Raw genomic sequence first — 72,089 nt, 5'->3', positions numbered from 1 at the left:
TTAGAATCATAGCAAAAAGAGCACTGAAACTTGAAATTTTAAATCCTACAAACCGATGGTGGTTTTGCCCTACCTAAATCTGAGATTTTAGGCAGCAAATAATAGAGAAAGTAAAATGAGAGCTCTCAATAAATGGGCTTTTGTTGCTCATTTGGAAAAAGAATTGAAAATGTTTCTTGGAAGCAATATCAAAAACAGTTTAAAAAGAAATCACACTTATTATATAACTAAATACGCGTCAAAAGTTTCTGAAAAGCAATCAAACAAAGCCATGCATTTCAGAGACCACTGAGCCAAAGAAGCTTGGGTGTAATTGTACGAGTTTAATAGATGGGCCAACATCCCAGTCACCTTTCTCAAAAAGTCTGAATCTCAGTGCAGAGATTTCCAAGGGTTTATTCTAAAGAACAAAATTTCCATTTGACCTCAGAGTGTCTTCATTCTATGAAGCATTTTATGGCTATCATTGAGTGCATTGTCTGATCAGCATTTTTGTTGCTAAGAGAAAGCCTTTTGGTGTGTGATTCATTTAGAAAGTCTTGACAACTCACCATAGTATTACCTATAAGAAGATATGAACATTTTAGCAGTACAGGGCCCAATTTCAATATTGATATAAGAGGATGCAAAGTTGTTCAAACCAAGTGAAAAAATCAGTGGAGTCATGAATGGGATATGTGGGTATGCAGGAGGGTGTGCTTGGAGTAGGGGGTGATAATGGACAGGAATCCACATGCTACACTGTGTCCCGGCATGATTAGTAATTAAACTCCTTTCAATCTCTAAAGCATCCTCAACTGTGCAGTAAATTATAGGTCACTTTAGTGATAGCCCAAATTAGAACTGTGAGTTTACTCTGCCTGATGTGATCAAATTGGGTGCTGAATTTTCCTTATCCCAACTGTGGTCTTTTCACTCCTGGTCTCTGTCCCTTTATGACTCTTTAAAGAAGATCTCTGGTTCCTGAAACATCAGCCTTCAACATTGCACCTAAGTAAACTGATAATGGTTTAGACCTTCATAAGAACCTACAGCCCACTCTTGGTAGCATTCAGATTCCAAGCACACAGCAAGAATCAGCAGGGCCAGTGTAGCAAAGACACAACAGAGTACTCGCTGCCATCCACAAGATACAACTGCAAACCTTAATAAAAGAATCTGTTCATTTGGGTTAGGATTCTCTGCATTGTATTTGCTTGTTTGCTTGCTTGTGTTTAAGATTAGAGCCACTTCTCCAGCTCTGTGCAGGATTAGGGGGGTTAGAAGAATGCTGGGATCTTCCGCTCCCCACTTTACCAGAGAAACCTCATTCATATTTGTTTCATGTGTGGGGCATTGTATGTAGGGTTTTATATTGGAAATAAAGTGTTTCCCTGCTTTAAAAAAGTTGCCACTGTGCAATTGAAAGGTGCCTCTATTAGATGGAGCTGAGACACTTGGTATTCTTCTGACAACTCCTACTCCCTTACTACCAACCATGGTAGGAATGCAGCTAGACACGGAGGCAGTTCCCAAGTAAAGACATCACGGACTAACACTGAGGTCATATCTCTGGTAGTTTCCTGTTTGGGAGACTGTCATAATAAGGTTCCTGGTAATTATATCACTTTTGTAGTGATACCTTTAGGGTTCTGCTCATGGAATTAGCCCTTTCTAATCATAAAAACTCATAAAATGACTGAATAGGGAAATGGGCTTACTTGGACTTGAATATTTCTTCAAGAAATTAAATAGTAATTCTTTTGGTAATCACTGGAGGACATAAGAATTTCCAGGTGTTCATTTTTTTGAGAACATGATTACATTTGAACTTTATATCCAAGGAGACAATTGTTTATTATGTGTTAATTCCTGTTCTAAATACTTTACATATAATAACTGATTCAGTCCTCCAACAATCTTATTAGGTAGGCAGTATTATTAATTTTAATCCCCCCCCCCCCCCCCCACCCCCAAAAAAAAAAAAAGGAACAACAAACATAAATAGCTTGCCCCAGGGCTCATCACTAATAAGGGGAAGAGTTGAGATTTAAATCCAGCCAGTATAGCTCCAACGGTTGAGTTCTCACCGATGCCCTGTGCCACCCCTATGGATGAATGATCTGGTGTGGTGCAAAGAAACTTGCCAACCCTGTCACATTCCCCTCCTTCCTCCTCCGTAACAGAGCCTTGATTGTCTTAGACTTTCACTATATCTCATCTTAAGCCTCCTCAGAGAAGGCTCACTTCATCCTCTGGAAAGAACTTAATCTAAGAGTAATTCATTTCCCATTATAGTCTTCAGATCAGGTATGTGCCTTACACGTCGAAATGTGATGTGATATTTGTCATGACTAGAAAAGTTTTTTTTTTAAATTAAAACTTATAAAAAGTTGTAAAAATAAAAACAGTACACTTGTATATTCTTTACTTAAATGTGCCTACTGTTAACATTTACCCCTATTTTTTAACTTTTAATTTAGGGGTACATGTGCAGGTTTGCTATATAGGTAAACTTGTGTCATGGGGGGTTGTTGTACAGATTATTTCATCACCCAGGAATTCAGCATAGTACCCTTTAGTTATTTTTCTTGATCCTCTCCGTCCTCCCACCCTCTACCCTCTGACAGGCCCCAGTGTGTGTTGTTCCCTTCTATGTGTCCATGTGTTCTTGTCATTTAGCTCCCACTTATAAGTGAAAATGTGTGGTATTTGGTTTTCTGTATCTGTGTTAGTTTGCTAAGGATAATGGCCTCCAGCCCCATTCATGTTCCTGCACAGGACATAATCTCATTCTTTTTTATGGCTGCATAGTATTCCAGGGTGTATATGCAGCACATTTGCTTTATTCAGTCTACCACTGATGGACATTTAGCTCTTTCTCACTCTTCCACAGATAGCCCATTGAAGCCCCTGTGTGGCTGTGAACAGCCGTGAATTCTGGAAATGCTGCAGTCATCTGGCTTCTCTCTCCAGAAGGACATCTATACGTGGACTTGCACAAAGTCAGAGAAACTATGGAGAAATAGAGCCACTAAGTTACTTTCATCCTGTCGAATATCCTAATCCTGGATGTCTAATTATGTGAATCAACCAATTTCCTTCTTCATCAGGACATCAAGTCAATCCCTGGCTATTTTATACCTCACTGTATAGTGATATATTTTCTTTCAACGATGTAATTCATATTTGAACATTTTCCCTGCAGCAAAAAGAATCTATTCTGAATTGTTTTAAGAGGAAGATGCTACTCGTGATAAGGTATGAATTATTGGAACAAGAAATTATAATTTGATAAATAACAGTTTCCAACAAATAACATGTTCCATATTTATGAATATGTTGAATCATCTATTTTAAGTCACATGTTAAATGCTGATGGAGAGAAAACTTTTATAGAAACCTTTTATAGGTCTATGGACCACTGAGCTCTGATAGTGATGAAAGTTAATGCAGTAAGAGTTGAAATAGTGTCCCTAAAATTTACTTGTTTCTTGATTGGTGTGTTCATTTGCTAGGGCTGCCATAACAAGGTGCCACTGAATGGGTGGCTTAAACAACAGAAATATATTGTCTCAAGTTCTGGAGGCCAGAAGTTTGAGATCAAAGTGTCAGCAGGTTTGGTTTTTCTGAGGACTCTCTCCTTGGTTTGTTGGTGGTCTTCTCCTTACGTGGTCTTCCCTCTATGCTTGTCTGTGTCATAATGTCCTCTTCTTATAAGCACACCAGTCATATCAGATTAGGGCCCACTCCAGTGATCTTATTTAACTTTAGTTTCCTCTTTAAGGAGCATATCCCCAAGTACAGTCATTCTGAGATAATGGGAGTTATGACTTCAACATATGCATTTTGGAGGGAATAAAACTCAGGCTGCAACAATTGGCGTCAAGGAAAGCTTTAATAAAATTTTTTAAAAACTAAGCACACTAATACTACCTAAGTTAAGCATAAGCTCTGAGTGAAGTCATTTGTTAGTAATAAACAGTCTTCAGGAAGTGAGGCTTTTTAATTTTTTTCTACTTTTTAAAATGTTTGCTATGGGTTAACAAATTCTATGAAATGTTTTTATTTTATTAAAACTAAGTGACAAATAGAGATCACACTGGGGAAAAATAAGATAACATTTTAATGAACAACATTTAGGGCATCAGTGTCATTCTAATTTAAATCCACAATCCCTCCTCGCTAATAATGTAACAGTCCTGAGACCATGAGGCTGTGCCAATGCTTTCAAGCTGCTTCTGCTCCTCAGAGCCTCATCCACTGTGCACAGGATGCATCTGGGTGGTGTGCTAGCGGGGGATGTGGGGGTCATGTGGAAGGCCTGGGAACCCCAAAATGCAGGAGTCTCACAGCAGAAACAAGTTGAATGTGGTCAGGTTTTTGAAGTTGCAAGTGCAACTTACGAATCGGAGTGGCTTTAGAGTCAGTAGTGCTTATCCTTTTTATCATTCACCTTTGATAAATAGTTTTAAGGGAGGAGACCACCCCTCATATTGTCTTATGCCCCATATCTGCCTCCAAAGAAAAAAGTAAAAACTAAAAGGCAGAAATGAAATCCACAAGCAGACAGCCCAGCGCTACACCCTGGGCCTGGTAGTTAAAGATCTACCCCTGACCTAACTGGTTATGTTATCTTTAGATTACAGACATTGTATAGAAAAGCACTGTGAAAATCCTTGTCCTGTTCTGTTCCTTTTTAATTCCCAGGGCATGCAGCCCCCAGTCATGTACTCCCTGCTTGCTCAATTGATCACTACTCTCTCACGTGGACCCCCTTAAAGTTGTGAGCCCTTAAAAGGGACAGGAATTGCTCACTCAGGGAGTTCAGTCATTGGAGACGTGAGTCTTGTCGAAGCTCCTGGCCGAATAAAGCCCTTCCTTCTTTAACTCGGTGTCTGAGGGGTTTGCCTGTGACTTGTCCTGCTACAATTTTGGAGTGCCTGACCCCATGCAAAAAAAAAATTTATTTATACATGTATAAATGTCACTGAAACAGCACATTTAAAAAACAAATAGTTAATCTATTATTTTCGTGCTGCCCCTCTTTGTTCTGTCACGCACATTTCCTGTGGAGTTGAAGCCCCATTTTGGAGACCATTGACTTAGATACCTTTTGTTATTGGCAAGCACCTGTGGGTACACACTCGGAAGAGACATATAAGTCGTTCTGGGGGAAAGTGGAATGAATGTGCAGGTTTTCTCACAGCCCATCTGGCTCTCTCCAGATGCAAAAATTGCACAGATTGATGGGACCAAATGATATCTGGTTGCCAATGGTCTTTCCCCATTTTTTACCTTTGAACAAACATCCTTAAAACAAAGTGAAATTTTTATTTGTTTAATGCTAATACCATTAAGAGCTACCTCCTAAAACTGTGTGACTGTATTTCCCGGCATTGCCTCCTGCAAAACCTGCTGCACCTGCCATTTCTCTTGAGACTACCACTGTGCAGCCTCCTATATGGACGGGCTTGGAAAGAGCTTTCTCCAAAGTCTGCAAGGTAGGAGGCATGATTTGTATGGTCCTTCCAACTTGGGAAAATATCCCATTGGAACTTTATGTTTGCTCAGAGGCCAAGAAAACAGACATTAACAGAGGGGGCCCTGGCTCTGCTGCTCACTCCAGCTTTACAGAACCAAGAAAATTGTCATCAGAAGCTGCATGGTGACAGACCAAGCAGATAGATAGCCTCTCCATAATAACTTACCTTGTGTGTGCATGTGTGTGTGTTGTTGTTGTTGTTACTTTTCTTATCAGTACAGGAAATGGCCGGCCTTCTCTTTAGCCATATGGATTTTGATAATTTGAAGACAAGTCAAAGAACTTGTACACATTCACTGCAATATGTATTTGTGTGCATAGGTACACATATATAGTTGACTCTTGAACAATAGGGATTGAACTGGGTGAGTCCACTTATAGGTACATTTATTTTCACCTATGCTACTCCTGAGACAACAAGGCCAATCCCTCCCTTACTCCTTCTCGTGCTACTCAATATGAAGATGATTAGGATGAAGATCTTTATGATGATCCACTTCAAACTCAATAAATAGTCAATATATTTTCTTTTCTTTATGATTTTTGAAATAACATTTTCTTTTCTGTACCTTAATTTATTGTAAGAATACAGCATATAATACATATAACACACAAAACGTGTTAATTGACTATTTATATTGTTGGTAAGCCTTCCAGTCAACAGTAGGCTATTAGTAGTTAAGTTTTGGGGGGATCAAAAGTTGTATGTGAATCTTCAGCTGTGTTTGGGGTTAGCAACCCTACCCCTGCATTGTTCAAGGTTCAACTGCAAATATTTGTTATACATAGGATGTCATATATGTACAATAGGGGGTTATACATTCTCTCTGCATTTATTTGCTTTCTAGTCATTTTACCTGTTTTTTTTTTTTTTTTTTTTTTTTTTGAGATGGAGTTTCCCTCTGTTGCCCAGGCTGGAGTGCAGTGGTGCAATCTTGGCTCACTGCAACCTCCACCTCCCAGGTTCAAGCGATTCTCCTGCCTCAGCCTCCTGAGTAGCTGGGATTACAGGCATGCACCACCACACCCTGCTAATTTTTGTATTTTTAGTAGAGATGGGGTTTCACCGTGTTGGTCAGGCTGGTCTAGAGCTCCTGACCTCAGGTGATCCACTCTCCTCGGTCTCTGAAAGTGCTGGGATTACAGGCATGAGCCACTATGCCCGACCTAGTCATTTTACTTCTGTGGCTTTTCTACTGTAAACTGCAGATGTTTTCTTTTGCCAAAGAGGTAAGTAGCTCATAGAGCTGTAGTTTTAGGATAATTAGTATTTCTTATGTCTCACGATGAGTAACTTTTCACTATGTTGCCCTCTGGTAGGTTCAGTTTTTCTGGTGCTCACTCTCCACTGCTGCCAGAAGTAGAGAATTAGGAGCTGGCTCCCAAGTCTGGATGCCCAGGGTGATTGGCCTTGTTGGTTACATGATCTCTTCTTTGTTGTCACCCAAAGCTACCCCAGTTGTCTGATCAGACAAGTGGAGATATTGTCACATCTCCACATATTGACCATCACTGCCATGACAATGTAAAGGCAATGGGTTTGGGGGTTTTTTGTTCATTATGTTTTTGCTTGTTTTGTTTTGATAAAGAACTCATAGCTATCATATTTCTGGAACTCTTTCATGTTTAGGAAAGTCTATTGTCTTTTGATTTAATGAAAGGTTCACGTCTATAATAATCTTGGATCACCCTTCCTTTCTCTTAGGACTTTAACATTTCCACCAAATATTGCAGTGAAGTCTAAGGCCAGCCTGATGTTTCTACTTATGTTAGTAAACTATTTTTTCTTCCTATATGTCTAAAGTCTGTTTACTTTACCCTTGATTTTTAATAATTTAATCTGGCTACTGTTTTTCTCAAAATACAGTGTACAGTGATTTTTTCAATCTGCATATTCAGTTGTGTGTGTGTGTGTCTGTTTTGATTTCAGGAAAATTTCCTCAGATTACTTTTTAAAAAATCTTTTCTTTGTTCTATCTGTTTCTCTGCTTCAGATATAACTATTTTCTTTATGTTGACTCTCTAGTCCCAGAACTATCACTTTTTACTAATCGCTTTCATAATTTTCCTTGACTTTGATTATAATCATGACGTGCTTTTCTCTCATGGCTTTTGTTCACACTGGGAATTCAATTTTTTGTTGTGTCTATCTGTTCTTCTCTGTTTTTAATACATTTATTAATTCTGTAAAACTGTATTCAATTTGTTTCCTATGACCTGCAAAGTTTTTCTTCTCAAATATATTATCATCCTATTTTTCAGCTCTAGTTTTATAAATGTTGTGTTTTAAGCTATATATAAAATATTATAAACATATATAATATTTGTAGTGTTACTAGCATGCTGTGTTTCCTTTTCTCCTTATTCATTTCTGTGGCATGTTTTTGTACTGCTGAAGAGGTTCTTCCTGCCCACTGCATAAAGAGCATGGTGTCAGAGGTGTTTGAACCAGAGTGCCTCCATCTTGAATGGGGGCTGGGTAAAATGCGGCTGAGACTTACTGGCTGCATTCCCAGGAGGTTAGGCATTCTAAGTCACAGGACAAGATAGAAGGTCAGCTCAAGATACAGGTCATAAAGACCTTGCTGATAAAACAGGTTGCAGTAAAGAAGCTGGCTAAAACCCTCCAAAACCAAGATGACAAGGAGAGTAACCTCTGGTCATCCTCCCTGCTACACTCCCACCAGCACCATGACAGTTTACAAATGCCATGGCAACGTCAAGAGGTTACCCTATATGGTCTAAAAAGGGGAAGCATGAGTAATCCACCTTTTGTTTAGCATATAATCAAGAGATAACCGTAAAAATGGGCAACCAGCAGCCCTCGGGGCTGCTCTGCCTATGGAAGCGGCATTCTTTATTCCTTTACTTCCTTAATAAACTTATTTTCACTTCACTGTATTGACTCACCTTGAATTCTTTCTTGTGTGAGATACAAGAACCTTCTATTGGGGTCTGAATCTGGACTCCTTTCCGGCTGTAGTAGAAAAAGTTTAGTAGACGTGAGTCTGGCCACACTACATGGCATATAGAGTTTCTACTCAAATCGTCTTGTTCAAAGCTCATAGGTTAGGGGTTTTTCAAAGGCAATTTGGGGGAAGGGGTGGGGGTGGCCAGGTAACAGGTGCTTGCTGCTGATTGGTTGGGGCAGAGAAGAAATCATAGGGGGTTGATGCTCTCCTCATGCCAGCTGAACGGCTTCAGGGTGGGGCCACAGGAGCAGGGTTGTCTCTCCAGGTGGAGTCATCGGTTCCAGGTGGAGCCATGGGTGTCAGGCATGCAGAAAACCTGGAAAGGTATCTCCAAAGTCCAATCTACAGCAGTGGTGTTATTTGCAGGAGTAATTGGGGCAGTTGCATATCTTATAACCTCCGGAATAATATCTGCACCTTAGCAGGATGCAGGCTCCTCTCCTCCCCTCAGCCTGATGGCCTCCTATTAGCTTTACAAAAGTGATTGAGTTTTGAGCAAGGCCTATCATTGATATGGCTCCAATGAGTGGAGAACACTAAGTTCTTCGTCTCGAGTCAAATTGGAAAAAATGACACGGACATATGTAGAGTAGTTTTAAGGAACAGGGAGTTTAATAAGCAAGAAGGAAGGGGGAAGGAAGAAAGAAGAACCTCCTCTGTACAGAGACTGAGGGAGGGGGGCTCCAAAGCCGAGAGAGGAAAACATACCTGCCACGGATACCAGCCAGGTATATACACAGAGGCTGGAGGAGGCAGTGTCTGATTTTTATAGGACTCAGGGGATTGCTTTGACTAGGCATGTCATTCACGTAGCCGGTGAAAAAGCTGGCCATCCCACCCTAGCCTTTTAATATGCAAAGGCAGGGTGCCTTGATGTTCTACACATTGGAAATATGTGGGGGCAGCCATGTAGGGCAAGAGCAAGAAGGCAGCAGTAATCGCCATGTTTGGGTGGACCCAGTTTCTAATGGCCTGCATTTGCATATCAAAGGTTGCCAGCCTGGCTGTAAGAGCCAGGGCTTTACAGGAAACGTTTCTGGAGCAACTTTTAAAACAAAAATGCCCCAAGGACCCCTTTTCCTCTCTAGCTGCCTAAAATAATTTCTTAACAACACCTACAACATTATCATTTAAACTGTACCCTAAATGTCTTCCGAAGTTAGCTTGGCCCAGTGGCCCAGGAATAATTAAGGGGAAGACAAGATGGGGGTTGGGTTAGCTTAGCTTACTGTTCTATCTCACTGATACAACTTTTGCAAGGGTGGTTTCATTCGCATAGCTGCCTTGCCATTTCTTGTCAGTTTGCTCCTGCTTAACCTGAGCAGCTGTATTCAGACCTTTGCTTTGCTCTTGCATAATGTGGTGAATTCTCCCCGATGTCCTTCCCCACCTTGTTTTGGAGACTTCATCTCTCCCCACCCCACCTTACATATAACCTGAGCTACTTACTAAGAACTGACTTGTATGTACTTGTTTGTGGGCTGAGGGTATAAGAGATGGCAGGGAAGGCTCTTTGGGGGCTGGATGTGCTCCTGGTTAGATGCCTTGGACTGTGCTGTTAGATGTCCTGGGCCAGTGCCTACCCATCCAGGCAGGAGGTTTAAGGGTCCCCAGTTGAGCAAGAACCTCAGGAACTGGGAAGAAAGGGTAGTACTTCCTACCTTTGTGGAGATTCCAGAAGTTTTTTTTATTGACTTTTCTCCAGTCTGCTTACTTAGCCCTTTAGATTATTTCTCTACAAATTAGGATACTGCAGGGAGTGTGTGGAAGTGGGAGCATGCTAGGGGAACAGGTAGAATTGGAAAGGTATTTTGACAATTATTTAAGGGTTTATAAAGGAATCTTTCCTCATTGCCACTTCGGAGTTCTAAAATGCCCCGCTATGACAGAACCTTTCTTTTTCTCTGCTCGTCAGACTTTGAAATTTGAAGGGTAAGTCTCTCCTTTTATCTTATGAATGCTCTACTGATAATTGGGGGCTGGGGGCAAGATAGAGGAGCCCTTCTCTTTTTCACTTCTACAGGTATTCAGGATGGTAGATAGAAACAGATGGTAGATCTGTTTCTTCTGTCACCTTTATCTGAGATCCGGCATGGAGATTATCTTTCTACTTTAGTTATTATGATGCCCTGGGACGATTAACACATCTGTTCTGATAACATCCTAGGGAAACTGGGTAAAATTGTCCACATCAAAAATGTTTAATACCTTTATTCTTCAGTATTCTAGATAAGTGAATTTTATTTGTTCTAACATATCAAATTGGAAATAAAATGAAAAAAATAAAGCAATTCCTTTAGTTCTATGACTGCATCATGTTTATTTAATTCACTAGAAATTGAGTTTTCTTATTTACTTATTTTGCCAAAGCTTGACAGCTCTTGGTCAGCCTGGCTGTTAGGCACTTTACATGTAGTGGAATCTTTAAACTTTTGTTCGATTTTATAACTTTCCAATTTCTAGTAATTTCAAACTTATAGCAAAGTTGCAAGAATAGTACATCGTTTCCGATTGTTCACATTTTGCCCCACATGCATTCTCATTCTCTTTTCACCCTAAAAATGTCATTATGTATTTCTTAAGAAAAAGGACATTCTTTTCTGTGACAGTATAATTATCAAAATTACAGAATGAATATTGATGTCACCTTCTAAACAAGATACCGTATTCAAATTTTGCCAGTGGTCCTAATAATGCTCCGTACAGAAAAAAGAAAAGAAGAAAGAAATTACAATAATTTTATTTTCCTGATCCAGAATCCAAACTGAAATTATATACTACATTTAGTTGTCATGTCTCTCTCATCTTTTATAATCAGGAATAGTTACTTATCTTTTAAAAATGTGGTTTTGTCTTTTATGACCTTGATTTTTTTGAAAAGTAAAGACTAGTTACTTTGTAGAACGTTCCTCATTTGGGGTTTGTCTTATGTTTTCTCTTGATTTTGCATTTTTGGCAGGGATACCTCAGGAATGATGATTTGATCACTTTGCTAAGGTGGTGTCTGCCAGCCAGGTTTCCCCACTGTTATTATTTTCTCTTTCTATCTATTAAGTAATTTATAGAAGATGCTTTGGTACTATGTAAATGTTCTCTTCCTCGTCAAACTTTCACCTACTGGTTTTAACATCCATTGATACTTCTTAAGCTGTCATGTTTACTATGATGGGTGTCAAATAGCAAAATTCTAATTCCATCATTCTTTCTATGTTTATTAGTTGGCATCTAAGAGCTTCAATAACAAAGGGTTTTCTTTCTCCCCTACTTATGTATTTATTCATTTATTTATATCAGGATGAGCTCATGAGTTATTTTATTCAGTGGTATATTATCTGTTACTATCGTTATTTTTTTGTGTGTCCATATGTCCATGGTGTCATGGTGTGCAGATGTGGCCTTTAATTTATCACCTGTATCTTTTTGACTGGTCCCCAATCATCCTCTAAGCACACTTTTACTTTTCAGTGTCACAAGATATTCCAGATTCATCTTATACTCTCCTAATCACAGTCCTGGATTCAGTCATTTTGCTGAGAAGCCTTGTCCCTGTCAGTGGAAAAGGGTATTTAAAACCAAGGTGTAAGCATTAGATCTGCTAATTGCTGTCAGAGTATTGCTGCTTCTGGAGCCTCTAAAAGGACAGAAATAGGAAATACATGTATGTGTTTATCATGCACACACACTATACATACATATATACATGTATATAAGGTTGGTGCAAAATAATTGCTGTATTTGCCATTAAAAGTAATGGGAAAAACTACAATTACTTTTGCATCAACCTAATATATGTATTTGTGTTTCTATCTATCCAAGTATGTATCTAGCAATCTATCTATCCATCCATTGAAAGCCATAGGCTTATTTGGATATTGACAATTCCAATCCTACAACACAGTGTTCATTCTACTCTTCGTTCTTCCTATATTGGTAACTCCCTTCCTTCTTTCACTATTTTGCTACTTAGAGTAGACTTTCTTTTTCTGGGAATGATTTCAGCACAACCCTCTCTTCACTCTTCTGTCTAGTTTTTCCAGACCCTCCCCTCTCCTTTGCTTTCTGCAGGGGTTTATGGCATGGGCTTCAGAGAAGGCACTACTGATAGCTCAGTGCGCAGTTTTCTACTTGTGTGTAATGTGAAGTTTGAAGAGTTTTGCATCTTCTAGTCAGGCTGAGGATTTGCTTCTTCTTCTTTTTTTTTTTTTTTTTTTGGTTTGTTTGTTTGTTTTGTTTTAAGGTAAGAAGCTCCAGGTCTTTGTATTGCTTCTTGAATATAGACTAAATTATGAGGTACGTTGGGTTATTAAAGGTATGGGCTTATAGAGAGGATGATAAGTCTAGAAATTGCCAGAACCAAGGTTTGAAGGTTTAATTCAGTTGTTCTACAACAAGTCCCCATGAGTGTAGAAGCAGATGGGCAGGCAGGAATCATATATCCAGTAGTGTGAAGGATACACCTGACACTTCACACAGGCTGAAAGTTCAGCATAGAGCCTGGATGCTCTGCACAGTCACCCACAGGGTACATGACACCCTCAGCACCACACCACCATCACCCACCCAACCAGGACCTCTCCTGAGCAGGAACTCCTCCATTAAACCATCTAGCTTCTCCACTCTCTACTGTCCCACTCTTCCAAGGATACCCTCAATCATCCTTTTAAATATTAGACACATTCTACAAACCACTTGGGCTGTAGAGGTTCTACTCACATTCTTTTTGAAGATTCAGTAAGAAAAAAGTTGTCCTTGAGTAAATGTACTATTTCATCTCATTCAAATGGTGCACAGACATTATCATGACAGATCAAATCACCTGGTATCTGGCGATGCCAATTACTCACACAACGGTCAGTTCAGAGCCACCTGCCTCTGCTTACTACAGTATTTATAAAAGCACTCACCAACAGCCAGGAGGGCAAGATGAAAAGACTCTGGATGTGGTATATCCATAATTGATCAAAATAACTGATACAGTTGTTTTCTATAGGTCCATTAACAAGCTTAAGACCAACCTGATTTTAACAGCCTCTCTGAAGTTGCTAGAAGCTGCTTATGAATATGCAATATGCTCCCTTTTGTGTCACTTCCCTTAATATTATCCTGTCACTGTGCAGAAACCTCCCAGGAAAGGATTGGTCTGTACTGTTGGGGAGAAATAGTCTAAAGCCTAACTTCAGAAACAAGTCTCAAGATTTCCCAAGGCATTCTTTAAGGATCCATTGTTATTTCAGATGGATTCAGTAACTGCACCCATTTAATTGGCACCAGAAATGAAAGTTTATTTTATATTTTTGTTTTTCTTTGAGATGGAGTTTCACTCTTCTTGCCCAGGCTGGAGTGCAATGGTGTGATCTCAGCTCACTGCCACCTCCGCCTCCTGAGTTCAAGCGATTCTTCTACCTCAGCCTCCTGAGTAGCTAGGATTACAGGCATGCACCTCCATGCCGTGCTAATTTTGCATTATTAGTAGAGCCGAGGTTTCACCATGTTGGTCAGGCTGGTCTCACCATGTTGGTCAGGCCGAACTCCTGTCCTCAGGTGATCCACCCGCTTTGGCCTCCCAAAGTGCTGGGATTACAGGTGTGAGCCACGGCGCCCAGAGAGAAGTTTACTTTAGGGAGAAATATGAAGCAATCTTGAAGATCTCATTACACAAGGAATCTTCAGCAGTCACCTGCTCTAGCTGGTCTATGCTGGTGACAGCAGAAAGTACATGGATTCCAGTTTTCCTCTGCTATTTATGTTGGCAATGCCATGAAAAAGTTTGTTCACTACTCTGAACTTTAATTCCATCATTACAACTGATGAGGAATCCAGTTATGTAAAAACACCAGGAGTCTCACTTTTGGGCCTGAGATACTCTCTGAGTAAGTTCAGCCTGCCATAACAGAATACCATAGACTGGGTGGCTTCAACAGTACACATTTATTTCTCACAATTCTTGGAATTCCAAGGGCCCTACAACTCTAGTGTCTGGTAAGGGCTCCCTTCTTGGTTTACAGACAGCCGTCATCTAGTATTCTCACATGGTAGAGAGAGGAAAGGCTCTGATCTCTTTTCCTTTTCTTATAAGGGCATTGATACCATCATGGGTCACCCCACCCTCATGACCTCATCTAAAGCTAATTCCTCCCAAGGACATCATCTTTGTCAATATCATTTTGGGGGTTAAAGTTTCAACATATGAATATTGGAGAGGGGGACACAAGCATGCAGTTCACGACAAATTCCTGGGCTCAAGGGATCATGTAAGGAATCCCCTTCAAGTGTCACCAAACTACTAAGTTAGTAAAAGCCTATAGACTTGGCCAGGTGCAGTGGCTCACGCCTGTAATCCCAGCACTTTTGGAGGCTAAGGTGGGCGGATCACCTGAGGTCAGGAGTTTGAGACCAGCCTGACCAACATAGCGAACCCCTTCTCTACTGAAAATACAGCTACTCGGGAGGCTGAGACAGGAGAATTGCTTGAACCCAGGAAGTGGAGGTTGCAGTGAGCCGAGATGCACCATTGCACTCCAGCCTGGGCAACAGAGCAAGACTCTGTCAAAAAAAAAAAAAAAGCCTATAGACTTAAAATTATAAGCATATTTTTGATGAATATCTAAATATTGGTCTGAATTTTGGGTGACCATGTTTCACTAGGAGAGGGTAAAGACATATCTGGGTGGTAACCAATAAGGCTTCTAAAATGCCAACCCTGAGCCTCCTCCCTGAGTGCCGTATAGTTGGAAGACAGAGGCATGACCGTCCCAGCTTTGTTTCTGTCCTGTGGCACACAGCTGAGAGCAAGTGTCCCCTACTTAGAAAAGGGAGACTTGGCTGGGCACGGTGGCTCAAGCCTGTAATCCCAGCACTTTGGGAGGCCGAGATGGGCGGATCACGAGGTCAGGAGATCGAGACCATCCTGGCTAACACGGTGAAACCCCGTCTCTACTAAAAAATACAAAAAACTAGCCGGGCGAGGTGGCGGGCGCCTGTAGTCCCAGCTACTCCGGAGGCTGAGGCAGGAGAATGGCGAAAATCCGGGAGGCGGAGCTTGCAGTGAGCTGAGATCTGGCCACTGCACTCCAGCCCGGGCGACAGAGCAAGACTCCGTCTCAAAAAAAAAAAAAAAAAAGAAAGAAAAGGGAGACTTGAGAACCTCAGGGATTTGTAGGCCTTCAAGAATTGTTCTCCTGCCTTTCTTTCCACTAGCATTTGCCAAGTCCCACCTGGTAGAGGACTGCAGAGTGTGTCCTTTACCTTCAGGGCCTTCTTCTGCCCCTTGTTTGCCCTGTTTTGTTCATGCTAAGCATATCTTTAATCAGCTGAGCACATCTGTAATCAGGTTGTGACTTGAGTGGCTGACTTTGGCCATTTCTAAGAATAATAAGCTCCTACTTTCTGTGATTATTGAGAGGTTTACATTACATAATATATGAAAGATGCCATGCACAGTGCCAGGTAACTGACAGGCAGCTGCTCTTATTATTGACCTTTAGAATAATAATTCTAAAATGCCAAAAATAAAAACCCAAGAGAAAAATCCATCTTGATTCATGTAAAACTAAGCTTGCTCTTTTGCAGATCCTGTTCAGCCGGAGGACTGGCACTAGCAAACTTGCCTGGCATAGTTCCTGACCTAATCCTCATGAAGAATGAAATGCAGTTAAAGGCTCACAGGGTCATACATGCTGACTTGTGCCATCTGGTATTAGACTTGCTGCTGCAGTTCCCAGCATCCATTGTGCCTGAATGAGTTCTGGTGACATGGAGAGCATATTTTATAAATTGAAAAAGCTCTAATATGGCCTTCTTTGGCAAACACTCCTTTAGCCTCAGATAGGCTGTCTTAGAGTAGGAAATCCACAGGTGACAGCTAGACTCATTTGCGGTATACCCTATAGAGTTGAGATCACCCAAATCAAACCAAGAAAAAATCAGTTCACTCAGTCATTGAACAGATATTTACAGACATCACAAAGAATTATCATGGAAGAGGTACTAGATTGCATGGCTGTGCTAAAGCCTTCAAGGGCTGAAAACTTCAATGGAGAGACAATGACAAAAACAAAAGAGAAAAGTATTTGGTGGTAGAGTCAATAACATGTGAGAATGAAAGTGGGGGCTTTTAAGGAAGACAGAGCAAGAATAATCTGGAAACAGCAAAGAGAAACAAGAGGAACACCTCAAGGAGCAGTGGAACAAAGGTGGTAAAAGAGGAAACAATCTCCACTTGAGAGTGTTGGCAGAAGCATGATGTCTTCAAAGGAGAGCCAGGCTCAGGTGCGATGAAAGTGAAGAGAAGCCACTGATACAGGTATGTTCTTGCTGATAATGGACTTCTTTCATCATGAGGACAATGGTTTTCCAACTGCACGTTGCCACATATTAGCATTTTGTGGAATCAACTTAGCACATTGTGATTAGTAGTTTTAAAAAATAAAACAGGATTACATGAACAATATGAGCGGATTATAGATAATAGAATTAAGTCCAGTTTTATGAATCTTTTGCTTCAAGTATATGTGTGCATGTGGTATGTACTTGTAGACATGTTATGTGTGATGCGTATATGGTATATAGGATGTGTTTGGGTGTTGTCATATGTGAATGGTGTGGTGTGTGTGGTTTTGGGTATGTGTGGTGCACCTATGTGTGCATAGTGTATGTGTGTATGTGTACATGATACATTTGTGTGTGCTATGGTCTGAATGTTCATGTTCTACTGAGATTCATATGTTGAAATCTTTATCCTCAAGGTAATAGTATTAGGAGGTGGAACCTTTGGGAAATAATTAGGTCATGGAGACAGAGACTTCATGAATGGCATTAGTGGTCTTATAAAAGAGGCCAGAGAAAGACCCCTTGCCCTTCCACTATGTGAGATTAGAGCAAGAAAATGGTCATCCACGATAAAACATTCCCCCTCACCCAGACACCAAATCTGCTGGTGTCTTAATCTTGAACTTCCCAGCCTCTGTAACTGTGAGAAATAGATTTCTGTTGTTTATAAGCCATCCAGACTGTCGTATTTTGTTATAGCAGCCAGAACAGACTAAGACAGTGAGAGTAAGTATGTCTATATAGGATGTCCTGGTCGGCATATGATTCATATCCTTTGTGTGGGTCACAGTTTGGTTAAGGGGATGTATAGACTCATGTGGTGATGCATGGTGACCTAGTAGTAGTCTTGGGCTTCTCGTGAACTTACAAAAACAGGAATAATGGACAAAGGCAAGATGAGGGCCATCGTTTTTTTTTATCTTCAAGACAGCCTGTAGCAAGAATGAGGCAAGCCTAATCTCCAATCCTGACAATTATACAACCAAGAGAGGTAGGGCCAGAGGGGATTTTACTGGGTGTGCCAAGGCCAGTGGAAAGAAGACCAAAAGATATGGTTTGGCTGTGTCCCCACCCAAATCTCATCTTGAATTGTAGTTCCCATACTCCTCATGTACCATGGGAGGGACCTGTTGGGAGGTAATTGAATCATGGGAGCAGTTACCTCCATGCTGTTCTCGTGATAGTGAGTGAGTTCTCACGAGATCTATGGTTTTATAAGGGGCTTTTGCCTCACCTTCGTTCTACACTTTCTCTCCTGCTGCTGTGTGAAGAAGAATGTGTTTTCTTCCCCTTTTGCCATGATCATAAGTTTTCTAAAGCCTCCCCAGCCCTGCATAACTGTGAGTCAATTTAAACCTCTTTCCTTTATAAATTACCCAGTCTCGGGTATGTCCTTATAGTAGCAAGAGAATGGACTAATAAAAATAACAAGGCTCAGGCTGGAATTTAGGACAAAAGATTGTCAGTTACAAAGAGTTCTTACTTCAGCAAACATTGTTTGACGTCTTGGACCTGGCCTGTGTGAGCTCAGTGCAGTTGCATACTGAATTTCCGGGAAGTTACTGCCAGGCCTAGAACCATCTTAACTATAGTCTTAGACTCATACATGTCCAGGGAACTTGGTAGAGTCAGGGACCAATTGGTTTCTGGCAATTTAGGAGATTTTATTCACTCATAGTTGGAAGACCTTGAAGTCCAGAGAGAGAAAGGTATTCAGGTCTAAGTTCCCTCCAAATCCTCTAACTCCTTTTCTCTTGATGTGAACCAGAAAGATCTAAAGGGAAAAGTCCAGGGATCCATCTAGCCTTCTCCCCCCTGGGTTGTGGTTCTCCCGTGCTCCACAGGCCAGGCCAGGCTTCCTTTTTTACACTGTGCCTTTAAGGATCCCATTGTCCATATCAAAGGACTGGGCTCTATCAAGATGACAAAGGGCAGAATAAAAGAGGTATTCGAAAGCAATTAGTTGAGAACAAACAAAAGAACAAAAAGCAAGTCATTATGCAAATATATGGCCATCCAAGGGACTTAGCCTTTAAGGAGTGTTGTCATTTCAAGGAGATTCAGGGTTTTTAGTTTAGTTTTGTTTTCCTTTCTGGTTTAGTTCAAACAATTTCGTATGAAAATGTGACCTCCTTGTGATTGGTCTTAGTAAACCTTTATAGCATAAGACTTTATACCTATATATTTTGCCTAACTAAAAATTAATTAAGTTTCTTTTTTTGGTCTAGGAAGGCCCAGCAAGCCCTTCACTGGCTTCTAGTAGCAGCTGCAAGGTGGACGGTGCATGTCCTGTTCTCCAGGCTGCCTACGGAGAGTGAATAAGCCACAGGGCCCTCCCTTTTATGAGATTACCTAGGTGCCTAATTATTCTCACTGAGAGCAGCCCCACACCGGAAACTGTGCTATATTCAAGTAACTGGTAAACCAATAATCCTCTAAAAAAAGTTTTGCTAGGCCAGGCACTCATGCGTGTAATCCCTGCACTTTGCGAGGCTGAGGCGGGCGGATCACTTGAGGCCAGGAGTTCAAAACCAACCTGGCCAACATGGTGAAACCCCATGTCTACTAAAAATACAAAAATTAGCCAGGCATGGTGGCACACGCCTCTAATCCCAGCTAGTCGGGTGGCAGAGGAAGGAGAATTGCTTAAACTCGGGAGGCGGTGGCTGAAGTGAACTGAGATCACACCACTGCATTTCAGCCTGGGTGACAGAGCGAGACTTAGTCTCAAAAAAAAAAAAAATGTTTTGCTAAATGCCAACCCATGCTTACATTTCAAATGTAATGAGGTGGGTTGGTCAATTCTACAAGGCAATTTTTCTGAGGGTCCATGCACCCTTTGTTGGTTGTGCTGTCTCATTGGTGAGTGATTTTGGCATTAGAATTGTGAGGAAGGGTTTACATTTAATATAGGGCAATGATTTTTAAGATTTTTAAGTAAGGAAGTCTCAATGAATAGGGTCAACTTGACTGAGAAAGATGTTAAATTTGGTTTCCCCAAAAGATGTGTCACTGGGATGGCTCTGCATACAAGGTGACACTACTATGTTTCCATCAACAAAGAGTCCCCAAGTTTACACTGCTGAAATGGTTGACACAGGTTTGAAGATGAAAGCAGAAATGCTCTTGCTATATCTTACCATTTGTGAGACTCTAATTTGATCATGATGAGTGGCAGTATTTTTGTGAAATAATTTCATTGTGTGCTTTAGTACAGATGAGAACATGTACTGTGACATGTGGCCATCAGAATCATAGCACAAATCCATTTAGGTTCTCGTGTTCTGTTTTTTGTTTTAATATAGAAGGAAAGACTCTCAGTTCATAGATGCAAAGGAAGGAGATGATGACATCAACTTTCAATGTGCCCATAGCTCGCAGCTTTAGGCTGCAGTTTGGAGTTGATTACTCTTTCAGAATAAATTTAAGTGGCTCTTTAGTGCCTGCTGCTGACCTGCTTTCCATTCTTTTCAGCAACATGCAGTCATTTCCAGATGTTGTATCTGAGTGGCCTGGACAAAGGGAGAGGCCGAGTCTACTCTAGCATGGTAGTTTGTTTTAGCTCAAACACAGAATTAGCCAGGCCTAGCTTCTGATACTATTCAAATACAGATGCCTGACAGGCATACTAAATAAGAAACCAAAAAGAGTAAGAAGTACCTGGGGTCGGGCGCAGTGGCTCACGCCTGTAATTCCAGCACTTTGGGAGGCCGAGGTGGGCACATCACCTGAGGTAGAGAGTTCCAGACCAGCCTGGCCAACATGGAGAAACCCCGTTTCTACTAAAAATAAAAAAATTAGCTAGGCGTGGTGACGGACACCTGTAATCCCAGCTACTTGGGAGGCTGAGGCAGGAGAATCACTTGAAACCGGGAGGCGGAGGTTGTAGTCTCTACTAAAAATACAAAAATTAGCTGGGTATTGTGGCAGGCGCCTGTAATCCCAGCTACTTGGGAGGCTGAGGCAGGAGAATTGCTTGAAACCAGGAGGCGGAGGTTGCAGTGAGCCAAGATTGCACCACTGCACTCCAACCTGGGCAACAAGAGTGAAACTCCATCTCAGAAAAAAAAAAAAAAAAGAATAAGAAGTACCCACTTTCCAGACTAAACAACTGCTCCCCTAAAAACATCCAAGCAACTTGGTAACCTCCATTCCTCCGAGAAGTTGTCGGTAACTTTAAGCTATTTATTTATTGAGATACAGGGTTTCACTCCTATCGCCTGGGCTGGAGTGCAGTGGCGTGCGCTTGGCTTACTACAACCTCCATCTCCCTGACTCAAGCAATCCTCCTGCCTCAGCCTCCCAAGTAACTGGGACTACAGGTGTGCACAACCACACCTGGCTAATTTTTGTAGTTTTAGCAGAGTCGAGGTTTCACCATGTTGGTCAGGCTGGTCTTGAACTCCTGACCTCAAATGATCCACCCACCTCAGCCTCCCAAAGTGCTGGGATTACAGGTGTGAGCCACTGCGCTTGGCCACTTTAAGCTATTTAAATCAGCTTAAGGATATTGCTTGACATGATCTCTTATTGTTTTTAATCTATTTTATCCTTTTTCTCTTTCACTATATTTGCTTTATTTTAGTATTTCATTTTAGCATTTTAGCTCATTTTTAAATCTTTTATTTTAATGGAAAGTTGGTGTAAAGAAAACAATCTCCAAATAAAGTCCATATGTCCTTCTTCCCAGTCCTCCACAGTCCTCCACAGTTAGCTCCACCAAGACCTTGTCCCAGTCTCAAAATAAATCTTCCAGTTTCATCCTGAATTATTCTGTTGACATTAAAGAATCCCATGGGAAAGATTCCCAGTCTCAAACACAACTAATTCCTGGAAAAACCCAATATAGCAGCAAACGCAGCCCCTGCAACCCAAAAGCTGTTAGAAATGAGTGGCTAAATCAGTCTCACGGAGGACTAGAAAGGATGAATGTGCTTAGTATCTTTCATATTGCTATGACAGAATACCAGAGACTGGGAACTTTATAACAGACAGAAATGCCTTGGCTTATGGTTCTGGAGGCTGAGAATTCCAAGATCAAGGTGGAAGCATCTGTCTCAGGCATTGCTGCATCATCACATGGTAGAGGACATCACACGGCAGAAGGACAAAGAGAAGGGGAGAGAGCATGAGCAAGAGAGGGTGAACCCAACTCCCTCAGTAAGGAACCTAATCCTGCTTTAATGACACTATCTCATTCATAAAGGAGGAACCCTCATGACCTAAATAATTCTTAAAGCTCTCAACTCCCAACCCTGTCACTATGGCAATTAATTTCAAAATGAGTTTTGGAGGGGACAATCATCCAAACCATAGTGTGAGAATGAGCACAAGCCCACGAACAGCTTGGAGACTGTGCTCTATTCTGTTGACCACAGAGCCACCATTGTTAGCAGTAATGGTTTTCCTTAGATGTGTTTCTTCATGATTTTCGTTAGATATGTTGGAACATAAAACATGTTAAAAGTCTTTGTCATGGAGGTTGGGGAGTTTGTGAGAAGATTTTAAGGAAAGATTAGCCCAGTCAGATGTGTATAGAAGAGACTAGATTACTTTGGCTATAGCATACAGGATGGCCTGGAAAGAAAAGTGAGAATTTAGAAGGCTGTTGTAAATAGCCAGGTGGGGTGTCTCTAGCAAAGCAGAAGCTTTGGGAAAGGAGGCGAGGAGGCAAATGTTAGAGATATTTGGGAAGTAAAGTATAAGATAGAAATTAGGGAACTCAACACTACAATTAAGAGTCCTATGACTCTAAGAAAATGTTTTGCTCCTAAGCCAAGACATAGATTATAGTCCCAGTCTGAACTGACTTGAGTTATTAGAGGAACACAGATTTCAAAATAAACTTTGATTTGGGAAGGGGGATTTCAAGGACTGGGCAACTTGACCCAGGAAAATTTGCCAATTACAAATATTCTTTAGAACTCATGATTCTATTGCGTTAGAAGAGATTAAAATCGTGGTGCCCTTTAAGCCACTAGCTCAAAGTATTATTTTGAGGAGGAAGAAAAAAAGAGTATACAAAAGGGCAGACGGAGGGTGGGAGTGGGCACAGCTGGAAAAACATTTTTAAAATACATCCTTTTGGGGAAGTCTGCTTTCATCAGTAATTTTTATTTTTTTCTAGCAGAAACTTATCTAAGAAGTGGTGAATTTGCTGAGAAATATCATTAAAACCTGGTACACAAAGGCACACATCCACGTCTGAGATCTTTTTCTTTTAAGAGAGTCTTCTTTTGGGGGGTGTAATAAGTTAGTGAAATTGCACTGCATCCAAAACTTTTGAGGTCTTGAAATATACAACAGAAAGCTATACAATAGAAAACACTGACTCTGCCTTCCTCATTTTATAGTTTTGTTTTAAACAAAGCGTACTCATGAACTGGTTTAAGTCAAACCCTCATGTCTGGTTCCACGAGAATGTGCATGAGCAGCTGACAGCCTAGATCTTGCTGTGAACTGCAAGGGCTCAAAACTTGGCACGTCTGTGATGATTCAAACATGGTCATCTTTCAGTAGTTACTGACAAATTAGGCAGGAGAACGAAAGTTTGAACTAATGTCTTTTAAAGATGGATGGTCGGTCTCCATTGTAGAAGCAGTTTTCAAGCCTGTTCTGCAATTCCAAGCTTCCTCAAACCTGGTTATGCATCAGGAGACCTACTTAAAAATCAAATGCAGCAGGTTTGGTTGGGATTCAGATATCTGCAATTTTGGGGGAAGCTACTGCTCTAATAAATGAATGTGCTAATTATTTTATCCTGCTAAGAAGATAAGCCCATGTTTAGTTTTCAGCATCTAGCATAGATCACACATGACATTTATCATAAATCCTACATGACTTGACAAGTATGTCACGGACCAGAGAAAGAGCTTAAATAATTTCCCTGGGGTTATAAATATGCGAATGTCAAAGCCACAACCAGAATTCACAGTCCCTGAATTTCTAGCCTGTGTTATGAAATCTGCTGTCATCCTTCAGCCCATCCTGATATAGTCCAGTGGAATGAGGGTAAAAGAAAAAGAAAGCGCTTCTGAGGTGTTTGTATTTTTAAGTTTCCTTTGGTAAGTTTTAGGATGCAGGGTCAGAGTCCTGAGTATGATGAGAGGGATTTTTAATATGGAGTCATATTTCAAGTAACAAAATTGTGAATTTAAAATAATTGCACTGGAGGCTGAGGTGAGAGGATCACTTGGGCCCAGCAGCCAGAATTTGCTGTGAGCCAAGGTCACGTCACTGCACTCCAGCCTGTGTGACAGAATGATACTTCGTCTCAAATAAAAGTAATAATAACAATTGCAGAACAAATAGAGACCTAAAACCTGAAGAGACTTCAAAGCTTGTTGATAGAGGAGGAAAGACCCAGAAAAGTACACAGCATAAGTCTAAGGAGTGGACACAGTTACTAGCCCAGGAACAACAGGGCAACAGTTGTGTCAAGAATGATGTAAAGGAAGAGAGTTCTCAAGTTATGCAAACCCAATTCAATTTAAAAGAAAGACCATATTCTATCTAGTGCTGATATGAATAACCCAAACACTAAACTCTTGGCTGTTGGACGTGCATTGACATAGCCATACACATGTATGTTTATATAAGCAGAAAGAATATGGATTGAGCTGTCTTGGTAAGATGCATGCAAAACCAATTTTAAATGTCTTTAATTATGAAACTAAATTGAAGTCAGTGGTGAGGGGCACAGGGACGACCTTCGGTTTGGGGATTTGGAGGTTTGGGTTCCTGATCAATGAAGTCTCAGTCATGGGACCTGAGAAGGGTCTGAAAGGCAGTGGAGAGCAAAACATCTGATCCAGAATGAAGGCTCTGCCTCTAGGGGCTGCAACTGGCAAAGGGAGCCCAAGAGTTCTCTTGAGGCAATGGCCTCAAGTAGGAGAGTGGAGATTCTCCCTGACTTGGGACAATCCCCTGCCTGCACCCTCAAGTCTCTGAGCTATAGGCTCATTCTCAGGACCCCAGAGAGGAGGAAGATGGAGCCTGGCCTGAGAGTCAGAGACCAGTCTCTATAGCCCCCTTTGTGAGGCAGGTGTGGTCTGCCGGCGTTGGGGGTGGGTTGGGAGAGGAAGGGTACAGAGAGGTTGGGCCCAGATGATACAGGGGGCTCCCAAACTGATGACCAAGGGCAAGGAAATCTGCTGGGGATGGGATGGGGAGCCAGTTTCACAAAGGTAAAGGCATTTGAGCTGGCCTTGGAAGAGAAGGATTGGAAAAGTGTAGTGATTTTTGGAAGTGGAGGAGGGAAAGCGATGGAAGGTGTTGGAGGGCTGGGGTGCAAGTTGGGGACAGATTATGAGATGACCGCACACCTTTTAATGCTATTCTTGGCATTGTAGGCCAAATGTAAGGAGCAAAAAGTTTACACTATGAAGAATAATCCCTAACTTCAAGGAATTTTATTTTCTTTTGAAAGAGTCACTCTGAAGCGTTATGTGTGGTTTGAGTCCCATCAAGAGCCTAAGCTGGCCAGGGGCAGTGTCACACCTATAATCCCAGCACTTTGGGAGGCCGAGGTGGGTGGATCACCTGAGGTCGGGAGTTCGAGACCAGCCTGACTAACATGAAGAATCCCCATCTCTACTAAAAATGCAAAATTAGCTGGGCATGGTGGCACACGCTTGTAGTCCTAGCTATTTGGGAGGCTGAGGCAGGAGAACTGCTTGAACCCGGGAGGCAGAAGTTGCAGTGAGCCGACATCATGCCATCGCACTCCAGCCTGGGCAACAAAAGTGAAACTCCGTCTCAAAACTAAAAACGAAGCCTAAGCTGTATTCGTCCTCTGATTCAGGCATGCGTAGCTGGGTTTGGAGGATTAGTGGGGTGTTCCTTTCAGGGATTCTATTAGCAAGAGGAACCAACGTGGCTTGTAAGAAAGAACGCACCCTAAGTGAGGTATCAGTCACAGCCTAAAAGTTTCAGGGTTGAGGATCAGGACACACAATATTCTGTCACATGGAGCGTACCTGGGGTTCACCCCTCGCTCCCAGGGAGAGGAACCTGGTTCAGAGTGTGGAAATTAGCCAGTGGGGACGTTGACTGAAGGCTGTCTTACCCAAGCTGCCGCAAAGTGCTGAGTCCCTAGTGCCAGCAGCAGGTGGGCCAGGCCTGGCACAGGCAGCGCTGGGGACTTGGCCGTCCTGTGGCTCCTGCGGTCTTCTTAATGGCTTTCAGAGCCACGTCCAGACAGCCTTCATAGCATCTTCGGAGAGACTGGGGCAGATAAATGGTACAAGAGGAAGGAGGCGTTCCGCTGTGGCTGAGAGCAGGTACACACACGGACATACCAGGCAGCTCCTAAACAGATTTATTGGGCTTTTTAACTGCGAAGTTAGACACCTTGCAATCACAGGGAAGAACAAAAACAGCCAGAATGCATTTTCTCATCTTGGTGTTCACCTGGTCTGCCAGAACCTGCCAGCTTGGATGACATGGGGGTAAATAGAGGCCTCAGGAAGCGGAAGAGGAAGGAGGGGAAGTTCTGAGGTGGGCTGGCCTTATGGAGAAGTTGGCTTTAAGGATAAGCAGAAATTTGGATTTGAGGAAGGTACAAAGAACGTATTTAAAGCAAGGAGAAGAGCTTTACCCAGTGGTTCTCAAAGTGTGGTCCCTGGACTAGCAGTAGTAGGATTACATGGAAACTTACCACAATGCAGATTATTGGACTGTACCCCAAATCTACTGAATTAGAAACTTTGAGAGGCAGGGCTCAGCAGCCTGTGTTTTAACAGGACCTCCAGGTGATTCTGATACAGGTTAAAGATTGAGAACCACTGGCCTAACCTAAGGCCCTTATTCCCAGTATTGACTTGCATTCTGGCCTACTAGAATCACCTGGGAACTTTAAAAGGCTGATTCCTGAACCACAGCACAGAACAACCGTGACTCTGAATGTTAGAGCTGAGCACCTTAGAGATTAAAAAAAAAAAAAAAAAAAATCCCCCAGGTCATTCTGTTATGCGTCAAAGTTTAGAAATAATTACCTTTCTAAGATATGGAGACCAAAATGAACTGGAAGTTTCAACCTGATTATAGAAGGGCTCATTTGTTAGGTTGCGGAGATAGCATAGACTCAGACTCATAATACAGTTTTAGGAGTCAGGCAGGCTTGGGCTAAATTCCCAGAATTATTCAGAGTCTAAGTGTTCTTATCTCTTAAGGGAAATAAAAATAGGCCTACCTCAGGGTATTGTCATACAGATTAATTGAGATCATGCATATAAAGCCCTTAGCACGGTGCTTGGCATGCTGTAAACTGTTAATATAGTAATATTAATCTTTTGAAATGGGACTGGATGGGGTTGAATTAGGAAGACCTTGAAACCTGGGTAGAGGTTGTCTTAGGATTCTCCATAAAAACAGAAATAATAGGAGATTATATATATATATGTATGTATTATAAGGATTGACCACAGAATTATGGAGAGTAGGAAAACCCAGGATCTGCAGTCTATAAACTGAATTCCCAGGAAAGCTGGTCTTACAGTTCCAGCTTGAATCCAAAGGCCTGGGAACCAGAATAGCTGATGGGGTAAGTTCCAGTTCCAGGACAGGAGAAGACCAATGTCTCAGCTCAAGTGGCGAGGCTTGAAGTTCTCTCGTTCTCAGCCTTTTTGTTCTATTCAGGTCTTCAGTTGATTAGATTAGACCCAATCTACTTTACTCAGTCTACCAATTCAAATATATATCTTATCCAAGAAACACCTTCACAGACACACTCAGAATAATGTTTGGCCAAATATCTGGGCAGCCTGTCACTCAGTGAAATTGACACACAAAACTAACCATCACAGAGGTGTCTGGCCTGAGCCATTGGATGTATTAGACAGATCAGTGATATACACAAGGCTGTGTCAAGAAAGATACTGAATTAGTTACAAACAAAACAAAATGAAAAAACTGAGAAGTTAGCATAAATGCAATATTCTATATTCATATAAAAACATGTTATTTATTATAAAATAAAACCTGCATTTCAGTGGGCAGAGGCAGATGTGAATTAAAGTATTTGACAAGAGTTCTATTGGACCACAGTCCTAATAGGGGCAAAGTACAATTTGTGCATTTTGCCCATTTGGCAGCTCCATTAGGAAGAAGCCCATCAATCAGCAACAGGAATGTGGGAAGTCAGCAGAACCGCGTCTCAGCTGAGAGATTTGAGGGCTCGGCAGTTTATAATAGATGTAAGAATCACGAAGAGGCACAGACGGACACTAAAATGCATCTAAAAAGGAAATATTTTTAAAGGAATAGATGTCATCCCTGAAGACAAATGAAGGTTGGGTACTTTCAAGGAAAGAGGATTATAGAAACATTTGTCTTCATTTGTTATTTGGACCTTGTGAAATACTTTTCATTATCATTTAGTAATCAAGAAATAGTTTTGGTGTCTTTAATGTGCATAAAGTACATTCAACTAAAGTAATATTTAGGTTTACGGGGATGGTTAAAGAATTTAAGAATTCTTTTCTTCCCAAAAGGAAATACAAATGTTCAAATCGTAAACATTTTCTAAACTTAGAGACTTGAGAATTGAATTTTTTCTATTAGGTTGGTGCAAAAGTAGTCATGGTTTTTGCCATTCCTTTTAATGGCACCAACCTAATATAAATATTAGAAGTAAAGTACTAGAAAAGATCATCAGAACAACCCCTTATTTTATAGCTGAAGAAATCAAGTCCACAAAAGGTGACCTGAGATGGCCACAGTCACCCACTGAGACAGTGGCTGAGAAAACACTTTGGTCTCTGATTCTCACTCCTTTGCTCTTCCCACTATATGCTTAATAAGACTCTTGGAAGCTGGGCGCGGTGGTTCATGCCTGTTATCCCAGCACTTTGGGAGCCTGAGGTGGGTAGATCACAATGTCAGGAGTTTGAGACCAGCCTTACCAACATGGTGAAACCCCATCTCTACTAAAAATACAAAAATTAGCCAGGCATGGTGGTGCACACCTGTAATCTCAGCTACTCAGGAGGCTGAGGCAGGAGAATCACTTGAACCCAGGAGGCAGAGCCAAGATCGTGCCATTGCACTCCAGCCTGGGTGACAGAGCTAGACTCTGTCTCAAAAACATAAAAAATAAAATAAAAAAGACTCTTGGAATCCAGCAAGTACTCTCAGGTGCCAGACATATTAAAGCTGTTTTCACCCACATTTTCACAGTGTTCACATTTAGTCTTCATAATGATCCCTTCAATAGGCATGGCTAGGATTTTCATGGTCCTTTTACGAAGGGGCCTACTAAGCTTCCCAGAGAGCAATGATTTGCCCATGGCACACACAGCAGGAAAGCTAGACAACCGAGAATCAGCCTCAACTCTTGACTCTGGTTTTAGCGGCCTTTTAGTGACCTCCCAATGCAGGAAACAAAATATTAAGTTACACCTGGGGCAGATTTACTTCCGTGTTAGTCTCTTCTTTATAGTAACGAACTATTTTTTTTTTCTATAAGATCTGAGTAAAGCCTTCAATTTTTGCATGATCAACAGCAGTTTTTAAAAATGTTTGAACTGAGTAATTAGGATGACAAGATTGTTAACAATACATTAAGATATATAAACCATGGGGACTGCCTCATTGAATGTTGTCATTGATCACTGAGGAATTAGCAGATTTCTCATTCCTTTATTATGGTCCTGAGATGATAATAATGGTTATTGGTAGAGACAATTGTAATACAAATGAAAAAATCAAATATATTTTAGCTATATGGCAAGATGTCTAAGACTCCTCAATTTTTGTCTATTTTTATTTTATTTAGTTTTATAAAATCACAAAGTAATACTGCTTATTAATAGTGGGACTATATAAAAAATAATTATGCCCAATCTAGAGTATAATCTTCCACAACCTTCTTCATACCCATAACGATACGAGCATATGCAGGTGTTTTGTTTGTTTTTATCCACATAGAATCATATTGTGTTCGTCACCCTATAATTTGCTTTATTTTGGAGAATTTCTCATGGACATTCATACAAGTTAATCTCAGACATAGATCTCTTTTTCAGTCTAGTTTCTTGTAAACACATGTATTTCATAGAAATGAAATATTATAGTGTGTGTGTGTGTGTGTTTTAAGTTCAGCTTTTATTTTTTATTTATTTTTTTCTGTTCTGTTAGTCTCCCTATGGACTTTGTCATCCTTTAAACATGAGGCTTCTTAAGCTATGTTAATAAACTGCTGTGTCTCTTTCTGCTTTTATTTGGTTGATGTACTATGCATACAGACTGTATTACATCAAATCTGAGATGTCTTTTTTTTCACATTTTAATATCTCTGAATCTACAATTTCTTACCATCTGAGATTAAATGAAATAGGGTAGGTATATGTATGTTTGGTGTTTTTTTCCTTCATTCTTTGTTTTACAAAAACAAGATTCTGTTTCGCATGCTTTTATGCATTTTGCTTTCTCTTTTACTTTGTGGAAATCTCTCCAAGACAACTAGCTTCACTCTGTTCCTTTTTAAAAACATGATTGTAATATACTCAATATTCCTTTAATGATGGACTACATCTTTTTCCTAGATTATGCTTTTCCCTGCAACAAAAGTGCTGCAATAAGCATCCTATGTACTAATGCTTTTATTTCTTTGAGATAGATTTCAAGGAGGAGTATTTCTCATATGATGGAGGTTATACTTTTAATTTTAAAGTGTTACCAGGTTACTTTACATAATGGTTGTAGCAAGTCAATCTTGTTTTGGTTATTCATTGCTACATAAAAAACTACCCTAAAACAGCATCTAAAAACAACAACCAATTAAGGACTTTCCTCATAAGTCTGCAATTGGAGCAGAATTAAGTGGGGGATGGCTTGTTTTTGGCTCTACATAGTGTCTGGGCCCAGAGGGGGATGGCATGGATGGCTGGGGGTAAAACAGCGATGGCTGCGGGTAAAACAGCTGAGGGCTGGCCAGACAGCTCTCTCTGTCCATGTATTCTCAGGACCTCCATGTCACCTCCAAAACAGAGGCCTCTCCAATGTGGCAGTCCCAGAGCTCAGGTGGAGTCAGGCTGTATGGAGCCTAACCTTGAAACCCCCATACAGTCACTTCCTCCATTTTCTGTTTGTCAAGCAAGTCACTTAAGGCTGGCACAGATTCGAGGGGTGGAGAGCACATATACCCCAAATGCCCATTATCAGTGACACAAAGAGAACTTGTTTCCTGAATCTTTCCCAGCCTGGATCACTCTGTAAAACGTTTTGAAAATATTGTTCATTTGACAGGTAAAAATAGGCCATTCATTGTTACTTTTTATATTTCCATGAGTGCAGAGGAAGATGAACATCTTTCTAGGTTATTTGCCACTGGAATCACCTTTTCTGTGAAGTGCTTATTCATATTTTGCTTATTTTGAGTTGTATATCATTTTCTTGATAATTAGTAGGGGCTTCTTTTTTTCCCTTTTAAAATAGCTTTATTGAGATGTAATAACATATAATACCATTAAACCACTTAAAGTGTACAATTCAATGGCTTTTAGTATATTTACGGAGTTATATATCTATCACCACTATCAATTTTGGAACATTTTAATTACTCCCGAAAGAAATCCTGTTCCACTTAGCCATCATCTCCCAATCCCCATTTTCTCTAGCTCTAGGCAATGACTTGGAAGACATCATAAAAATTTCCTTTAAATTTCATATGGAACCAAAAAAGAGCCCGTATAGCCAAGACAATCCTAAGCCAAAAACAAAGGTGGAGGCATCATGCTACCTGACTTCAAACTATACTGCAAGGCTACAATAACAAAACAGCATGGTACTGGCACGAAAACAGATATATAGACCAATGGAACAGAACAGGGGCCTCAGAAATACCACCACACATCTACAACCATCTGATCTTTGACAAACCTGATAAAAACAAGCAGTGGGGAAAGGATTCCCTATTTAATAAACAGTGCTGGGAAAACCAGTTAGCCATATGCAGAAAACAGAAACTAGACCCATTTCTTACACCTTATACAAAAATTAACTCAAGATGAATTAAAGACTTAAATGTAAAACCTAAAACCATAAAAACCCTAGAAGAAAACGTAGGCAATACCATTCAGGACCTAGGCATGGGCAAAGACTTCATGACTAAAACACCAAAAGCAATAGCACCAAAAGCCAAAATTGACAAATGGGATCTAATTAAACTAAAGAGCTTCTGCACAACAAAAGAAACTATCATAAGAGTGAACAGGCAACCTACAAAATGGGAGAAAATTTTTGCAATCTGTCCATCTGACAAAGGACTAATATTCAGAATCTACAAAGAACTTAAACAAATTTACAAGAGAAAAACAACCCCATCAAAAAGTGGGTGAAGGATATGAACAGACACTTCTCAAAAGAAGACATTTATGCAGCCAACACACTATGAAAAAAAGCTTATCATCACTGGTCATTAGAGAAATGCAAATCAAAACCACAATGAGATACCATCTCATGCCAGTTAGAATGGTGACCATTAAAAAGTCTGGAAACAACAGATGCTGGCGATGACGTGGAGAAGTAGGAATGCTTTTAGACTCTTGGTGGGAGTGTAAATTAATTCAACCATTGTAGAAGACAGCATGGTGATTCCTCAAGGATCTACATCCAGAAATACTATTTGACCCAGCAATCCTGTTACTGGGTATATATCCAAAGGATTATAAGTCATTCTACTGTAAAGACACATGCACGCCCATGTTTATTGCAGCACTATTTACAATAGCAAAGACTTGGAACCAATCCAAATGCCCATCAATGAAAACTGGATAAAGAAAATGTGGCACATATACACCATGTGATACTATGCAGCCATAAAAAAGAATGAGTTCATGTCCTTTGCAGGAACATGGATGAAGCTGGAAACTATCATCCTCAGCAAACTAACACAGGAACAGAAAACCAAACACCACATGTTCTCACTCATAAGTGGGAGTTGAACAATGAGAACACATGGATGCAGGTAGGGGAACATCACACACTGGGTCCTGTTGAAGGGTTGGGGACAAGGCAAGGGAGAGTATTAGAACAAATACCTAATGCATGTGGGGCTTAGGGGCTTTAAACCTAGAAGATGAGTTGATAGGTGCAGTAAACCACCATGGCACATGTATACTTATGTAACAAACCTGCACATTCTGCACATGTATCCCAGAATTTAAAGTAAAATAAAAATAAAAATAAAAATAAAAATTTTCTAAGGCCATCATCTCAATGTAAAATTCCTTTCTGTTCTTATTCTGTTTGTTTTCTTTTTTTACATAAATTTCAAACATATATCAAAGCAGAAATAAAGTGGTGAACTTACATGTACATAACACCAATAGTAGAAACTTCTTATACATTAGAAATGTTACTGTGTTTTTTTTGAGACGGAGTCACACTCTGTCACTCAGGCTGGAGTGCAGTGGCATGATCTTGGCTCACTGCAACCTCTACCGCCCAAGTTCAAGCAATTCTCCTGCCTCAGCCTCCAAAGTATCTGGGACTACAGGTGCCCACCACCATACCCAGCTAATTTTTTTGTATTTTTAATAGACATGGGGTTTCACCATGTTGGCCCAGCTGGTCTCAAACTGACCTCAAGTGATCCACCCACTTCGGCCTCCTAAAGTGCTAGAATTATAGGCATGAACCATCAGGCCTGGCCAGAAATGTTACCTTTAATCTTATCATACATACTGTGAATATTTTTCCCAATATAATTTTAAAAACTTAACTGTGTTTTATGCTGCATAATACAATTTTCTGTGTATTAGAGGTAAATATGCTTGTCTATTCTTTAGTGGCTTTAATTTCCTTTGTTGCTAAGGAAAATTTCAACCATTAGATAATTGCACATATATTAGCATTTTCTTCTAATATATTTATGTTTGTCTGTATTACTTTTGATTTAACCCAAATCCATCTGGAAATTACACTTTTGTTTTAGTTTCTATAGCTTTTTAAAAAAAAAAAAAATAATAGTGCTTTGAACAATGTCTTTGAAGCTATTGTGAAAAACAAAGCCAGAAAGAGTGTGGACCTAATTTGTTTATTTAACACTTATTTATTTCGCACCTATTATGTGTCTAGGACTTTTTAGTTACTGGAGAGACAAGGCTAAACCAGACTAGTAAAGTCCCTGTCTCTATAGCTTACCTTCAGCAGGAGAAAGAAAGACACACAAGTTAATGAAAGAAGCAGAAATGAACTGGCATTTTCAAGGAAAAGGAAGATGAGCAGTGTGATTGAGGTATAGTAGGGGGAAGAGAAAAGGACCAAGAATTCAGATCAGAGAAGCAGCATGCAGGGGTCAAATCACAGAGTTTTGTAGGCCATGGTCAGGAGTTGGCTTTTATTTTAAGTATTATGGGAACCCCAGGGAGTAAGGTGGTTTGATTTACATTTTTAAAATGTCATGTTGACTGCTACAGAGAACATACTATAGAAAGACAAGAGAGGAAGCAGGGCATCTGTCAGAGTTGTAGGGGTAGGTGGTAGATGCCTCCATGCCAAAGGAGAGGAGCAGATGCTTGTAGAGGAGCTATGGAGATGAAGGTGACAGCACTTGTGCGCAATTTGAAATTAAGGGGATTTGGGAGGTTGAGGAAGGTGGCTGTGCTTGTGCCATTTATTGAGATGGGGAATACCAGGAAAGTGATGCAAGATTTTTCTTGGCCACTTTTCCAGTCTTGCTTGAGCCCACGCTCACCGCTGGAGATGCCCTGAATGCTCGCCCCTCTAGGCTGCACCTGGCTCGCAGTCTGGTGCAGATCCTGTGGCCAGCACGACTGTGCACTCAGCCCCTGGTGGTAGGGGGTGTCTGAGTGAGCAAGTGTGGGGTCCAGCTGGCCATTCCAGCAATGGCACAGGAGCTGGGTCCATGCAGGGCTTGTGGCTGGACCAGGCATGTTGCAAGCAACTCCCACAGTAGACTCCAGAGTCCAGACAAGGGGAATGTCGTGGTGCCCAGACAGGGGTGCCTGTGACCCTGAAGCCCCAGAGGGGATGTTACATTATGCTGATTAGCTCTTTTCATCTCAGTGTCTGCAGCCAGATGGATGGTGGCATGTTAACATCTCAGTCAGTCCTGTCGCCCCACTCTGGCCCAGGGCTCCAGGGCTAGCTTGGCCATGCTACCGCTTCCCATCACATAGGGTGGTTGCCCTTCACCAGTTGGAGGGCAGGGGGCTACAGTATTATAATCTTTTTTGCACCCTTGTTTGGTGGATCCTGAGTTCTTATCTCGCATCCAAGAAAAATGAGGCTACACTGACAGTTGAAGGGTGGAAAAGAACTTTATTGAGCAATGAAACAGCTCTCAGCAGAGAGGGAATGTGAAGTCAGACCATCTGAAGTCTCTCTCCCTGTGTGTCTGAGTCTGGGGCTTTTATGGGCTCAGGATGGGTGAGTTCATACTGATTCATTTGTAAGTATGCAAAAAAGGTTAAAACAAAGGCACCACTCAAAGGTGGGCATGACAGTGTAAAGAAACAATTAGGGAAGGTAGATATGTGTAAAATGGAAGGTGAGGACTGATCAGAGGAAAGCATGACAAAGGGTAAGACAGGTTCTTAATCTGGTTCGTAGATTTGGACTGGTAACTAGGTTTTAAATTGTCTTCAGCTTGAAGGTTGGGTTTCACCAGGGACTGACCCCATCTGCCTAGGATTTGTCTGCCTCCTGCTGCTACCAAGAGGACCAGGTTTAGGTGAAGAAGGAAATCACAAGTTCTGTTTTGGTTTTTTTTTTTTTTTCTTTTTCTTATTGAAGTAAAATTTACATAACATAAAATAAACTATTTTAAAGTGAACATTTAGTGACATTTAGTACATCTACAATGTTGTGCAACCTCCACCTCTAACTAGTTCCAAAGCATAGAAGTTCTGTTTTGAATGTGTTAACTTTGTGATGTCAAATGCATTTCTCCATTTGGAATCCTGTCATTCAGAGATCTTGGCTGAAGAGGCAAATTTTGAAGTCATGGAGTTCAAAGGATTAAATGAGATTACCAAGGGTTTTAGTGTAAATAGAGAATGTGTCATACAATTGGTATAGGAGGAGTTAATAACAAAGACAGGGAAAAAAATCCAGTGTAGAAGGAAGAAAATTAGAAGGTAGTGTTTTAGAAGCCAAGAGAAGAAAGTACCTTGAAGGCTACTGAAAGCGGGGAAGACCTCATTGGATTTGACAAACTGGAAGTCATCAGTAACCTTGACTAGGGCAGTTTTAAGAGAATGGAAGTGAGATGTGTGAAAGTAAAGAGAAACAAATTATAGAGACAATGAGACCAGATAACGCAAATAATTTTGCTGTGAAATGGTGAAACTGTGGAGGTTTGGCCCAGGGTCAAGGGAGTATCTGTTTAAATTTGGGAGACATTGGTGCCTATTTGTGTGCTGATGACAAGGGAGCAGAAGAGAGAGGTGACATGATATAGAAGGAGAGGGAAAGATTGGAGGCAAAGTCCTTGAGGAGGCACAAAAGACAGAATCCCATGCAGAAGCAGGGAGGGTGTCCCCATCAGAGCCGGAACATTCCTGCTGAGACAGAAGCATGGCAGAAGAAACCAGTCCAATGCAGGTGGGCTGGCACATTGTATGGTGGGAAGATGAGGGAGTTCCCATCTAATTGTTATTTTGATCAAGAAAATAAGGAGAGTTAAGCAGAATGCCTACTCTTTTACTAGGCCCTTGGGGAGTCGGGATATGAGAAACAAAAGCAGCTTCTACTTTGAGGGTTGCAGCAGAAGTGCTGTCAGGACAAAGAGTAGCTAAGTGAAGGAAGTGAACCATTCGAGGAGTAGGGAAATATGCTAATGATGGTTCTTTTAGGAGGCACAGAGGAATTCAGAAGACGTGTATGCATGGGCTGGGGGTACCTATGAAAGGAATGGGAGAATAAGTATGGGAATGGAATCGTGGTGGTGATGGAGATCTGGCTCTGTCATCATGTAGTGACAGAGTGAAAACGGATGGCTGGGGTGATGGAAGAGACCCGAGGGCGTCTTGGAAAACGGACCATCAGTTCAGCTCCCTCCAGGGGCTTTAGCTCAAGATGTGGGGCCACTGAGTGAGATTCTCTCCAGCCAGAAGAGACACCTCCCGGGACTCACAAAGCCGTGATACACTTTTAAAAATTATTTTATTTATTTACTTTAAGTTCTGGGATACATGTGCAGAATGAGCAGTTTTGTTACATAGGTATACATGTGCCATGGTGGTTTGCTGCACCCATCAAGCCGTCATCTAGGTTTTGTTTTTTTAATTTTTAATTTTTTTTTATTTTAAGACAGAGTATCACTCTTGTTACCCAGGCTGGAGTGCAATGGCACAATCTCGGCTCACTGCAACCTCTACCTCCCGGGTTCAAATGATTCTCCTGCCTCAGCCTCCCAAGGAGCTGGGATTACAGGCATGAACCACTACACCTAGCTAATTTTGTATTTTCAGTAGAGGAGGGGTTGGTCATGCTGGTCTCGAATTCCCGACCTCAGGTGATCTGCCTACCTCAGCCTCCCAAAGTGCTGGGATTATAGGCATGAGTCACCACGCCCAGCCTGCCATCTAGGTTTTAAACCCTGCATGCATTAGGTATTTCTCCTAATGCCCTGCCTCCCCTTACCCCCGCAAACCCCGACAGGCCCCGAGTTGTAATGCTCCCCTCCCTGTGTCCATGTGTTCTCATTGTTCAACTCCCACTTATGAGTGAGAACATGTGGTGTCTAGTTTTCTGTTCCTGTGTTAGTTTGCTGAGGATGATGGTTTCCAGCTTCATCCCTGGCTCTGCAAATGACATGAACTCATCCTTGTTTATGGCTGCATAGTATTCCATGGTGTATATGTGCCACATTTTCTTTATCCAGTCTATCATAGATGCACATTTGGGTTGGTTCCAAGTCTTTGCTATTGTGACTAGTGCTGCAATAAACATGCGTGTGCATGTGTCTTTATAGTAGAATGATTTATGATCCTTTGGGTATATACCCAGTAATGGGATTGCTGGATTAAATGGCATTTCTGGTTTTAGATCCTTGAGGAATTGCCATGATGTCTTCCACAATGGTCAAACTAATTTATACTCCCACCAACAGTGTAAAGGCATTCCTATTTCTCCACATCGTCACCAGCATCTGTTGTTTCCTGACTTTTTAAAGATCGCCATTCTAACTGGCGAGAGATGGTAAAAACTGTGATACACTTTCTAAGGGCACCTGACTTTTTGGAGCTCAGCACTGCAACCTATGCAATCTCCCAGGGTTCCTAAGTTCCTCAACTATGACATAGAATGGTCTCTCAGGTCCTTTCCACGCCTAAGTCCCTGGATTTTAAGAAATTGTTTGCTAAGGGATCACCTTTATGCAGTTTGAAATACTGCACTGGACTACGAATAGAACTCAAACATATCAATGTCTCTGGCTACTTTTGGTTAAAATTCAATTTTGTTAATATAAATAACATTTTAAAGGCAGTGTTGTGTGAGGAAAAGACAACAGGAGTTTGGGAATCATATACATCTGATTAAATCTAAATTCCACCCCTTATAACCCTGGACATGTTTGTTAAACCTCTTTCCATAAACCTCAAGCCTCCTCCTCCGCTCAATCATTGCTCTTTTATAAAATAGTTAAGAATATTAAATGAGAACTTTGGAAAGCCCCTGGCACATAATGAAGGTGAGTTTGCTTGCCTCTTCTGTTTTGAACAAGAAAGTCTAAAGACACATTTGTTAAAAACAGGATGGAAATAAAGAACAACTGGTACAGAAGGAATAACTAGAAAAAAACGTGATGGGATATTCTCAAATGAGTTTGAAAGGGGTGAAAGTGGAGCAAGTGGAGCTATCAGAGCGGCTGCCAGGAGGATGAGTAATAGACCCAGGGAAGCATGAAGGAAGAGGCATTGAAGAGGCAATTGTGCAGAGGAAGCTAAACATACACATATATTTCAAACCATGGCAATTCATTTGGGAAAGTGAAATTGAAGCAGGGTCTATACAAAACATTAAGGCTGGAGTGACCCATGCGAGAAAGGGAGGTCTGATCAGGATACACACTTGAGTTCAAAGTCAGAGTGACCGCTGGAAGCGGGGAGAATTAGGATTGAGCTGAGAGCAAACCTTCATAGCAGGCCTGAAGATACAGGGCTTGGAAGTCAGATGACAGAAAAGCAAGGGGCCTTCGGGTGGGCTCCCGTGGAGCTGCTGAAATGAATTAGATTTATGATGTTGGATAATCCTATGTAAATACATTCATAATTGCTCTGAATATGAGGATTAGAGCATGGTTTCTCGGTTGTCTTCTAAAAAATGAGAAATTATCTTGATCGTTGTTGCTCTTGCATTTTACCTATCAGAACCCCGTGATAGGCTGTCTTCATAGTTTTGGAGTTCAAAAGTAGAGTGCAAACCTTGTTAAGCCTCTAGTTCCACCCTACAGTCATAAAGCCTGAAGTAGAGCAGATCCAAAAAGTGCCATGACTCACAGGCTCTGCACCCTAGAGGGTGCACAGGATGTGCAGTGGCCGTAGTCACGTAGAGGGAAGAGCGTGTTCCATTAGGGAATTCTTGGTGGGATGGTGCATGCTGTAATCATGTGCTTTTAATAGAAGACCCTCTGAGAAGACAGCTGACCTACACAAACAGCCTATCACTTGCACATAGTAGAGGCAACTAGGATCCCCACTCTCCACTCTGGGTTTCAGAACCCAGTGAAAACATCAGAACGTTTGCACTTATGCAGTGATGGCTTCCAAATGAAGCCCAGGTCTCATGTTAAAGGCTGGGTTATGAAACCCGGGGGGAGGTGGATAACAGGAAAGCAAAACAGTAAGGTTTCAGTGAAGGAAGGCAAATATGTGCTAATAGGAGAAGGTGAGAAAGGCTAATGAGATGTCTAATGCAAAGGATAACCTCATCCAAGCCCTAAGATCTGTGCCTGAACATGCACTTTAGGACTACAAATAGAAAGGAAGGGAGCCACTGGTACCAAATATTCTGTAAGGCTTTGGGGCACAGGCAGTACTTGGCCCCCATCTCAGCATGTCGAGAAACAGAGGCAGCAAGAGAAGCAGCTGCAAACTCTGCCCAGGTCCCAGGGTGGCACCAGCATCCAGGAGATCTCAGAGGTCCCTGCCTAGCTCTAGCCTTAGGAAGAGGCCTAGGGGGCATATATCGGACACTTGCATTTTCCACCAAGTTGATCTAAGTTGGAAAGAAAAACATGATGGATGCTTTAAGGAGGTTGTGTGACTTGTTTTTGAGTTACCACTGAGTGCTTCAAAAATTACTGGGGAGAGGAAGCATGGATTTTACAGAGGTCTCAAAGTCCCAAAATAATAATGGAGTTCAGTTTCAGTGAACAATTTTTATGCATTTTTAAAAATTTGCTTTTTCTACTTTGCTTTTAAGCTATAAGTTCTTTTAAAACTCCAGTGTATGTGGCACCAATGACCTCACAATGCTTGAAATATTTTTTTACTGATCAAAATTTTTATTCAAAAGAAACTTTAATTCTCATGCAAAGTACTTGGGGCTTTGCTTGCTGCCGGTGAACAGACATGTGCACACTTCTGATAGAAGAACTGCAAAAACAAAGTTCCATTTTATTCTCTGGCCTAGACAATAGCTCTAAGCGATTTTAGAACAGCAGGACTATTGTTTTTGTTAACCAAGATTTGTAAGGACAGTCAGAATTTCACTTCATTAAAAAAATTGTAAAAGATATAATTTAATTCTTTTGGGTGGTATGAGGTGAGTGGAGAACAGTGTTAGTAGCCTCTGGAGGTTTTAGAGTCAAAAGATTTTCCTACTTAAATATTCTGAGCCTCAGTTTCCTTATCAGTGAAAGGGGAATAGTAATATTACTTAGCCTTGTAAAATTATTGTGAATACTTAAGTGAAATTGTATATTTAAAGTGCTGACACGGGCTTGACACAAGTAAGTGGTGTGTAAGTATTAACTGTCATGGCATAAATCCAAAGCCTTTGGAACTGTCCTCGATTAAAGCTGTGCAGAAATTGATGAACTCTTTGGCCTGTAGTGATCAAACTGATAGTCAGTTCATTTATTGTCCCTCAAGTTGGTGATTTCCACACTAAATATGCCTGCAGTTCTTAAACATAGTCTTCTCTGTATCTGTCCATCTTCTCTGGTTTTTGGGTTTAGTGTCAATCTTCTGTGGTCCCCTTGGAAATTCCTCTGATTGAGATAAAGGGAGATAATGCATATGAAAGCATGGAGATCTGGTTCAGTTCTTTTGCTTCTATAAGTGGCAGCAGTAGACTGCTCAGAGAAATCCCCTTTTCTTCAGTGGGGTCCTGTCCCTTCAGGGAACTATGGGGGCACTGACTTGTTTTCTCTTACTCTCCATCTGTCTTCACAAGAGGTATTAGTCTATAGTTTTCCTTTCTTTGAATGTCATTGTCTCACTTTATAATCAGAATGATGCTGACCACATTGAGTACATGGCAAAGTGTTCCTCTAGATACTACCTTAATGACATCCCATAAATTGTGGTATGATGTATTTTCGTTTGTGTTCAGTTAAAAATATTTGCTAATTTTCCTAGAAGTTTCCTCTTGGGATTGTTGTAGGAAGCCAGGGACCCCGAATGGAGGGATCTGCTGAAGCCATGACAGTGAGGAAAGAAAAAGACCTTATCACATTCTTTTATATTGTTTTATACTCAGTACCTGTTTTAAGGAAAAAACAAGAAAGTAAAACCAAAGACAGGCAGCCCGGCGCCAGGCCCAAAACCAGGCCTGGACCTTCCTGGCCTAAACCTAGTAGTTAAAAATCAATTCATAACTTAGAAACCAATGTTATTCATAGATTCCAAACATTGTATAGAAGAACATTGTGAAACTCCCTGCCCTGTTCTGTTTCTCTCTATCAGTGCATGAAACCCTGTCACATATCCCCTAGATTGCTCAATCAATCACGACCCTTTCATATGAAATCTTCAGTGTTGTGAGCCCTTAAAAGGGACAGAAATTGTGCACTCGGGGAGCTCGGATTTTGAGATGGTAGCTTGCCGATGCTCCCAGCTGAATTTACAACTTGGTGTCTGAGAGGTTTCATCTGCGGCCCGTCCTGCTACAACAGAAGAACATAAATTGTGAAGATTTCATGGACATTTGTTAGTTCTCCAAATTAATACATTTATAATTTCTTGAGCCTGTCTTTACTGCAATCTCTGAACATAAATTATGCAGATTTCATGGACATTTATCACTTCCCCAATCAATACTCTTGTAATTTCCTATGCCTGTCTTTACTTTAATCTCTTAATCCGGTCATCTTCATAAGCAGAGGATGTATGTCACCTCAGGACCCTGTGATGATTGCATTAACTGTACAAATTGTTCACAAAGCATGTGTGTTTGAGCAATACGAAATCTGGGCACTTTAAGAACAGGATAACAGTGATTTTCAGGGAACAAGGGAGATAACCTTAAAGTCTGGCTGCCTGGGAGCCGGGTGGAACACAGTCATATTTTTCTTATTACCGAAAACGGGTAGGAGAAATATCGTTGAATTCTTTCCCCAGAAAGGAATATTAATAATTAACAGCCCTAGGAAAAGAATGCATTCCCAGGGGAGTCCTCTAAAATGGCCGCTCTGGAGATGTCTGCCTTATGCAGTTGCAGATAAGGGATGAAACACACCCTGGCCTCCTGCAGCACCCCCAGGCTTGCTAGGATTAGGAAATTCCAGCCTGGTGAATTCTAGTCAGACTGGTTCTCAGCTCTTGAACCCTGTTAAGATGTTTATCAATGACATGCGTGCACAGCAGGACATGGAAGTTCATTAGTGATTCTAGTTTCACCCTGACCTTGTGATCTCGCCCTGACCTTCTGCCTTGTGATCTTTTGTCAAGCCCTTGAAGCATATGATCTCTGTGACCCACACCCTATTCGTACACTCCCTCCCCTTTGAAAATTGCTAATAAAAACTTTCTGGTTTTGCGGCTTAGGGGGTATCAAGGAACCTGCCGACGTGTGATGTCTCCTCTGGACACCCAGCTTTAAAATTTCTCCCTTTTGTACTCTTTCCTTTTATTTCTCAGACCAGCCAACACTTAGGGAAATAGAAAAGAACCTACATTGAATTATCAGGGGTAGTTCCCCCGATAGGATCATGGATAATTTAGAAGTGTACTGTTTCATTTCCAAAGCTTTGGAATTTTCTGTTGTCTTGCTGTTATTGGTTTCTAGTCTAGTTATATTAGGATCTGAGAGCACACTCTGTGTGAGTTCTGTTCTTTTAAATTTGTTAAGGTTCATTTTAAAATCAAGGATGGGGTCTACCTTGGTGAATGTTCCTTGTGCTCTTGAGAAGAATGTGCATTTTGCTGTTACGGAGTGAAGTGTTCTATGAGTGTCAATTATGTCCAGGTTTTTGATGATGGTGTTCAGTTTTTCTGTATTATTGCTGATTTTTCCATTAGTTCTATTTGTTACTGAGATAAGAGTGTCTAAATATGCAATGATAATTGTAGATTTGTCTATTGCTCCTTCAAGTTTTGTCAGTTTTCTTTTTGTATTGTGAAGCTGTGTTATTCGGTGTATACCCATTTGGGATTATAATGTCCTCTTGCGGCATTGAACTTTTTATGATTCTGAAATGTCTCTCTCGATCCTTGTTGATTTTCTTTGCTCTGAAAGTTGTTTTGTCTGATATTAATATCTGCACTCCAGTTTTCTTTTTGTTTGTATTCTTCTATTCATTCTATTCAATGAGTTTTCTGCTGCCACGTTTTTTATGTCATTTTAAAATTTAAATTTTATTGTCATTTTGTAATTCTTTGTAGCATATTTTTTGTTGAGTTGTTTTTAGCTTTCTATTGATTTTAATTGTGTTCATGATTGTTTGTTGGAGTATCTGTAATAATAATGACAATAATAATAATAATAAACAATTGCTTTCAAGCTCTTTCTATTTTTAAAGAGATAGGTCTCGCTCTGTTGTCCAGGCTGTAGTACAGAGGTGCAATCATAGGACACTGCAGCCTTGAATTCCTGGGTTCAAGTGATCCTCCCACCTCAGCCTCCTGAGCAGTTGGGATCACAGATGCGCATCACTATGCTCAGCTAATTTTTAATTTTTTTGTAGAGATGGGGTCTTGTCATGCTGCCCAGGCCTCAAACTCCTGGGCTCAAGTGGTCCTCCTGCCTTGGCCTCCCAAAGTGCTGGGATTACAGGTGTAAGCTACCACATCTTGCTGCTTTCAAGTCTATATGAGATAATTCTAAATCTTTGTTACCTTAATATTCATATATGTTGATTTTCCTTTGGTATTTTCGCAGATCTTTAGATGCCATGTAATATTGGTTTGTATTTTAGGCATTTTGAATATTATGAGATCTGGGGGCCTTTTAAAAATATTATGAATATGTGGATATTTTTGTTTTAGGAGGCAATTGACCAGGTCTGAGTTCAGGCTGCAAGTTCTAACCCACCTTTTATGACTTGCAATTCCAATGCTAGCTAGACTTTGAGATTATTTCCATGTATTCCACGTGTACACCAACCATTGTTCTCTCTGGGACCCCAGGTTAACTCCACTTTTAAAGTTTTATGTATACTGATTATGATCAGATTCATGTATGTACAACTTAGGGGTGAGCCCAGGTGTTTATAAGCAAATTTCTAGGATTGCTTTGCTGAGCTTCTCCATGTCTGGAGAAGCTTTTTTATTCCCTAGGGCTCCTCTATTTGGTCCCACAGTCAGAAAGCTGCAATTATGCTGCAATGAACATGGTAGTGCAGATATCTCTTATTTAACCTACATGCTCACAAAATTTTGCAATTGCATCCACATCTGGGGTCAAGTGGTGAAAGGACTGAGACAGAGGGGAAAAAAGGCACTGGAGTTCTCTGATTGGAGGGGAAAATTTCCTGTCTTAGAGATTTGGTTCAATCCCCACAGGATTGCTTCAAGGCTGTAATATAAGAGATACATGGCAGAATAAAAACTAATTGGTACCTGCATTCTCTGGGCATTGTGAGTTTCTTTTTTCTACTCTGTGTGCTAGTATTAGGGGGCCACTCCTAGGTTTCTTTCTTTATCTAAGTGCCCAGTTCCAGGTTTCATGCTACATTTTTGTATTCAGATCAGGGAGAAATGGTGCCAGATTGATAGCAGTTTAAATTCTATGCTTCTTCCATGATCTCACTGATCTTATTAACTTCTCAGAGTTCTCATGTAGTTGTTCCAACTTGATGATTTCCATACTGAACACACCTGCATTGTCAAACATTGCTTGCATTCTGTCCATCTCCTATATTTGCATTTAGCTGGAAAGACAAAGTGGAGCAGGCATACTCCATTTTACCCAGCAACAGAGCACACAATTATCTCTTAGAGCAATTAAGAATAAGTTTAAAAATTTTTATATTTACCTTTTTGTTTTTTGAGATAGAGTCTTGGTCTGATCCCTAGGCTGGAGTGCAATGGCATGATCTCAGCTCACTGCAACTTCCACCTCCTGGGTTCAAGTAATTCTCCAGCCTCAGCCTCCCAAGTAGCTGGGACTATAGGCATAAGCCACCACATCTGGCTAATTTTTGTATTTTTAGTAGAGATGGGCTTTTGCCATGTGGCCAGGCTGGTCTTAAACTCCTGACCTCAGGTGATCCACCCACCTCAGCCTCCCAAAGTGCTGGGATTACAGGTGTGAGCCACCGTGCTTTCAAGTGCTCTTTAATTTTTGTATAGGCACAAGTTTATGTCAGATAACATATTTCTTCTGCATAACTTTAACATTTCATTTAGTGCAATTCTACAGAAAATGACATTTAGTTTTTGTTAGTCTAAACAATTCTTTATTTTCTCTGCAGTTTTGAAATAAATTTTTATTCTTTTTGTTTATTTTTCAGTTTGGGTAATTTTTATTTACCTATATTCAAGTTCATTGATTGTTTTCCTCAGCTGTATTGACTCTAATGAGCCCACTGAAGGTAGTCTGCATCTGTGTTACTGTGTTTTATTTCTAGTATATATTTTTTCAGCCATACTGAGGTATAATTGACACTTAAAAATTCTATAAATTAAAGTATACAATGTGATGTTTTGATATACATGTAGACATTGCAAAATGATTATCATAATTACGTTAATTAACATATCCATCCTGTCACATAGTTATGAGCATGTAGTAAGAACATTTAAGGTCTATTCTCTTAGCAGATTTCAAGTACATAATACAATATTATTAACTATAGCCATCATGCTGTATATCAAATCTCCAGAACATGTTCATCCAGCATAACTAAAGCTTTGTACCCTTTGACCTACATCACCCCATTTTCCCCACCTCAGTCCCTGGCAATAACCCTACTCTCTGCTTCTATGAGTTCAGCTGTTTAGATTCTACATATAAGTGACATCATGCAGTATTTTTATTCTGTGCCTGGCTTATTTAACATAATGTCCTCCAGGTTCATCTATGTTGTCACAAATGGTAGGATTTCCTTTTAAGGCTGAATAATATTCCATTATATGTATATGTATATACATACACATATATACACACCTATATATGTGTGCTTATCTATGTATCTTTTTATATATGTTCCCTTTTTTTACCCATCCATTTATTGATAGATACTTAGGTTGGTACCATATCTTGGCTATTGTGAATTATCCTGCAATGAACATGGTAGTACAGATATCTCTTTGAGATGCTGATTTCATTTTCTTTGGGTGTACACCCAGAAGTGGAAGTGGAATTGCTGGACCATACAGTAGTTCTAGTTTTAATTTTTTGAGGAACCTCCATACTGCTTTCTATAACGGCTATACCAATTTACACTCCCACCAACAGTGTATGAGAGTTCTCCTTTCTCTACATCTTCTCCAACACTTGTTGCCTTTGTCCTTCTAGTAACAGCCAGTCTAACAGGTATGAGGTGATATTTCATTGTGATTTTCATGTGTATTTCCCTGATGATTAGTAATGTTGAATATTTTTATATAACTTGGCTATTGGTATGTTTTCTTTTGAGAAATGTCTATTCAGGTCCTTTGCCAATTTTTACATCAAGGTTTTGGTTTTTTGCTACTCAGTTGTGTTTAATTTGGGGTATTAGCCACTTATACATGGTTTGCAGATATTTTCTCCTTTATGTAAATTGACTTTTCATTTCATTGATTGTTTCCTTTGCTGAAGCTTTTTAGTTTGATACAGTTTTATTTGTCTACTTTTGCTTTTGTTGCCTGTGCTTTTGGTGCCATATCCAAAAGTCATTGTCCTTTGGATATTGACATTTGTCTAGACAAATGTCAAGAAGCATTTTTCATGTGTTTTCTCCTGTCAGTTTTATAGTTTCAGGTTTATGTTTAAGCATTTAACCCATTTTGGGTTTATTTTTGTATATGATGTAAGATAATGGTTTAATTTTATTCTTCTGCATGCATATTTAGTTTTTACAAAACCATTTATTGAAGAGACTATCCTTTCCCTATTGTGTGTATGTGACAACTTTGACAAAGATAAATTAACTGTAAATGTGTGAATTTATTTCTGGGTTCTCTATTCTGTTCCATTAGTCTCTCTGTCTGTTTTTATGCCAGTACCATGCTGTTTTTGTTACTGTAACTCTGTAGTATATTTTGAAGTTGGATAGTATGAGTCCTCCAGATTTGTTCTTTTTGTTCAAGGTTGCTTTGACTATTTGGGATCTTTTGTGGTTCAATAATATTCCTTAATTTTTTTGGTAAATATTTCACATTATATAAATTGTATTCTTTTCAGTGATTTTTAGTTATATTTACATATTCTTAAATCATTACCACTATCTAATTTTAAAACATTTTCATCAGCCCAAAAGAAAACCTTGAACCCATTAGCAATCACTTCCTTTTTTTAAAAAAAAGAGTTTAAGGAAAGAATATATTTGAACCACATAAACAAACAAAAAGATATTACATAAGAAAAAATAATGTAATAATTTATGTGAGTACCTAACATATGAGTATGCTCTTACATCTAAAACAAAAAATAAAAAGGTAACATTGGTACTATCTATCTATCTATCTATCTATCTATCTATCTATCTATCTATCTGACAAATGTGCATTAAATAATTCTCTAATGTAAAACATTTAAAATGTGGGGAATATTTTTTCAAGATACAGAAAACAATTGTTATGATAGGTACAACTGCAATTCTTATAAAAACATGCTTGAAAGGATAAAATTCATCTGACCACTCATTTCTCGCATACACCAATGCTATAAAATTGTTAAGCACTGAATATTGCCACCCATTTTTGCAGTGTTTGAGTTTCAACACTGATTGTTATGAATTCTGAATTACACAATTAATTACTGTTTTCAGTCTTTCTGCCATGTTCCATACAGAAGGCATCTATTTAATATGAATACTTAAAACAGCTACATTATTTATAGCAAAGTCACTTCCGTATGTTCATTTTTCCTTTAAAGGCATTATATTTAGAAAATAGTTATCACAACAAATAGTGCTTTAGAAGATCTGAAACTCCAAATCAATGTGCTCCATCAACCACAAGTAGATCTAAGAAGCCCTGAGTGAAAAGAACACAAATGTAAAAAGCTGATAAATTTAAAGATTATAAAATTGGTTTATTATAAAAACAATTCAAGAATACCCACTTAAAATCTTATCCCAATGCTACCCAATACAACCAAGAAGCAGTTAATCACTTTTACATCAGGAACAAGGACATAAAACCAGACACCACATCAAGGCAGTGATTCAAACTCAAAAAGAGAAAGGACTCTTAGGTCTCCTTCAGGTCAGTACAGAGAGTATCATAATATCAAAGCACTGTGCCAGGTATCACAGTACTGCTACAACACTGAGGTATAAATGGGCAAATTAAAGTCGAGGAGAAATGAAGATCTCCATATTCTTGTTTTGTGGGTGTACTTAAGTGATTGAAATTCTAGGAACAGCTGCCTTTAATGACAGCAAGATGTAAGACAAGTCTTTATTAAAGAGAAAGAAGTTTATAAGGTTCTCTATCATGTCCCTGAAATCTTCACAAGCCCCCAAACCTTCCCACCCTCCCCTTAAGCTAAAGTTACTCTGCTGATATATAAGATATAATCTTAATTTGTGGCTACTGGCAAATTATAGGCACTCCTTCCAAGAAGCTTTGATCTTCTGCACATTAAAAAACATTCCCAACCACACACTATATAATTCATATACCCAATTTTGCATTCTGGGTAGAATTTCATTATTACTCTAAAACTCCATCTGCACAGTGGCCATTTCCTCCCAGACTTAATTCAAGATTTAATGTTTCTGCTGTTTTCTTAATAAAAGTCTTAGAGTCAATTATTATGAGTGATCAGCCTATGAACTATTATATACAACATAGTGATTGCATTTTTTTGAGCACTGAAAGTATTTAAAATAAAACTTCTTACTTCCAACTTTTGTACTCCCCCAAAATGAAGGGCCAAAATACTTAGATTTTGTAACTGGGGGAAAAAAATCTATCTTCCCAAGCTGAGGCTGAAATTTTCAAAGCAGCTTTTGCCCAGAGAAGAGATTTTATGTCTGTTATAAACCCTTGAAAATAAGGGCTTATTCTAGATATATTGGAAGACCATTAAAACATAGAGGTGCTAGCCAGTGCAACTTTAATTCACAATCAACTTTTACTTCATAGCTTATACTGAAGAGTTAATTCACGCTCATCTTGTTCCTTTAAAAAATATTCTTTGGGGCCGGGTGCGGTGGCTCACGCCTGCAATTCCAGCACTTTGGGAGGCCGAGGCGGGTGGATCAGGAGCTCAGGAGATCCAGACCATCCTGGCTTACACAGTGAAGTCCCGTCTCTATCAAAAATACAAAAATTAGCTGGGTGTGGTAGCATGCGCCTGTAATCCCAGCTACTCGGGAGGCTGAGGCACAAGAACTGCTTGAACTCAGGGGGCAGAGGTTGCAGTGAGCCGAGATTGCGCCACTGCACTCCAGCCTGATGACAGAGCGAGACTCCATCTCAAAAAAAAAAAAAAAAAAAAAAAAAAACTCTTTGGAAACCATTATCATCCCTGTAGACATATACTCTAGTTACATAATCTCTTCCTGTAAAAATAAAGGTATAATCATGATTATCTGTATTTCTTTGCTAAATCCAACTGTCAATATACATTTATTAATCTGATCACTTTTCCGGCTAACTCATGACCTTATAGTATTCTATCCAGGGTCAGTTTTCACCACAGAAGTAGGAGCAAGTCTTATAAGTAAGAACAATCTTGAAGGCAATATTTTAATCTAGTCTTTAATGTGTTCTTTACAAATGAGAACTACAAACTAGAATTTACTTCCAAAACTAAGGCAAAGGCAAACTTCCAAAGCTAAATAAAGGTAAACCACTATAAAGCTTATTTCTGTCATGGACATTATGAACCTACTCAGTGATTTCCAACCAAGACATAAAAATTAGTCCAGGGGAGAAAATAAAGCTATTTCTGGTTTGCTCCTTTCCAATTCATCGGATAATACCTATCATATGCCCAGAGGGCGTGGAGCACTTCCCTAGGTACTATCCATAGTAATAGCTCTTTCTAGAACACTGAACTACTTCAAACATCTGTGGATTTCCCCAACCAGATTTAAACTACCAGTGAAATATAAACTACTCGTCATGTATTCTAAATGCACACAAAGCGCTACGATTTTAAAAATTAACTGGAAAGCAGGGAAACCTAAACAAAGGATACATTCTGCTACCACACTCTTATAAATGTTATGTTTGTGTGTGTGTATGTACATAAAATAGAGAGCAGATAATCAAGATTTAAATAAGGTGGTAAAAAATTGGAAATGAAGATTTTACCAAAACAACTACAATAACTGTCCCAAGCTACAACTATGAACAGATTCACTAATATGGTCATTTGCCTAGGTTCCAACAAAACCACGTCATTAAGGACTTCAGAACTCAAAGCTTCCTGCAGACTTGGCATCATCTCCTCTCCTTCTATGTTCACTCCATCTCCTTCCAGTGTTCCTTGGTCCACTTTTGTCCCAGGAATGGCTTCCAGGTAGTCGGGGAAACGGTCCTGCTGTTAGGGCAAGGTGCTTTGGTTGATAGTATCACCTGTATCCATCTCATGAATGCTGTTCAGGATGTCATCTGTGGTGCGAGGGACACTAGCTGCCCATGCTTAGTCCACAGTCTGTACATTCATCTCGAGAGTGATAAGTGCCACTGTTAAGGAAAAGATGTGAGCTATTGGTCAACATTGTTCTCATCCTGAGATATCTCTGGTGAAGACACTGGATTTTGAGTCCCACCGTCCTGCTCCAGTGTTGGTAACTGGCTACGCAGTGCTAACTTCTGCCAAAGCAGTTCTTGCTGTTTCAGCCGCAGCCTCTCCTCCATCTGCAGTTGCTGCATCTGTTGCTGCTGGTTGGAGTTGCTGCCACCATGACACCTCCCTGTGGGCTCTGGGGAACTAGAGGGTCAAGCCTTGGGTCTAGCCAAGAGGTGGTCTTGTTCTTATGGTTTATACAGTAAATTTCTCCATCCCGAGTCATGACATTTCCCCCCCCCCCCGTTTTGTTGATCTTTTGTATTTTTTTGTTTCAATTTCATTCATTTCTGATCTGATCTCTATTATTTCTTTATTTCTACTAACTTTGGGTTTTGTTTTCTCTTGCTTTTCCAGTTCTTTAAGATGTATCATTAGGTTGTTTATTTGAAGATTTTCTTCTTTTTTGATTTAGGCATGTGCCACCATGCCCGGCTAATTTTTTTGTATTTTTTAGTAGAGACAGGGTTTCACTATGGTTCAGGTTTGTTTCAAACTCCTGGCCTCAAGTGATCTGCCCACCTCGCCCTCCCAAATTGCTGGGATTACAGGCATGAACCACCATGTCTGGCCTATATTTGTTTTTTAAATCCATTCTCCTGATCTCTGCCTTTTGAATGCAGTGTTTAGTTCATTTTTATTCACATAATTACTGATATTTAGTTGAAATTCCCTATTTGTTCATGCATACCTTCTGTTTTTTTTTCCAAAGCCTTTACAATATCAACAATAGTATTTTATTTTATTTTATTTATTTATTTATTTATTTTTATTATTATACTTTAAGTTCTAGGGTACATGTGCATAATGTGCAGGTTTGTTACATATGTATACTTGTGCCATGTTGGTGTGCTGCACCCATCAACTCGTCAGCACCCATCAATTCATCATTTATATCAGGTATAACTTCCAATGCAATCCCTCCCCCCTCTCCCACCATGATAGGCCCCAATGTGTGATGTTCCCCTTCCCGAGTCCAAGTGATGTCATTGTTCAGTTCCCACCTATGAGTGAGAACATGCGGTGTTTGGTTTTCTGTTCTAGTGATAGTTTGCTAAGAATGATGGTTTCCAGCTGCATCCATGTCCCTACAAAGGACGCAAACTCATCCTTTTTTATGGCTGCATAGTATTCCATGCTGTATATGTGCCACATTTTCTTAATCCAGTCTGTCACAGATGGACATTTGGGTTGATTCCAAGACTTTGCTATTGTGAATAGTGTCGCAATAAACATACGTGTGCATGTGTCTTTATAGCAGCATGATTTATAATCCTTTGGGTATATACCCAGTAGTGGAATGGTTGGGTCATATGGTACATCTAGATCTAGATCCTTGAGGAATTGCCATACTGTTTTCCATAATGGTTGAACTAGTTTACAGTCCCACCAACAGTGTAAAAGTGTTCCTATTTCTCCACATCCTCTCCAGCACCTGTTGTTTCTTGACTTTTTAATGATTGCCATTCTAAGTGGTGTGAGATGGTATCTCATTGTGGTTTTGATTTGCATTTCTCTGATGGCCAGTGATGATGAGCATTTTTTCATGTGTCTGTTGGCTGTATGAATGTCTTCTTTTGAGAAATGTCTGTTCATATCCTTTGCCCACTTTTTGATGGGGTTGTTTGTTTTTTTCTTGTAAATTTGTTTGAGTTCTTTGTAGATTTTGGATATTAGCCCTTTGTCAGATGAGTAGATTGCAAAAATGTTCTCCCATTCTGTAGGTTGCCTGTTCACTCTGATGGTAGTCTCTTTTGCTGTGCAGAAGCTCTTTAGTTTAATCATATCCCATTTGTCAATTTTGGCTTTTGCTGCCATTGCTTTTGGTGTTTTAGACATGAAGACCTTGCCCATGCCTATGTCCTGAATGGTACCACCTAGGTTTTCTTCTAGGGTTTTTATGGTATTAGGTCTAACATTTAAGTCTCTAATCCATCTTGAATTAATTTTCGTATAAGGAGTAAGGAAAGGATCCAGTTTCAGCTTTCTACTTATGGCTAGCCAATTTTCCCAGCACCATTTATTAAATAGGGAGTCCTTTCCCCATTTCTTGTTTCTCTCAGGTTTGTCAAAGATCAGATGGCTGTAGATGTGTGGTATTATTTCTGAGGACTCTGTTCTGTTCCATTGGTCTATATCTCTGTTTTGGTACCAGTACCATGCTGGTTTGGTTACTGTAGCCTTGTAGTATAGTTTGAAGTCAGGTAGCGTGACGCCTCCAGCTTTGTCCTTTTGACTTAGGATTGTCTTGGCAATGCGGGCTCTTTTTTGGTTCCATATGAACTTTAAAGCAGTTTTTTCCAATTCTGTGAAGAAACTCATTGGTAGCTTGATGGGGATGGCATTGAATCTATAAAAAACTTTGGGCAGTATGGCCATATTCACGATATTGATTCTTCCTATCCATGAGCATGGTATGTTCTTCCATTTGTTTGTGTCCTCTTTGATTTCACTGAGCAGTGGTTTGTAGTTCTCCTTGAAGAGGTCCTTTACATCCCTTGTAAGTTGGATTCCTAGGTATTTTATTCTCTCTGAAGCAATTGTGAATGGAAGTTCATTCATGATTTGGCTCTCTGTTTGTCTGTTACTGGTGTATAAGAATGCTTGTGATTTTTGCACATTAATTTTGTATCCTGAGACTTTGCTGAAGTTGCTTATTAGCTTAAGAAGATTTTGGGCTGAGACGATGGGGTTTTCTAAATATACAATCATGTCATCTGCAAACAGGGACAATTTGACTTCTTCTTTTCCTAACTAGATACCCTTTATTTCTTTCTTTTCCCTGATTGCCCTAGCCAGAACTTCCAACACTATGTTGAATAGGAGTTGTGAGAGAGGGCATCCCTGTCTTGTGCCAGTTTTCAAAGGGAATTTTTCCAGTTTTTGCCCATTCAGTATGATATTGGCTGTGGGTTTGTCATAAATAGCTCTTATTATTTTGAGGTACGTTCCATCAATACCTAATTTATTGAGCATTTTTAGCATGAAGGGCTGTTGAATTTTGTCAAAAGCCTTTTCTGCATCTATTGAGATAATCGTGTGGTTCTTGTCTTTGGTTCTGTTTATATGCTGGAGTACATTTATTGATTTGCGAATGTTGAACCAGCCTTGCATCCCAGGGATGAAGCCCACTTGATCATGGTGGATAAGCTTTTTCATGTGCTGCTGAATCTGGTTTGCCAGTATTTTATTGAGGATTTTTGCATCGATGTTCATCAGGGATATTGGTCTAAAATTTTCTTTTTTTGTTGTGTCTCTGCCAGGCTTTGGTATGAGGATGATGTTGGCCTCATAAAATGAGTTAGGGAGGATTCCCTCTTTTTCAATTGATTGGAATAGTTTCGGAAGGAATGGTACCAGCTCCTCTTTGTACCTCTGGTAGAATTCAGCTGTGAATCCATCTTGTCCTGGACTTTTTTTGGTGGGTAGGCTATTAATTGTTGCCTCAATTTCAGAGCCTGCTATTGGTCTATTCAGGGATTCAACTTCTTCCTGGTTTAGTCTTGGAAGAGTGTAAGTGTCCAGGAAATTATCCATTTCTTCTAGATTTTCTAGTTGATTTGCGTAGAGGTGTTTATAGTATTCTCTGATGGTAGTTTGTATTTCTGTGGGGTCGGTGGTGATATGCCCTTTATCATTTTTAATTGCATCTATTTGATTCTTCTCTCTTTTCTTCTTTAATAGTCTTGCTAGCAGTCTGTCAATTTTGTTGATCTTTTCAAAAAACCAACTCCTGGATTCATTGATTTTTTGGAGGGTTTTTTGTGTCTCTATCTCCTTCAGTTCTGCTCTGATCTTAGTTATTTCTTGCCTTCTGCTAGATTTTGAATGTGTTTGCTCTTGCTTCTCCAGTTCTTTTAATTGTGATGTTAGAGTGTCAATTTTAGATCTTCCCACCTTTCTCTTGTGGGCATTTAGTGCTATAAATTTCCCTCTACACACTGCTTTAAATGTGTCCCAGAGATTCTGGTATGTTGTATCTTTGTTCTCATTGGTTTCAAAGAACATCTTTATTTCTGCCTTCATTTCGTTATGTACCCAGTAGTCATTCAGGAGCAGGTTGTTCAGTTTCCATGTAGTTGAGCGGTTTTGATTGAGTTTCTTAGTCCTGAGTTCTAGTTTGATTGCACTGTGGTCTGAGAGACAGTTTGTTATAATTTCTGTTCTTTTACATTTGCTAAGGAGTGCTTTACTTCCAATTATGTGGTCAATTTTGGAATAAGTGTGATGTGGTGCTGAGAAGAATGTATATTCTGTTGATTTGGGGTGGAGAGTTCTATAGATGTCTATTAGGTCTGCTTGGTGCAGAGATGAGTTCAATTCCTGGATATCCTTGTTAACTTTCTGTCTCGTTGATCTGTCTAATGTTGACAGTGGAGTGTTGAAGTCTCCCATTATTATTGTATGGGAGTCTAAGTCTCTTTGTAAGTCTCTAAGGACTTGCTTTATGAATCTGGGTGCTCCTGTATTAGGTGCATATATATTTAGGATAGTTAGCTCTTCCTGTTGGATTGATCCCTTTACCATTATGTAATGGCCTTCTTTGTCTCTTTTGATCTTTGATGGTTTAAAGTCTGTTTTATCAGAGACTAGGATTGCAACCCCTGCTTTTTTTTGTTCTCCATTTGCTTGGTAGATCTTCCTCCATCCCTTTATTTTGAGCCTATGTATGTCTCTGCATGTGAGATGGGTCTCCTGAATACAGCAGACTGATGGGTCTTGACTCTTTATCCAGTTTGCCAGTCTGTGTCTTTTAATTGGAGCATTTAGTCCATTAACATTTAAGGTTAATATTGTTATGTGTGAACTTAATCCTGCCATTATGATATTAACTGGTTATTTTGCTCATTAGTTGATGCAGTTTCTTCCTAGCCTCGATGGTCTTTACATTTTGGCATGTTTTTGCAATGGCTGGTACCGGTTGTTCCTTTCCATGTTTAAGGCTTCCTTCAGGGTCACTTGTAAGGCAGGCCTGGTGGTGACAAAATCTCTAAGCATTTGCTTATCTGTAAAGGATTTTATTTCTCCTTCACTTATGAAACTTAGTTTGGCTGGATATGAAATTCTGGGTTTAAAATTCTTTTCTTTAAGAACGTTGAATATTGGCCCCCACTCTCTTCTGGCTTGGAGAGTTTCTGCCGAGAGATCTGCTGTCAGTCTGATGGGCTTCCCTTTGTGGGTAACCCGACCTTTGTCTCTGGCTGCCCTTAAGATTTTTTCCTTCATTTCAACTTTGGTGAATCTGGCAATTATGTGTCTTGGAGTTGCTCTTCTCGAGGAGTATCTTTGTGGTGTTCTCTGTATTTCCTGAATTTGAATGTTGGCCTGCCCTACTAGGTTGGGGAAGTTCTCCTGGATGATATCCTGAAGAGTGTTTTCCAACTTGGTTCCATTTTCCCCCTCACTTTCAGTCACCCCAATCAGATGTAGATTTGGTCTTTTGACATAATCCCATACTTCTTGCAGGCTTTGTTCATTTCTTTTTCTTCTTTTTTCTTTTGGTTTCTCTTCTCGCTTCATTTCATTCATTTGATCCTCAATCGCTGATACTCTTTCTTCCAGTTGATTAAGTCGGTTACTGAAGCTTGTGGAATTGTCACATATTTCTCGTGTCATGGTTTTCATCTCTGTCATTTCATTTATGACCTTCTCTGCATTAATTATTCTGGCTATCAATTCTTCCACTCTTTTTTCAAGATTTTTAGTTTCTTTGTGCTGGGTACATAATTCCTCCTTTAGCTCTGAGAAGTTTGATGGACTGAAGCCTTCTTCTCTCATCTCATCAAAGTCATTCTCTGACCAGCTTTGATCCGTTGCTGGTGATGAGCTGCGCTCCTTTGCAGGGGGAGATGCGCTCTTATTTTTTGAATTTCCAGCTTTTCTGCCCTGCTTCTTCCCCATCTTTGTGGTTTTATCTGCTTCTGGTCTTTGATGATGGTGACGTACTGATGGGGTTTTGGTATAGGTGTTCTTCCTGTTTGATCGTTTTCCTTCTAGTAGTCAGGACTCTCAGCTGTAGGTCTGTTGGAGATTGCTTGAGGTCCACTCCAGACCCTGTTTGCCTGGGAATCAGCAGCAGAGGTTGCAGAAGATAGAATATTGCTGAACAGCGAGTGTACCTGTCTGATTCTTACTTTGGAAGCTTCCTCTCAGGGGTGTACTCCACCCTGCGAGTTGTGGGGTGTCAGACTGCCCCTAGTTGGGGATGTCTCCCAGTTAGGCTACTCAGGGGTCAGGGACCCACTTGAGCAGGCAGTCTGTCCGTTCTCAGATCTCAACCTCCATGTTGGGAGATCCACTGCTCTCTTCAAAGCTGTCAGACAGAGTCGTTCGGGTCTGCACAGGCTTCTGCTGCTTCCCCTGTTGTTTTTTTAGCTGTGCCCTGTCCCCAGAGGTGGAGTCTACAGAGACAGGCAGGTTTCCTTGAGCTGCTGTGAGCTCCACCCAGTTCGAGCTTCCCAGCGGCTTTGTTTACCTATTTAAGCCTCAGCAATTGCGGGCGCCCCTCCCCCAGCCTCTCTGCTGCCTTGTGGTTAGATCGCAGACTGCTGTGCTAGCAATGAGGGAGGCTCTGTGGCCGCGGGACCTTCCCTGCCAGGTGTGGGTATAGTCTCCTGGTATGCCCGTTTCCTTAAAGTGCAGTATTGCGGTGGGAATTACCTGATTTTCCAGGTGTTGTGTGTCTCAGTTCGCCTGGCTAGGAAAAGGGATTCCCTTCCCCCTTGAGCTTCCCAGGTGAGGCAATGCCTCGCCCTGCTTCAGCTCTCGCTGGTCGGGCTGCAGCAGCTGACCAGCACCGATTGTCCGGCACTCCCGAGTGAGATGACCCCAGTACCTCAGTTGAAAATGCAGAAATCACCGGTCTTCTGTGTCGCTAGCGCGGTGAGTTGGAGACTGGAGCTGTTCCTATTTGGCCATCTTGCTCCGCCCAGCCAACAATAGTATTTTAAATTCCTCCTTGGATAGTTTTAACATGTGGATCCCATTGTAGTCTGGTTCTATTGATATATTTTTTTCTTGAGAAAGGGGTTTTTTTACGCAAGCAGATTTAACAATTGTAAACATAGATCCATCCAACAGTGGAGCACCCACATAAATAAAGCAAATATTATTGGAGGTAAAGAGAGAGATGGGCCTTAGTACAATAATAGCTGGGAACTTCAACACCCCACTTTTAGCACTGGACAGATCACACAGACAGAACGTCAACAATGAAACATTGGACTTAATCTGCACTAGAGACCAAATGGATCTAATGGATATTTACAGAACATGTCATACAAAAGCTACAGAATATACATTCTTCTGAGCACATGGATCATTCTCAAGGATAGATCATATATTAGGACACAAAACAGGCCTTAAAACATTTAAAAATTGAAATAATATCAGGCATCTTCTCTGACCACAATGGAATAAAACTAGAAATTAATAACAAGAGGAATTTTGGAGACTATACAAACACATGGAAATTAAACAATATGCTTCTGAATGACTACTGAGTCAATAAAGAGATTAAGAAAAAATTTGAAAAATTTCATGAAACAAATTATAATGGAAACACAACATACCAAAACGTATGGGATTTAGTAAAATCAGTATGAAGAGGGTAGTTTATAGCTCTAAGTGCCTAAATCAAAAAAGAAGAAAAACTTCAAATAAACAACCTAATGATACATCTTAAAGAACTGGAAAAGGAAGAGAAAACAAAACCTAAAGTTAGTAGAAATAAAGAAACAATAGAGATCATATCAGAAATGAATGAAATTGAAACAAAAAAATACAAAATATCACCAAAACAGAAAGTTGTTTTTTGAAAAGATACACAAAAATGGACAAATCTTTAGCCAGAGTAACAAAGAAAAAAAGAGAGGAGACCCAAATAAATAAAACTAGAGATGATAAAAGGAGACATTACAATGGATGATGCAGAAATTCAAAGGGTCATTAGAGTCTACTATGAGCAAGTATATATATATATACTATGAGCTAATAAATTGGAAAACCTAGAAGGCATACATAAATTCCTAGATACACAGTCTACAAAGATTGAACCATGAAGAAATTGGAAACCTGAACATACCAATAACAAGCAACAAGATCAAAGCTGTAATAAAAAGACTCCCATCAAAGAAAAGCCCTGGACCCAATGGCTTCACTGTTGAATTTTACCAAGCATTTAAAGAAGTACTAGTACCAATCCTATTTAAGGTATTCTGAAAAATAGAGGAGGAGGCAATACTTCCAAACTCATTCTACGAGGCTCGTATTACCCTTATGCCATAACCAGACAAAGACACATCCAAAATAAATAAATAAGCCACAGGCCAATATCCTGATGAATATTGATATAAAAATTCTCAATGAAATACTAGGAAACCCAATTCAACAATATGTTAGACAAATTATTTATCATAACAAAGTGAGATTTACCTCTGGTATGCAAGGATATTCAAAATATGTAAATCAATCAACATGATACAACATATCATAATGAAGGATAAAAATCATATGATCATTTTAGTTGATGCTGAAAAAATATTTGATAAAATTCAACATCCCTTCATGATAAAAAAAACTGAAGATAGAAGGAACATAATTCAATACAATAAAAGTCGTATATGACAGGCCCACAGCTAGTATCAAACTGAATGGGGTCTGTAAGATTTGGTAAAAAACAAGGATGCCCACTTTCACTACTGTTATTCAACATAGGACTAGAAATTCTAGCTAGGGCAATCAGACAAGTGAAAGAAATAAAAAGTATCCAAATTGGAAAGGAAGAAGTCAAATTATCCTTGGTTGCAGATGATATTATCTTGTATTTGGAAAATCCTAAAAACTCCACCAAAACACTATTGTAACTGATAAATTCAGTAAAGCTGCATAATACAAGATCAATGTACAAAAATTAGTAGCATTTGTACATGCCAAAGTAAGCAATTTGAAAAAGAAATCAAGAAAGTAATCCCATTTACAATTGTAACAAATAATAGTAAATACCTAAGAATGAACCAAAGAAATGAAAGAGCTCTACAAACTATAAAACACTGATGAAAGAAATTGATGAGGACACCAAAAATGGAAAGATATTCCATGTTCATGGATTTGAAGAATCAATATGTTAAAATGACCATACTACCCCAAAGTAATCTCTATTCAATGCAACCCATATCAAAATCCCTATTATAATCTTCACAAAAATAGAGAAATACAGTCCTAAAATTTGTATGGAACTACAAAAGATCCAGAATAGACAAGCTATCCTAAGCAAAAAGAACCAAACTGGAGGCATCATATTACCTGACTTCAAATTATACTATAGAGATATAGTCATCAAAATAGCAAGGTACTGGCATGAAAGCAGACACATAGAACAATGGAACAGAATAGAGAATCCAGAAACAAATGATACATCTATGCTAACCTCATTTTCAACAAAGGTGCCAGGAATATATATATATACATATATATATATATATATATATATATATATATATATATATATACACACACACATACACACACACATATATATATACACATACATGGAGAGAACAGTCCCTTCAATAAATGGTGCTGGGAAAACTGGATATCCATAGGCAGAAGAGTGAAACTATACCCCTGATTCTTGCTGTATATAAAAATAAAAATGGATTGAAGACTTAAATATGTGTCCACATACTATGACACTACTAAAACAAAACATCGAGGAAACTCTTTAGTTTTTCTTTTTGTTTTAGTTTTTGTGCTTTTTTCCCTCAAAAAGCACAGGCAGCCAAAGCAAAAATGAACCAATAGGATCTCATCAAGTTAAAAAGCTTCTGCACAGTAAAGGAAATAAACAACAAAGTGAAGAGACAGAATGGGAGAAAATGTTTGCAAACCACCCATCTGACAAGGGATTAATAACCAGAATATATAAAGAGCTCAAACAATTCTCTAGGAAAAAATATCTAATAATCTGATAAAAGCATGGGAAAAATATCTGAATAGACATTTCTCAAAAGAAGACATACAAATAGCTAATAGGTATATGAAAACATGCTCAACATCACTGATAATCAGACAAATACAAATAAAAACTACAATAAGATATCATCACATCCCAGTTAAAATGGCTGTTATCCTAAAGACAGGCCATAACAAATGCTGCAAGAATGTAGAGAAAAGGGAACCCTCATACCCTGTTGCTGGGAATGTAAATTATTGAAGCCACTATGGAGAACATTATGAAAGTTCTTTAAAAAAAAAACACTAAAAAAGAGCTACCATACGATCCAGCAATTCCACTGCCAAATAAATAACTTAAAAAAAAAGGAAATCAGTATATGAAAGAGATATCTGTACTTCCATATTTATTGCAGTACTATTCACAATAACGAAGATTTGGGAGCAACCTAAATGTTCATCAATAGATGAATGGATAAAGTAAATGTGGTACATATATACAATGGAGTGCTAGTCAGCCATAAAAAAGAATGAGATCGTGTCACATGTAATGAAACAGATGGAACTGGAGGACATTACATTAAGTGAAATAAGCTGAGGACAGAAAGACAAATTTCACATGTTTTTACTAATTTATGGGGGCTAAATTTTAAAACAATTGAACTCATGGAGACAGATAATAGAATGATGCTTACCAGAGGCTGGGACATTGTATTAGTCCATTCTCACACTGCTGTAAAGATACTACCTGAAACTGGGTAATTTATAAACAAAAGAGGTGATATGGTTTGGCAGTGTTCCCACCCAAAATCTCATCTTAAATTGTAGTCCCCATAATCCCCATGTGTCACGGTAGAGATCAGGTGAAGGTAATTGGATGATGGGGTGGTTTCCCCCATGCTGCTCTTTTGGTAATGAGTTATCATGAAATCTGATAGTTTTATAAGTGTTTGGTAGTTTCCTTTACATTCATTCTCCTTCCTGCCATCTAGTGAAGAAGGTGCCTTGCTTCTCCTTCGCCTCCTGCCATAATTTGAAGCTTTTTGAGGCCTCCACAAGCATGCAAAACTGTGGGTCAATTAAACCTCTTCCCTTTATATATTTTCCAGTCTCAGTGTGAGAACGAACTAATATAATAAATTGGTACCATGGTAGTGGGGCACTCTATAAGGATACCCAAAAGGTGGAAGTGATTTTGGAACTGGGTAAAAGGCAGACATTAACACAATATTGAGGGCTCAGAAGAAGACAGGAAGATGTGGGAAAATTTGGAACTTCCTAGAGACTTGTTGAATGGTTTTGACCAAAATGCTGAGAGTGATATGGACAATGAAGTCCAGGCTGAGGTGATCTCAGATGGAGATGAGAAACTTCTTGGGAACTGGAGCAAAGATGACTCTTGCTGCACTTCAGCAAAGAGACTGGTGACATTTTGCCCCTGTGCTAGAGATCTGTGGAACATTGAACTTGAGAGAGATGATTTAGGGTATCTGGCAGAAGAAATTTCTAAGCAGCAAAGCCTTTGGGAGGTGACCTGGGTGATCTTAAAAGCTTTCAGTTTTATGGATTCACAAAGAGATAACTTGGAATTGGAACTTATGTATAACAGGGAAGCAGAGCATAAAAGTTTGAAACATTTCAGCCTAATAATTTAAAAGTAAAACCCATTTTCTGGGGAGAAATTCAAGACAGCTGCAGAAATTTGCATCAGTAATGAGGAGCCAAAATGTTAGTCACCAAGACAATGGGGAAAATGTCTCCAGGGCATGTCAGAGGTCTTCATAGTAGCCTGTCTCATCACAGGCCCAGAGGCCTAGGAGGAATAAATGGTTTCCTGGGCTGAGCCCAGGGCCTTTCTGCTTTGTGCAGCCTTGGAACTTGGTGCCCTACTACCAGCTGTGATTAAAAGGGGCCAACATACAGCTCAGGCCATTGCTTCAGTGGATGCAAGCACTGCAAGCCTTGGCAGCTCACATGTGGTGTTGAACCTGCATGTGCACAGGGTCAAGAATTGAGGTTTGGGAACCTCTGCCTAGATTTCAGAGGATGTATGGAAATGCCTGGGTATCCAGGCATATGTCTGCTGCAGGGGCAGCAGAATGCCCCCACACAGAGTTCCCACTGGGGCACTGCCTAGTGGAGCTAGAGGGCCACCATCCTCCAGATCCTAGAATGGTGCAACAGATAACTTGCATTGTACACCTGGAAAAGCTGCAGATACTCAGTGCCAGTCTGTGAAAGCAGCTGGAAGGAGGAGGTACCCTGCAAAACAACAGGGCCAGAGCTGCCCAAGACTATGGGAATCCACCTCTTGCATCAGTGTGCCTTGGATGTGAGATATGGAGTCAAAGGAGATTATTTTGGAACTTTAAGATTTAATGAATGCCCTGCCTGGGTTTGGACTTGCATGGAGCCTGTGGCCCCTTTGTTTTGTCCAGTTTCTTTCATTTGGAATGGGAGAACTTACCCATTGCCTGTACCCCCTTGTATCTTGGAAGTAACTAACTTGTTTTGATTTTAAAGACTCAGAGGTGGAAGGGACTTGCCTTGTCTCAGATAAGACTTTGGACTTGGACTTTTGAGTTAATGCTGAAATAAGTTAAGACTTTTGAAGGACTGTTGAGAAGACATGATTGGTTTTAAAATGTGAAAATGACATGAGATTCGGGAAGGGCCAGGGGTGGGATGATATGGTTTGGCTCTGTGTCCCCACCCAAATCTCATCTTGACCTGTAATCCCCATGTGTTGAGGGAGAGACCTGGTGTAAGTTGATTGGATCATGCAGCAGTTTCCCGCATGCTGTTCTCATGATAGTGAGTTTTCACAAGATCTGATGGCTTAAAATTGGCACTTCCTTCTTCACTTACTCTCTCCTGCTGCCATATAAGACATACCTTGCTTCACCTTTGCCTTCCATAATGATTCTAAGTTTCCTGAGGCCTCTCCAGCCATGTAGAATTGTGAGTCAATTAAACCTCTTTTGTTTATAAATTACCCAGTCTCAGGTAGTTTTTTTTTTTTTTTTTTGTCTGAGACAGAATCTCGCTTTGTCATCCAGGCTGGAGTGCAGTGGCAAGATATTGGTTCACTGCAAACTTTGTCTCCTGGGTTCAAGCAATTCTCCTGCCTCAGCCTCCTGAGTAGCTGGGATTACAGGCATACACCATCATGCCTAGCTAATTTTTGTATTTTTAGTACAGACAGGGTTTCACCACATTGGCCAGGCTGGTCTCGAACTCCTGACCTCAGGTGATTTGCCTGCCTTGGCCCCCCAAAATGCTGGGATTACAGGCATGAGTCTCCATGCCCAGCCTCAGGTAATATCTTTATAACAGTGTGAAAATGGACTGATACAGAGAGTTTAAAGGTTTTTTTTTTTTAATCAAATGAGAGAATTAAAAATTTATAACTAGAAGACCAATTAGAGTTGTTAGTCTAACCATTTAATTTTATAGAAAAAGAAATAAACAGATGCCAGTTTGCCCTGGCTCACTGATTTGCATAGGAATAGGCTTCTATTTATAAAGCACTTTTACATATATTATTTACTTTTTTCTCTCAACAGCCCTATATGAGACATTGTGATTCCTATTCCAAAAATGAGAAAATTAAGGATCATATATCATTTGCGACTTGCCTAAAACTCTAAGCTTCTAAGTCTTATGCTCTTTTCCCCTAACCCTGTTAAACCAGATCAAGTCTCTGGAGATCTGAGTTCATTCAATAACTAATGATTACCTGTGTCCCTGGCCATCTTCTGATCTTAGGAATATAGCAGAGCACAATGTAGGCAAAACACTTGCTCTCATGGGACTTCTGTTCTATTGAAAGGGACAGATTAAAAATATAACAGGTGTATGAAAAAGATAATTTTGATTATGATAAGTGTTTGAAGAAATTGAATACGGTTCTCTAATAGAAGATGGCCTGATATGGGTCGGCAGAGGGTAAGGTTATTTTACAATCTTAAGTTTAGACACAGAAATCAGAAAAGCCTTCTTTGAGATGACATTTAAACTGAGACCTGAAAGATGCAAAAGAGTCAGCCACGTAAAAAGTCAGGAAAGTGTTCCTGGTGAAAGAGGACAGCAAATGCAAAATTACTGACAAGGCAATGAGGTCAGCATGGTTGAGGAGTGAGGGGATACTGGGATAAGTAGAGGCCAGGTGTGTAGTCTTGTAGGCCATGGGAATTTTGGATTTTACTCTAAGTAATTCTGATCTTACCTCTGCTACTACGTGCCTCTGTGAATCTGGGCACATTGCTCTCGGGCTTCTTTGATATCAATTTTTTTTTTTTCAAATTTGAATCTTGAAATTGCATGTTTACATGATTGTTGAGTGAATTTGTTCCTCTTCCCTCTGTTGTAATGATACTTGACCTACATTTTAAGATTTTAGTTTAGTACCAATTATGATGATAAATAAAGGGCTCAATCTTACATGTGCAAAGCATAACTTTGTTAGGAAGCTAACTAGATTTTTAGACACTGAAAGTTACGAAAAATTCTTCTACTCAGCCAGTTACCTTATATTATGAGCACCACCCTCACCCCAACCCAACAAACATAAATGTTTAGTCCCTTGGAAATTTTTGGCTTGTCAAAGACAAGATAGAGCTATTTATTAAATATCTTTAACCCAGCACATAGTACCCAATTCTTATTAGTTTACTCTATTGCAGTTTCTACTTTTCTTTACATCATAGTTTCAAACCAGGATCCCAGGTCTTTCCTGGTGATGCTAGTTCATGGACTAATGAGGAAAAAAGACAATGAGAGAAAAAAAGACTAAAATGATTATCTTTTGGATTTTATTATTGTTGTTTCTCATCTTAAAGCTGAATTTAAATATTCCCCTTTGAGAAATTAAATAATAATCATGAAACAGAATGAGAACCTGATAGCTTATTTCAAACCATCCTACCACTTGACTTGGCAATGTCAAGTTCTTGCCTTTGACTCATGTTTTTGACTGTGTCTTCTTAACTATCTGAGGAACCTTATTTAAACAGCATATTAAATGTAGATACAGAGTACAGAATATAAAGTGTTACAGATTAACAATAAACTTTCAGATATAGTCAAGCTGTCAAAACTGTCAGAACTATGAAAGCCTTCAAATAGAATATTAGTCCATTTAAAATAAAAGGCAATTTTGCATTTATGGATGCATTCCAAAAGAAACGTCAGCAGCTACTGAACATTTAGGACAGAAATACAGATATATTAATGTGTGTGTAGGTACATATGATCGCTTATGCACGTGTGCAAATATGTAAAAATATTATCAACCAATATTAATGAACACCTTCTAATTGACAGGTATTAGGTCAGATACTGGAGCTACAAAGATGGACAAACAGCCCTTCTCAAATAACTCATAATCTAGAGAGGGATGTATGCATGAACAACAAGCTAGACCACATTCTGATAAGGACTTATCTAATGGTGTGAAGAAGTGGGGTAGCAGAGAGGAGACAGCAATTAATCCTGGGGCATGGGAGACCTTCAAGAGAACAAAGTGACATTGCAGCTTGATCATAAAGGGTTACTGGAATTTTTCCAGGCTAAGAAGGAAATGAAGGATATTCCAGGCATGAACAAAAGCACAGAGAATTGACAGCACCTATTGTTTAGGGGAAGAGCAAATTGTGGGAAATTAGCTTAGAATGGGGGTATGATACCCAAATAATGGCGTATGGAAGGTAGAATGTTAAGGAGACATCTCGCCAGATTAAAGCACTGAACTTCCCTAGAGTCATTGGAGGAGGCTTTGAAAAGTTTCGATAGGAAACGGCCTAATTGGAGCTGGGGTAGAACACATTGGAGAAGGAGGAGACTGAACAGGCAGACCCGTCAGCAGTATGATCAATAATTCAGGCTGAAGATGCAGCAGCAGAGGCAGGCCCTGAGCAGCAGGGAAAAAAAGAAGGGAAAGTTGAGAGTCACAAATGAGGTAAAAAAGACCCACTGGTGACTGATTAGATGTGCATATGGAGGAAGGCAGAATGTGTGCTGAATAAATATTTATGGTGGGATAATATTTTCTGTACTAAATGATTTATTTCCTCATCCCATATACAAAATGCCTTGTTTTCCCTTGCTCAGTTAGCTAGGGCACTGCCTCCTCTTTGTCCTGAGCTAGAGCTATTGATGAAGAACGAAACAGAAAGAAAAATGTCACTGTCACTGATATAAGTTCCAGAACAGGGTCTCAGTCACTTTTCTATTTCCAATATTTAAAACAGAGTTTGACACATCCTGGGGTCCAATAAATGTTTGTTGAATAAAAAAAAAAAAGCTAGGAATTGAATTTCAAAAGAGAGTTTTGGAGATTATGGTATAGACAATAGCTTTCAGGCAAAAAGAGTTTTTGAGTAAATGGCAGCCTGGTTTAAACATCAAGAGCTGAGGTTCTGGCCTAAACCAGAGGCATACAGATAATTGTATCATGCTATGCAGATGATAATAATCTCACAGGCTTGGGTAGAGTGTGGACAGCGTTCTGAGCCGGACCCCTGGCGGTTAGCTCTAAGGAGGGGAGAGGAACGATGGAACTCTGAAGAATTTGAGGGTAAGTGGGAGGACTGAGGCTCTACTTCCCTCTGGAATACAGAGGCGGTCCCCACAAGAAAGTAGATACCTGGATGGCATGGTTCAGCCCAGGACTGGGGAGAGCTCCCCCGGTGTCTAGTGACCCAGAGGGACACGGAGGAGCATCTTACCTGAGACGCAAGAGACAGCTTAGATCATTCTTAATACATATGTGGGAGCCAGAGTCTAAGGGAAGAGAAGGATGGAACATTTGACATTTGAAAGTCTTCAGGGAGTATTGGGCAATTAAAAATTCAAAAGGAAAAGGGCTATGAGAAGTGTTTTGGGGGCTTTGAGTTGGGTTCCTTTTAGAATCTTTTGAGAGTCAATAAAGAATGGAATTCCTTTATAAGTACTTTTTATCTTTTGTATTCTGCTCCCTGAAACGACAAGACCTAACAATGGGACCTACAAACAGTCTTGACCAAAGATGCAGCCATGTGAATCCCAGCTTCAGTGGCACAGCATTCAAAAGACCTGTGCCTAGGGAAGCACGTGAGAGGAATTTTTAGAAGTTCTTTCCTCCTCTTCATGGTGGTTGCTCTTGAAATGCATGTGATTACGAGTAGACAGAGGGAAGGAGTCTTATTTTCTAGTACTCCTAATAACAGTAAATGTTCATTGAGTGCTTACTACCAGATCACCAATTCCTAGATAGCCATCTTCATAGTTAAAAATCTTAAAAAAAATCAGGATATGTCTTTCAAATACAAATTATCAGTGTTTTTGTTTGTTAGTAGTACCAATAATGGCACATATTACTCTCAGTGGCATCTTAGTTTAATGAAATGCTGTATGCATCAGATACTATGCTGAGCTTTTGACATGTACTATATTAACTTCATAATCACTGCCATTTTACAGAGAGGAAACTGAGGCATGGAGAAGTTTCATAGTCTGCTCAAGGCCATGCATATCATGGAGTAGGCAGTTAAAGAAATCTTGCTTCAGAGCCCACGCTCACGTTCCTATACTCCGCTGTCTCAGGCTGGAGAGCCCAGGGTGCCCTCACAGAGAGGCCTCTCTGCTGATTTACGTGACTCACATTCTTACATGGAGTCTGTCAAACAATCTCAAAGTTGGCACTGTTTCTATTATTTAATATTTGAGGGAAATAAGTTTTTTTTTTTTTTTTTTTAAAAACGCTTAAGTAACTTAAAGTCACACTACTGGTAAGCAGCATTGGCCTGACTCCAAAGTCTCTTTTTTACCTGCTTAATAAAAACAGTCTTTGAGAGGCAATCTGCTCTATAAAAGAACAGGAAGGTAACACTCTAAATTAAGATAATTTTTATATTTAGAGGTATTTTATAAAGAACCTGTGAAAAATGTTAACTATGCTATGACTAAACCTCCAAAAGTATTTACTGTCTACACCAGATAGAAAAAAATGAGCATTTATGAATTTAAATATTGACATGGTTAGGCTTTGTGTCCCCATCCAAATCTCATCTTGAATTGTAATCCCCCTAATCGTCATAGTCCCCAGGTGCCAAGGGAGAGATCAGGTGGAGGTAACTGAATCATGGGGACAGTTTCCCCCATGATTTTCTCATGATAGTGAGTTGTTACAAGATCTGATGGTTTTATAAGGAGCTCTTCCCCCACTGTTCACTCTGCATTTCTCCTTCCTACCATCTTGTGAAGAAAGTGCCTTGCTTCCTTTTCACCTTCCACCATGATTGTAAGTTTCCTGAGGCCTCCCTAGCCATGCTGAACTTGAGTCAATTAAACCTGTTTCCTTTCTAAATTACCCAGTCTCGGGCAGTTCTTTATAGTATGAAAACAGAAAAATATAAATATATTTGTTTAAAAAACACATTTCCAGGTAGTGGGATTTGGTTACAGTTCTGTTTTGAAAGGTAACCAGAGTAATTTCAGTAAGATCTTGTATCCTGATGATAGTTGGCAATAAATGCATCCTGAGTTGGTTCCCTGGAGTAAACACACAACAAAGAAAAAATTCAGTTGAAACCAAAGGTGCCTATGAAATTCACATTTTGATCTTCATTATTTTATTAAAGATAATGTATCAATTTTTATCCTGATTATAGCAGTAATAATATTGATTTGCTGATCCTGTTATAAGACTTGCTATTTGTTCTTCTTTATTCGAATATATCTGATTCACAGAGCTTCTAAAGGACTTTTTTTTTTTTTTTTTTTTTTTTGAGATGGAGTCTCGCTCTGTCGCCCAGACTGGAGTGCAGTGGCCAGATCTCAGCTCACTGCAAGCTCTGCCTCCCGGGTTTACGCCATTCTCCTGCCTCAGCCTCCCGAGTAGCTGGGACTACAGGTGCCCGCCACCGTGCCCAGCTAGTTTTTTGTATTTTTTAGTAGAGACGGGGTTTCACTGTGTTCGCCAGGATGATCTCGATCTCCTGACCTCGTGATCCGCCCGTCTCGGCCTCCCAAAATGCTGGGATTACAGGCTTGAGCCACCACGCCCGGCCAGGACTAAGATTTTTAAGATCATATAGCTTTGAGGATTTTAATTCTGTTTTTCTAATAATTTTCAGACGTTATTACATTCCCTCCAGTGGCTGAGGTAGGTAAGGCTAATATTTAGATCGCGGTTTTATAAATAACAAAACTCAGGTAAATAGAGGTTAACTTGGAAAAGGTCATTGGTATTGCTGGTAAACCTAGGGACAGATTTCTGGTCTTCATACTCAGACAGATGTGCTTGGCATTTGAAATGAGCTCTATATAAATGCCCACTTTTAATGCACTTAAGTAAAATACTAGGCAAGTGGACTTGTTTAATAATCAACCAATAATCACAGATTGAGTTTTGGTTATCAGAAAAAGTAAAAGTTTCCAATACTAATGTTACATAATAGACGTTTATAATCTGTAAGAATCTATATAATCTTCCTAGAATGAATTCATTGCTCTATTTGTCAGGATAAGTTTTTGTTAGGAGAAACATACCATATATTGATATGTTTCAGGCACAAATTTATAAAGATAAGTCTTAGTTATTTCACTCTGACTGGTTCAAAAACGGTTTAAATGAGAAAGTGAATATAGATTTATAAGAGGAATTAATGCAAACTACTCTAAAATTCCAAACTAGAATTTCAGTAGCCTATACTTCTATGCTTTTATGTATATATTATGGCATAACATTTATAAACATATTTGTCACAGTCCCACTGCATGGGAACACATTTGAAAAAGGATGGGTCCTAGTGCTGGTCCTACTCTCTGGCCTAAGCATTCAAATATCAGAGGGTGTGAGGGGCAAAATGATAATATTTTTGGCTACAACAGGAGTGAGGTTAGGAGGGGATACCCCCTTGGGAATGTTTTAGAAGTATGTGGGACTCGTCTCTGTTCTTCTCATGTGTAACCTCGGCATTTGCATATTGAAATTCGTTTTAAAAATTAGAAATTGCTTTCATTTTATATCTCTGGCACATTAGTTCAGACACTATGTTGATTTTTAAAACCTGAATGTATAGGCAAGCATATTATCTATCATTTCATTACCAGATAGTAACGGAGGCATCTAAACCATCTTGGATACAGGGAAGACACTGCTTCTAGGGCATTGCTCTACATCAGGGTTCTCAGTAAGTGTGGCTTGCAGACTGGCACCTTCGGCATCAGCTGGGAACTTGTTAAGATACCAATCCTCGGGCCCCACTCCAGGCTTACTGAATCAGAAACGCTGGGGGTGTGATCCAGCAATGTGCTTTCACAAAAGTTGTATATCCAGGAGATTCAGATGCTCGAGTTGGAGAACCACTGCTTAGACTAATGGTATCTGCAGTCACATTGTTATTAAAGGAACATGGAGGTTTTCACTTTCTGAAATGTGGTCTTCTAACTTTTGTACTCATGCAATGCTGTACTTTCTGGGCATCTTTGATCTTGAAAGCTAAAACACCTGGCTGCATGTGGTGGTCCATGCCTGTGATTCCAGCACTCTGGGAAGTCAAGGGAGGAAGATCGCTTGACCCCAGGGGTTCAAGACCAGACTGGAAGACATAGTAAGACCCTGTCACTACAAAAAAATAAAGATAAAGAACTTAACTGGACGTGGTGAGGCACACTTGTAGTCCAAACTACTTGGGAGGTTGAGGCAGGAGGATTGCTTGAACTCAGGAGTTCAAGGCTGCAGTGAGCCACGACTGTGCCACTGCACACCTGCCTGGGTGAGAGTGAGACCATGTCTCAAAAAATAAAAAAGCAAGCTGGATAAACACCCTAGTGAGGCAGCAGTGTGTTCTATCCCAACATACTCCTCCAGGGCTCTTATGAGTTACAATTCTCAGCCTCAGCACAGTATTTCTTCCACATACTAATGTGTTTTGCTTTATCTGCTGATATTTTGAGTGTCTGGAGGTAACAAAGAGTAGGGATGGCATTATTGTATCTATGAACATTATTCACAAATCTAC

General features: G+C 39.9%; 1 pseudogene; it reads right to left on the bottom strand.

Moving 5' to 3' along the window:
• Window positions 1-25,917: 25,917 nt before the first annotated feature.
• LOC111523640 lies at window positions 25,918-51,358 on the bottom strand (annotated as a pseudogene).
• Window positions 51,359-72,089: the final 20,731 nt, after the last annotated feature.

Source organism: Piliocolobus tephrosceles, chromosome 5, assembly GCF_002776525.5.
Source record: "Piliocolobus tephrosceles isolate RC106 chromosome 5, ASM277652v3, whole genome shotgun sequence".
NCBI lineage: Eukaryota > Metazoa > Chordata > Mammalia > Primates > Cercopithecidae > Piliocolobus > Piliocolobus tephrosceles.
Note: the sequence above shows the minus strand (reverse complement) of the source record. Positions and strands in the feature narration are given on the sequence as shown.